Source organism: Strongylocentrotus purpuratus, unplaced genomic scaffold (genome assembly GCF_000002235.5).
Source record: "Strongylocentrotus purpuratus isolate Spur 01 unplaced genomic scaffold, Spur_5.0 spur5_scaffold_9, whole genome shotgun sequence".
Lineage (NCBI taxonomy): Eukaryota > Metazoa > Echinodermata > Echinoidea > Camarodonta > Strongylocentrotidae > Strongylocentrotus > Strongylocentrotus purpuratus.
This window is the reverse complement of record NW_022145615.1, coordinates 16275826-16344852: the sequence shown is the minus strand read 5'-3', so window position 1 is coordinate 16344852 and position 69027 is coordinate 16275826. Positions and strand designations below refer to the sequence as shown.

General features: G+C 38.0%; 4 protein-coding genes and 1 long non-coding RNA gene across 9 annotated transcripts; 4 read left to right on the top strand and 1 right to left on the bottom strand.

Moving 5' to 3' along the window:
• Positions 1–12329: 12329 nt before the first annotated feature.
• Positions 12330–16303, top strand: LOC757079 (ileal sodium/bile acid cotransporter-like). Its single transcript, XM_030976350.1, has 4 exons — positions 12330–12533; positions 13157–13350; positions 14363–14567; positions 15491–16303. The coding sequence occupies exons 1-4, from the start codon at positions 12342–12344 to the stop codon at positions 16016–16018; spliced, it is 1119 nt and encodes a 372-aa protein (XP_030832210.1). The 5' UTR covers positions 12330–12341; the 3' UTR covers positions 16019–16303.
• A 4241-nt stretch (positions 16304–20544) lies between these two features.
• On the bottom strand, positions 20545–25868 carry LOC105446079. Its single transcript, XR_973619.2, has 2 exons — positions 25721–25868; positions 20545–24582 (listed from the first exon to the last, which is right to left on the bottom strand). It is a non-coding gene; the product is annotated as an uncharacterized LOC105446079 (long non-coding RNA).
• Positions 25869–30860: 4992 nt separating this feature from the next.
• LOC589843 (alpha-methylacyl-CoA racemase) lies at positions 30861–43029 on the top strand. Of its 2 annotated transcripts, none has more exons than XM_030976822.1 (6): positions 30861–30992; positions 34291–34547; positions 36261–36404; positions 37224–37384; positions 39355–39541; positions 40150–43029. In XM_030976822.1, exons 2-6 carry the CDS (start codon positions 34298–34300, stop codon positions 40560–40562), a joined length of 1155 nt encoding a protein of 384 aa, XP_030832682.1. In that variant the 5' UTR covers positions 30861–30992; positions 34291–34297; the 3' UTR covers positions 40563–43029. The 2 variants fall into 2 exon arrangements, with proteins under 2 accessions (XP_030832682.1, XP_030832681.1); XM_030976821.1 differs by having other exon boundaries at positions 30878–30985.
• A 4703-nt stretch (positions 43030–47732) lies between these two features.
• LOC105446082 (classical arabinogalactan protein 9-like) lies at positions 47733–48227 on the top strand. Its single transcript, XM_011682422.1, has one exon. It carries the CDS (start codon positions 47733–47735, stop codon positions 48225–48227), a length of 495 nt encoding a protein of 164 aa, XP_011680724.1.
• Positions 48228–52256: 4029 nt separating this feature from the next.
• LOC582265 (armadillo repeat-containing protein 6) lies at positions 52257–65226 on the top strand. 4 transcript variants are annotated; one of them, XM_011682414.2, is made up of 7 exons: positions 52257–52361; positions 56931–57106; positions 58098–58751; positions 60002–60147; positions 63158–63289; positions 63832–63969; positions 64766–65226. In XM_011682414.2, exons 2-7 carry the CDS (start codon positions 56947–56949, stop codon positions 64967–64969), a joined length of 1434 nt encoding a protein of 477 aa, XP_011680716.2. In that variant the 5' UTR covers positions 52257–52361; positions 56931–56946; the 3' UTR covers positions 64970–65226. The 4 variants fall into 4 exon arrangements, with proteins under 4 accessions (XP_011680716.2, XP_030832660.1, XP_011680717.2 ...); XM_030976800.1 differs by having other exon boundaries at positions 63832–63913; positions 64766–64926; XM_011682415.2 differs by having other exon boundaries at positions 52266–52330; positions 56929–57106.
• Positions 65227–69027: the final 3801 nt, after the last annotated feature.

Genomic DNA, 69027 nt, shown 5'->3' with positions numbered 1-69027 from the left:
GTAGAAAAGAAAGGGAGATCAATTGCGGTTAATCCCGCCAACAATGTGTGGAGCGGGGTGGGGCCAAAATGACCTTGCCCTCCTCCAGCAAACATAAAAGAGAAAGAAGGAAGGGAAGGGAAAGGAAAAGAGGAGAGAAAGGGAAAGAAAAAGAAAGAGAATGAAGAAAGGTAAGGGATATCAATTGCAATTTTCCCGCCAACAAGGTGTAGATCGGGGGGGGGGAATAAAATTCAAACGTGGTTTATTTCTAATTCCATAACGGTGATTTACAAATAATGCTGAAATAACATAATTTTAAGTCTATTATACTTTTTTATGCGTTTGTTGGAAAATGACAAACTCCTAAATTGACAGCCAGGCAAGGAAATGCTTCTTTAGATGCCTACATGTCAGGGCTCACGGAACGGCGGGGATCGGGATCCTCGAACCCCCCCCCCCCCCCCCCCCCCACCACCACCCACTTTTTAAAAAAAATATTAAAGAGAAAAAGAAAGAAAGAGAGCAAGAAAGAAAAAAAAATAGTTAACTGCCAGTGTCACATTATAATGAGGTATCAAAATATGCTCATCTGACCATGATAAAATGCCTATAATCCCGAGGGCTCTGCCCCCTGGATTCCACCTAGGGCCCTAAGGCGGGCCCTTAGATGCTCATCTGTTGGTAATTTAATGCCTAAAACCCCTGATTTCTGTGGGCTTTGCCGCCTGGGCCCCACGCCAAATAGTTTCCTGCCAGTGTCACAAAATAATAAGGTATCAAAAAATGCTCATCTGACCGTAATTAAACACCTAAAACCCCTGAACTTCCGGGGGCTCTGCCCCCTGGACCCGACAAAGAGCCCTAAGGCGGGACCCTTGATACTCATCTGACCGTAATTGAGTGCCTAAAACCCTTGGGCTTCCGGGGGCTCCGACCCCTGAACCCCACGCCAATTAGTAACCTGCCAGTGTCACAATTAGGTATCAAAATAATGCTTATCTGACCGTAATTAAAAGTCTAAAACCCCTGAACTTCGGGGGCTCTGCCCCTGGACCCCGCCGAGGGCACTAAGGCGGACCCCTGAGTGCTAATCTGACCGTAAATTATTGCCTTAAACCCCTGAGCTTCCGGGGCGGACAAGGTATCAACATATGTTCATCTGACCGCAGGCGCGTAGCCAGGGGGGCGGTGGGGTGGTCCCCCAAAAAATGCCGGCCAAAAAAAGAGAGGAGTGAAAAGGAAAAGGGAGTAGACAAGAACATTTTGAAATTCAGACAAGGATTAAGAGTCAAAAACGTTACAACGATTCGTCTTCTTTCTCTAATAATTTAATGAAACGTAAAATCTTCCGCGCTTCGCGCGAGAGGGGGAACCTGAATTTAGACGAAGATTAAGAGTCGATAACGACACAACGAATCGTCTTCTTTCTCTAATGATTTAATGAAACGTAAAAGCTTCCGCGTGAGGGGGGGGGGGGGACATAATTCAGACGAGGATTATTTTTGGGAACGGTACAACGAATAGTCTCCTATCTCTAATAATTTATTGAAATGTCAAAGCTTCCGCGCTTCACGAAGGAGGGAGGGGGAAAACTCGTCCCTCCCTGCACCCACCCCCCCCCCAATTACATCACTGCTGGTCACCATTACGTACCAATATTTGGCTTGCATAATTTCAAATTTGGGCCCCCCCCCCCAAGAAATCCTGGATCCGCGCCTGGTCGGCCGTCTGGTTGCTTACTTACAAGCATTTATGCTTTTTAAGCAGTCAGGTAAAATAACCACCTAATAACCATCAATGACGTGGGAGATAAAGTAATACCATATGGCACTTGTGTTTAAAGGAGAGTTGGTTTCTGTGGCCAAGAAAAGTTCTATCGTAAATGAGACAAAATGTGAAGGTATAGAAAATCCACATTTTTAATCACGAGTTAAATTATATGTTGATATGTGTATTTTACGCGTAGATCATAATCAAAATATTATACACGGTTCAGCATTTGCTCAAAAAGCTATAGACCATGATTAAGGAACAACGTACCATAACTCGACTGTCTCGAATAACATTGATAGCGGCTTCGGAGAGGATCTCCTAGTAAACCTATACACGACTTTTTGTTAGCAATGGAATCCAATGACCGGGGTAATATGTAAGGCGTTTAGACACATAGAAGCTCTATATAAACGTGACTATTATCTTTAAACTTGAAATCCATTTTACATAACCCAAGAATATGTCAGACAAAATCCATTAAACTATAACTCCAAAGCCTGTGCCTAAATTAAAAACTTTAAAAACACCCACTAGTAGATAGAAACGCACTCTCTTGAATGCTATCATTATTTTTGTAATTAGATTATCCAAAAACTCTGTGGAAACAACATTTCCCATACGATGAGGTAGAGTAATTGAGTGCCTAAAACCCTTGGGCTTCCAAGGGCTCCGACCCCTGAACCCCACGCCAATTAGGGACCTGCCAGTGTCACAATTAGGTATCAAAATAATGCTCATCTGACCGTAATTAAATGCCTAAAACCCCTGAACTTCCGGGGCTCTGCCCTCTGGACCCCGCCTAGGGCCCTAAGGCGGACCCCTGAGTGCTAATCTGACCGTAAATTATTGCCTTAAACCCCTGACCTTCCGGAGGCGAACAAGGTATCAACATAATATGTTCATCTGACCGCAGGCGCGTAGCCAGGGGGGCAGTATGGTCCCCCAAAACCGCCGGCCAAAAAATAGAGGAGTGAAAAGGAAGAGGACGTATGAAGAAAAGGGTGTAGACAAAGAACATTTTTGATATTCAGACAAGGATTAAGAGTCGAGAACGTTACAACGATTGGTATTCCGTTTCTCTAAAAAATCTTTCGCGCTTCGCGCGGGAGGGGGGAAACTGAATTTAGACGAAGATTAGGAGTCGATAACACGACACAACGAATTGTCTTCTTTCTCTAATGATTGAATGAAACGTTAAAGCTTCCGCGCGAGGGGGGGGGGGAGGGAACATAATTCAGACGAGGATTATTTTGGGGAACGGTAAAACGAATCGTCTTCTTTCTCTAATAATTTATTGAAATGTCAAAGCTTCCGCACTTCGAGGAGGAGGGTGGGTGAAAACACGCCCCTCCCTGCACCCACCCCCTAATTACATCACTGCTGGTCACCATTATGTACCAATATTTGGCTCGCATAATTTCAAATTTGGGCCCCCCCCCCTAAGAAATCCTGGATCCGCGCCTGTAGATATGTTGCTGTGTCGGTATTCTCGCTCGATCCTCGTATACTTTATCAATGCAGAAGTTTGAACTCAGTGAGATGTATATAATGTCGGTAAGACGGCGATTTTTTTTTTCCTGTGACTTCTTATCCGCTGTCACGACTTCGAGAGAGCTAAATTACTTTTATTTCACCAGCAATCATTTAAAATTATTGTCGATTATCAATGTGGACTTTACTATAATATCAACAAAAGAAAACAGGGAATCAAAAATCTTAAGAGCACATATTTTTATTTTATTTGCTCCAGTTTTTGAGGAAAAATTTCACAACGACTCAGCCAGCCGCTGAATAAGCGGGGTAGGGGGGAGGGGGGGGGGGGCGGTAAGAGCACTTTTGTTTTTGGAAATTTTGGAAAGTCATCTTGATTCAAGGTTATAATGTTTGAAAGGGGGTATTCCTATACCACCAAGGCACAATGTTGACGACGACTACAATTACTTCTCCTTCTCTTCGACAGAATCCATAAGTCAGAATGTCCTGCCTATTTATAACGCAATAGTCTTAACAATGTATCAGCTTTCCATTTACAAACTGTCTATAATCATTTTGGTTTGTACGTTTTGTCCCTCTAAATGAGCGAAAGAGTAAGCAGACTAAATGGTATTTAAAGGTACTATGTCCCATTTGCAGGCCAACAAAGTAAAACGGTTAAATTCCAACGGCATTTGAAAGACATTACTAATTTAGAACTTCCCTCAAAACGAAAGGGCTTGAAAATGGCTTTTAGTGGGAAAATAACGAATATTAGTTGTTGAATCGATTTAAGTTATTGCAATCACCTAAGTAATAATCTGATTTTTAGACCCTTTAACCTTATGGTCAAATGTTTTGTGCTGCGCAAAGATCCAATCAGAATCAGTTTAATTTTGGCCATTACAAGAACTGGGTAATAGATGTATACTGCTCATCACTGGCGTACTGGTGCGGGGGCTTGGGGGGGGGCGCCAGCCCCCCCCCCCCCCCCCAAATAAAATTGAACCATGACTTGTTTTCAATTCCATATACAAATGGTGTATAAATGTTCGTGATATCACATGATTTTCAACAAAATGCGCGTTTCTCCATTTATGTTGCAAACTGACACATTCCCAAATGGCCAGGAAGAGCATATGTTTTTTTTTTATAGTCACTAAGGGCCGTTGCCACTAACAGTAACACTAGTAAAAAAAATCCTTTTCAGAAGCAACTGTGACAAGCACTGCCGGGCGAAAATTAAATCAGACAAGGATTATGAGTGGGAACCGGTACAATGAATCGTCTTCTTTCTCTAATAATTTAATGAAGTGTCAAAGCTTTCGCCCTTTGCGCGGGAGGGGGAAAACTGAATTCAGACAAGAACACGATACAACGCTTCGTCTTCTTTGTCTTATATTTTAATGAAACGTGAAAGCTTCCGCCCTTTGCGCGGGATGGGCGAAAATGAATTCAGCCAAGGATTAGGAGTAAAAATTTATTGAAACGTTAAAGCTTCCGCGCTTCGCGCGAGATGGGCGAAAATGAAATCAGACAAGGATTAAGAGTAATACTTTAATGAAACGTCAGAGTTTCCGCGCTTCACGCGAGATGGGCGAAAATTAAATCAGACAAGGATTATGAGTCGGAACCGGTACAATGAATCGTCTTCTTTCTCTAATAATTAAATGAAGTGTCACGGCTTTCGCGCTTTGCGCGGGAGGGGGGAAAACTGAATTCAAACAAGAACACGATACAACGAATCGTATTCTTTCTCTAATAATGTAATGAAACGTGAAAGGGATGGACGAAAATGAATTCAGACAAGGATTAAGAGTAATGATTTATTGAAACGTCAAAGTTTCCTAGTTTCCGAGCTTCGCGCGAGATGGACGAAAATAAATTCAGCCAAAGGATCAAGAGTAATAATTTAATGAAACGTGAAAACTTCCGCGCTTCGCGCGGGATGGACGAAAATGAATTCAGACAAGGATTAAGAGTAATGATTTATTAAAACGTCAAAGTTTCCGCGCTTCGCGCGAGATGGACGAAAATAAATTCAGTCAAAGGATCAAGAGTAATAATTTAATGAATCGTCGAAGCTTCCTCGCTTCGCACGGGATGGGCAAAAATGAATTCAGACAAGGATTAAGAGTGATAATTTATTGAAACGTCAAAGCTTCTGCGCTTCGCGCAAGATGGGCGAAAATGAATTCAGACAAGGATTAGGAGTAATAATTTAATGAATCGTCAAAGCTGCCTCGCTTCGCGCGGGATGGGCGAAAATGAATTCAGACAAGTATTAAGAGTAATAATTTATTAAAACGTGAAAACTGCCGCACTTCGCGCGGGAGGGGGGGGGGGAGAACTGGATCCAAACAAGAATTGAGAGTCGAGAATGGTACAACTGATCGTTTTCTTTCTCTAATAATTTAATGAATTGTCAAAGTTTCCGCGCTTTGCGCGGGAGGGGGAGACTGAAAAATAACTTAGTTCCTGGCCCCGGGATTATAGGGTTAAATTTATAGACATTTGGACATTGGCATTAATATATTTGTCGGTAATTGGTTGTTCGTTTTGTCGGTAATCGGTGGCCTCTACACCCTCCCCACTCCCCCACTGACAAAGATCTAGCGACGCCCCTGATAACGACACAGTTTATACACTCGAGAAACATTTTGCAAGTACTACTGATGAAGTACCGGACCACCGTCTTTGTGCATTGTGGATGATCTCTTGAAAGCTTCGCTTGAAAAGCTGAAATGCAAAGTAAAGGGACAAATCATCAGGCAGAAACTACGAGTGAATGGGCAACTTGTAAACTGTTTGAATGGTGATCGTGTATGTTACATAGAACCGCCATCGCAACCACTGCCGAGAATGCTAAACGTTGCCAATATCTTCCGGGGCAGAGCTTTTCACACAGGACAGCCCGAACAGGTCAAAAACTGTTCCAAATGCCTGGAAACTGGCCACCATACATCACAATGCACAAACGAAGTCAAATGTAGAATCTGCAAGAATTCCGGGCATAAGAGCACCAGTTGTCATACCGTCGCCGTTAACAACGAAAACACACCGGATGAGGCTCAGATCGACACCGCTGATCAACCACAACAAAGGGGAACCAAGTATCAACACACAACAGATCACGCTTCACAAAGCAACTCGGAAGAGCCAGGAATCCCCATGACGCAGCGTAGGGATGACGTAATCGTACGAACGAAGACTCCTCGCCAGCCGGACATATCGCAATATCTACGCCCGAAATCGACAACAACGTCCCCACCCAGAAACAGCCGCCGCGAAGACACTGATCACAATAGCGATGACTCGAGTACACTCTCTTCAGGTGAAAGTACCCAGGAAGAGCGGATAGTTACTCCACAAAAAACCACAACACCAAAGAAAATGCAAAAGAGGAAATCAGAAAGAAAGAAAGGGAACACAAGAAAGTGAGTAGACTGAAATTTGGATCAACAGACAAGTATTACGGAAATGAAAATCTCTAGCTGGTGAACGAAAACAAATTATGTCCTTTTTATCCCTCAATGTAAGGGGGATCAGGAATAAACTGAAACGAAACAAAATCTTTTCATGGATACATAAGCAAAAAATAGACGTAATAATGTTACAAGAAACTTTTTTGACTCTCGGATTAGAAGCAATTATTAAGTTAGAATTAGATTACCACTGTTTCTTTAATCATGGCACAAATCACTCAAAAGGTGTGGCTATTTTTGTACGTAAATATTATTCTGAACAGATTGAACATTTTGTACACCTTGATGGTCGAGCACTTGCGATAAGATTGAAAGTTGGTGAAAACTCTTATTTTATTTTAAATGTTTACGCACCGACAAAATACAATGAAAAAGAAAGATTTTATAACAACTTATTAAAATGGTTAAAAAAGGTGAAACAAGTAAACGATTCATTAGTGTTAGGTGGAGATTGGAATTGTGTTCAAAATGCCCAGCTGGATACTCGGGGTATGTGTTATGCTTATAAAGAGATTCAGGGGTTTAAGAAATTGCTTAAACACTTTCATATGATTGATGTGTGGAGGAAAATGTTTCCTTTCAAAAAACAATACACTTGGCGACAATTGTCATTAAATATATTTTCTCGACTTGACTATTGGCTATTAACAGATTCAATGTGGTGTTGTGTGCAGACGACTGAAATTAAGCCTGCTCCAAAATGCGATCATTGTGCAATTACTCTAAAATTGGCAACTAATAGTCCCCGAAAGGGGTGTGGTTTATGGAAAATGAATAATTCATTGTTAAAAGATGATGACTATACAGTAAACATAAAACATTTGATTAGAAAATTTAAAATGGAAAACGCTTATATGAACCCGCAAATGAAATGGGACATGTGCAAAATAAAGATTAAAGAATACACAATCAGGTATTCGAAACAAAAGCATAAAGAAAAGAACGAAGCTCTTAACAAATTACAAACTGAATTTATGTCAATGAGCTGTAAGACTGATGAAAATCCGTCTAAAGAAAATAAGGAAGAACTAGAACGAACAAAAATTAAATTAGACCAATGGTTAACATATAAATGTAAAGGAGCTTTTGTCAGGTCCAGACAAAAGTGGATAGAACATGGTGAAAAATCAACGAAATATTTTTTTCAATGCGAAAAAAGAAACGGAAAAAGAAAAGAAATAAATTGTATTAAAAAGAATGGAAGGGTTGTTACAAACCAGGAAACTATTCTTAGTGAAATTGTTGAATATTATAAATGTTTGTACTCTAAAACAATCAATGGAGTTGAATCATCTGATATTGATAATTATTTAGCTTCAACTATGCTTCCTGCATTAACGGAAGAAGAAGCAATGTCGTGTGAAGGAATACTTACCGAGGAAGAATGTCGAAATGCTATATTTTCTATGAAAAACAACAAGTCACCAGGTAGTGACGGTTTATCTGCTGAATTTTTAAAATGTTTTTGGGAGGATGTTAAATCCCTTGTAATAAATAGTATAAATGAAGGTTTTAATCAAAAACAGTTGTCCGAAACTCAAAAGTTAGCTATACTAACTTTGCTGTACAAGAAAGGGGATAAACAATACCTAGATAATTGGAGACCTATATCATTGCTTAACACAGATTATAAGATTGTAGCAAAGGTGTTATGTAAAAGATTAAAAAATGTCATAGATAAATTGATTTCTTTTGATCAATCAGGTTATTTAAAACAGCGTTCCGCTATGCAAAATCTACGTTTAGTTAAAGATATAATTGAATACTGTGAATCAAATAATTACTCAGGTATCCTTCTTTTTCTTGATTTTAGAAAAGCTTTTGATACGGTTACTCATGAGTTCTTATTTCAACTATTATATAAGTTAAAGTTCAAAGAATCCTTTATTACATGGATCAAAGTCATTTATGCAAATGCTGTAGGGAGTGTCATAAATAATGGTTGGGTCTCGCAAAAATTTGAAATAAAAAGGGGCATTAGGCAGGGCTGTCCGCTTTCTGCTCTATTATTTATTCTAGTTGTTGAAATTATGGCATTAAAAATAAAGCAAAATAATAATATAGATGGTATCACAGTCGTAACTACTGACACTGGTATTTCAAAAGAATTTAAGATATCCCAACTGGCAGATGACACTGTTCTCTTTTTAAACAACATTCAATCTGCCAACATATCTCTCGAAGAAGTAAAACATTTCGGACACTTCGCTGGGCCGAGCTTAAATGTGATGAAAACAAATGCTGTTACTATACAACAGCAACAAGCATTTATCGAAGGTATTAAATGGAACGATGAACCTGTCAAGTATTTGGGAATGTATCTAACAAGGGATAAAAAGGAGTCTGATCGATTGAACTGGTTTGTGAAACTAGAAAAAGTAAAATCAATCTTGACTTTTTGGAAAATGAGAAACTTAACTTACTATGGTAAAGTTGTAATTCTTAAATCACTTGTAATCTCACAATTTGTGTATGTTGCTTCGGTATTACCTATCCCTCAGAAACTAGTTGTTGATTTGAATAAACTGATGTATAATTTTCTATGGAATTCAAAAAGAGAAAAAGTCAAGAGAACAGTCTTAATTAATGATATTGAAAAGGGAGGATTGGGCATGGTCGACTTAAACTCTAAATTTCAATCGCTACATTTATCATGGTTTAACAATTTCTTTGAAAATAATTATGATATACCGTGGAAGTTTATGTTTAGATACTGGATTGAAAAAATATGTCCGTTGTTAGTAATTTTGAAAACAAATTGTTCCAGTAAAGACATGTTAAAGTTATGCTTAAAACAAAAAATACCTAATTTTTATGTTAACTGTCTCGTAACTTGGAGCGAACTTAAATATATTCAATTTCCACAAGTTATGAATGTTGAAAATCAAGTATTGTGGTACAATAGTAATATTACACATGAGAGCAAACCTCTCTTTTTTAAAGAATGGTTTAGAAAAGGCATTATAACAATGAATGACATTGTAGAAAATGGACGTTTTCGGCCAAGAGAACATATTTGTAGAGTGCTTGGCTCAAATTCTTTGCTAGTTGATTTTATGTATACGAAGCTTAAAAATGCGATCCCAAAATGTGGATCGAAAGAATTCAAGATGTTAATTACGCACATGACGATAAAACAAATTCACAATTCGAAGGCGACTTATACGAAATAAGAACACTTGATTTTATAAGACTATCTTCAATGAAATCTAGCCATTTCTATAGCCTATTGTGTGACTTTAAGAAAAGAGAACCAGCTGTATTAACATTTTGGGAAGGTAAACTGAACCTTGTCATTGATTTTGATTGGAGAGATACATTAAAATTTAAGTTTAAGACATTGAAAAACAATAAAATAAAACAACTCAACTTTAAGACATTTCATAGGATTTTACCCTTTAGATACAATCTGTGCAAATGGAAAATTGTAAATGAAAACCTTTGCATTTTTTGTAAAACAGCAGAATCTTTCGTTCATGTTCTTTTAGAGTGCCCGAGCGTAAAGCTTTTCTGGAAACGTATTGTGGAATTGATTGAATTGAACTTTAAAGAAAAAATTATATTAAACGAAGAATTATTAATTGCTCCATTGCAAATGGAGCAGATATAAATACAATCGTTGCATATGCTCAATACGCAATCTATTTGATGTATATGTTAAATTATTTTCAAGGTAAACCATACAACAGCTTTTTCATATGGCATGTTTTTAAATACGAGTTACTCTTGGATAACATCTCGGATGTTGTTTCAGGGGCTCTCGGGACATAGTATTTTTTTTTGGAGAGTTTTTGAGAGCTTTTGAAATAGCATCTGGGAACTAAGGAAAATCTTCGGGGATATTTTATATCACTGAAGATTTTCTCTTAATAGTTTAAGAAAATACTTAAAGTGAATGTAAAATTTTGTTATGATGTAATGATTTGTGTGTTGGTTATTTTTGTAAATGAATAAAGTACCTCTGACAAGAGGAAAATAAAAAAAAATAAAATAAAAAAATAAAGACTAAGATCGACTTAAGGTGGACTTGAACTATGGCAGGCCTCTCATGCCACCATCAAGGGACGTACAAATCGTGGTCACAAATCTACAGAATATACCTTTTTTGATAGTTCATTATTGAAGTAAAAAATATTATCTAAAGATCATAATTGAGAGATCAATAGTCAGAGCAACCATGCAGTGGCATGAAGCCATAGTTAAAGTCCAAATTAAATCGATCTTAGTCTTTGTGAAACACCCCCCCCCCCCCCCCCCCCCCCCAGATCTATATACTAACAACAACCCTATGGATGTAGAGCCATGATTAGATACTAGCCCTGCGTGCTTGATTAAAATTTTAACTCGTGACGTATTACAATTTAACTCGTGACGTATTACAATTTAACTCGTGACGTATTACAAATTTAACTCGTGACGTATTACAAATCTAACTCGTGACGTATTACAAATGTAAATAATGTAGATTCTTTTTCCTCACACGTCTTCAATATCTCGAATAATTTCAAATCATTAGAAGTGATTTAAATAAGAGTTTAGATCACCTTTTCATCCATTGCTAGTGGTGTTAATTTTAGTCCCCAGAACAGAACGTTTGAACTTCAAAATTATTTTGAAAGGTTGGTTGAATCAGAGGAAAATGAGAATAATAACGTCATGACCGTAGTGTAAGGACCTCCAGTAAGATTGTGCATTCATAACTGACATTCCTTTAATGTTTATTTACATTGTTATATATTTTGTGAAATTGCCGAATAGATAATAAATAAATAAATAAAGTATCAAAAAAAAAAAAAAAAGTCTTTGTGCATTGTGCAGCATCAAAGCATATACAACGTCTCAAGACGTGACAGATCACTTTTCTCTAACTTTTAACCAATCAGAAGGCCTCTTTTTTTTCCAGGAAAGATCTCTACTCTTGGAAGGGGTAGGAGAAAGCAATTATTTTTACATCATATTACTCCAGGAAGTGCCTGAAAATGCGACTAATTTGGTTCTAAAATTGCAAATGCTTCTTATTCTGGGAGGGGGCCAGAACCCCCTCCCAGACCCACCCACGCTTGGTCGCTCCGCTCCCTCGCCGCTAAAGCCTCGTTCTGTCGCTTCATCGTTTTACATATATTTAACCATGCCATTGTGTGCCCCCCCCGGTAAGAAATTCCTGGATCCGCCACTGATGCCTATGCCCCTTGAGCTTCGGGGGCTCCACCCCTTGTTGCCTCTAGACCCCACTTTGCGAAACGTTCAGCGGGGCCTGCATGTTAGAGTGGGGTGCTGCGGATTTTTTTTGTCAGCTCCCCCAAACGTTTTTGCTCATTACGCCACTGCTGCTCATGGACCTGTTACAGCTCATTACCAAAGAAAAAAAGGTGTCAGTCAGTCAGTCAATAGTGTCTGACAGTAAAGTATAGACGGTCAACGGGTTTCCTTGCATAATTTGAATACTAGGACACTGCTAATGTTAACATTTCACAGATAGGACATACATGACATAGTCATAATTCCTGCAAAGTTCTACAGAATTTGATGTTGGCTGCAAAAGGGACATACGTATCACAATATTGTCTGCAAACTCTACACTCCTTTCTTTCAACACTTTATCTTCGTCAGACCTTTAATCTCGACACTATGGAAGATTCGACCATGATGCCGACGACAATAATGAACTGGACGATGAACACGACAGGGAACGAAACCTTGATTGAACCGTACACTGGTCCGGATCTTAAGCTCGCGACCAAGGTGATCCACATGATCATCCTGATCTTTCTCATGATCTCCATGGGATGTACTCTCAACTACAAGGATTTTAGAAAGACGGTTAGTAGTACAGGTTTTTAGCTTTGTGCGTGGTCGGGTACAGGGAGGTGTGGGTGTGGGAAGGTGCACGCGCGCAAGAATGTGCGGGAAAAGCGATGGGCGCGTCGTATATTATGCGTGTATGTGTCTGGATAGTAAAAGTGGACTTTATTTTGTCCGTTCAGTGTGGTCACTCCTCTGCTAGATATCAATATCCCAACTGATATTAGTCTCTGCTCTGTTTAAAAGATGACGGGGTTACGCCCGGTGGGTATGCATTGTGTTTAGTCGTTCTTTAACAAAATGTAAATTCACTATTTGAATAATAGAAGATGTTTGATATGACGCCATGTTTTTTGGGGTAGTTTTCACTAGTTTTATCTATGTCCATTTCTTGCCGTTAGCAGGGGGGCGAAAATATTAGAAAGCGCCCGCCCCTGGGATCCCAACCCGTGTTTATTGGTACCCTTATTTGTATTATTTTTTAATATTGATAGTACTACTAGTAGTAGTAGTAGTAGTAGTAGTAGTAGTAGTAGTGGGGGTGGTAGTAGTATTGGTGAAGGCAGTATGATAATGATGATTATTATATTTATTATTATTATTATCATCATCATCGTTGTTGTCATAATTTGATATCACAGATCCGTCGTCCAACTGGTTTCTTCATTGGTATGTTATGCCAGTTCGTCCTTATGCCCCTGATTGGCTTTTGTATTGCACTAGCCTTTCAACTACCTTCAGCAGGGGCTCTATCACTTCTAGTCCTTGCCTGCTGCCCCGGTGGCACCCTCTCTAATCTCTACACCTACTGGGTCGATGGAGATGTCTGCCTCAGGTACGTGCAACGTAGATTTATGTAGGGAAATCTGGAATATTACATGCAGATAATGGTGTGCTGGATTAAGCCCCCCCCCCCCCCTCCTCAAAAAGAGTAGTTGTTCAACAAAATAATTTTTCTGAATAGAAATACTTCCGCATCAACCTATATTGTTTATCATTTATATGTTTTTATTCAACTCCATGTAGGAGCCCGGGGTAAGAACAAGCGACTTAATTTACACCGCATTTCGTAAGATTGTTATGAAATCTGTAATCAAATAGTGACTTCTCCTGTTATTTCAGATGTATATAAATTAGATTATCACCTGAATGAATTGCGTCAGATTTGCTCAAGGACTCTTGACAAAAAACAATCTATTCCCTACTCAGATTTCTTCAAAAAGATTAATAAAACAACACGTTTTTATTAATAATGGGTCATAGAATGTCTACTCAAAATCAGTAAAACGATTATATATAGCAATATAGCGAAATGTACCGAAGCACAAACAGACTTAATCATGCAAGGAGACACTAATCCATAGTCCAACTGACCTACTGGATAAATAATACATGCACATTTTTACTTTGGAAATATCCGACGTAAACAGTGCCATTGTCGGTTCCGCGCTAAAAAGATCTGTCCATGAAATTGTGCCGTTTCAAGGTTTAAAATTATTTTTAAAAAAGGTTCCTACCATTGGAGAAGGATATCCCCTCCCACACCCCTTTCTCTTTCGCGGCCTTTCCACTCTGTAACCAGCAGCGGCGACGCGCCACTGATAAAAAGGGCAAGTAAAAGTGACTCATCTTACAAAGAAATAACACCTTCTGATGTAAAATTACGAGTTTTTTTGTTCATCTGATGTTCCCTCTAATTATATCAGTGATGGCAAAAAAGGGTTCCTTTTCAAGGTCTTCCTTTGTTTGTGTGTGCTCAGACACACACACACAATAGGAACAAGATGAAAGTAAAATCAAAGAAATTAATCTAAACACCCCCCCCCCCCTCCTTTTTTCTCAAATAGCGTGTGCATGACAGCAGTTTCGACAGCGGTTGCTATCGGAATGATGCCCCTCAATCTCTTCATCTATAGCCGTGTGTGGACCGACGACAAGGCGGTCATTCCTTATGTCAACATCGTTACAACTCTGGTCATCATCCTCATCCCCGTCGCTTTCGGTGTATTCCTGAATTGGTGGAAGAAATCACTGACCAAGCATCTTACTAGGGTGAGGGATAGGACTTTGCCAGAAATCTGCGGCAGATTTTTCACACGAGCGGTCCTTGAACATTATGTTTGCGAGTTGGGCTGCGTTCTTTTTCTTTTGTATTTGTCTTTTAATTATGATTATTGGGGCGTGAAGAAATTTGAGGGGCTTGAGCCCCCGCTGCATGGCAAACACCCGAAAAATGTTAAAAATGGGCTTTCATTTCAAGAAAGAAAAGAAAACAAAATGACCCTTAAATATGGGTAGGGGGTTCGAGGCTTGAGCGGCACATCCCCGTCCAAACCAAACCAACGGGGGTGGGGGGGCCTCTCAAATTTTGGATGTTTGTGTTAATTTCTATTCGGTTTCTAAATCATGTAAATGGTCTGGCTACTCTCCGGTTTTTGAAAAGAAGAATAAGTAACTACACTGTAAGCTAGGAGGTGCCATCTGCCATGTCCTCATCAATGCTATACCGTGCTTGAAATGGCGTCTTCTTGTTAGACATAATTATGTCCTGTGCTATTACTTCCCTACTATTTTTAGTCCGGGAATTTAGTATTCTAGCTACGTATAGGCTGACAGGCAGAGGCCTATAATGGAGGTACTTCCGCTGTCCGATCCCCGTTATTGACAACTACAAGATCTCAAATATTTTCGAAAAAGCAACTCATGACAAGCACATTACAAATACCCTATTCGTACGATCGTGTTAAACGGGCATGTTCATTGTCCTAACCTGATACTGCTCACTTTCTGGGACATAATTATGTCCAAGATTGCCAGTTTTTACTTGAAAGAAGGTTCAGAGCTCCGAAATGTATGATGATATCTGTAAATAACAGTTGAAACTTCAGGATGTACATAAAAAATAAGAGGACGACAGATTGTAAAACTTGAGTTTTGCATTGCTCCATGACCTTTCTCCTTTTCTGCACCATTAGATTGGCATCGTCTGTTCCTTCATCTGCATCATCGTCGCCTTCGCCTTCAGCATCATAATGAACCCTGCCTTTCTCAAGGCTGGATGGAGGCTCTGGTTCTGTGCCGCAATACTTCCGATGATAGGCTTCTGCATGGGTTACAGTATCGCGCGCCTGCTCCGTCAACCTCATAAGAAGTGCCGCACCATCGCCTTCGAGACCGGTTCACAGAACGTATCTTTGGCCTTGACCCTAACCGTCATCACCTTCGCTGACTCTCCTCTCTTTCTTGACATGCTCTTCTATCCCTCCCTCTACGTCTGTTTCATCTACATCGATTCCTTGCCCGTGATCATCTTGTACAAGATCGTCACCTACTATCGAGAGAGGAACTGTCCACGAAAAGAGAAGGAACCCAACGACAAAGACGTTGACGACGAGGATGACGACGATTCTGACAATGATGAGAGCGACGAGAAGGAGAGCACAAAGAATCAAGAAATGAAACCCATGCACAAAAAAGACTCCAACGAAAATGGGGAGATATAATAATGTCGATATCATAGGATACCTCGCTCGACTTACTCGTGTAGGTGTGTGTAGGGTACATCCATTCTTTTTTTTTAATTTTGTATTTCAAATACTAAAATCTTGATCATAGCATTATGAATACAAAATATTATTTACTCATTTTACCAACGTATTCTCAAATATTTTAAAATATGATTAGATTGAGCAGGATCTTAAGTTCAATATCTTAGCAATTTTTTTTTTGTTTAGTACATGAGCATTTTATGAACTCGTACTAAGCTTCTGCTGGCAGTGTCACTTAAGGGGGGGGGGGCCCAAATCTGAAATCAATTTAAAATCTAGTGTGCTGAAATTTGAAAATCGTGCCGACCGATATTTCGCTCAGTGGGGGGGGGGGGGGGATTGTGAGTACTAATTTTTTTTCTTTCTATTTTGACCCTGGAAATTTGAAAATCGCGCCGGCCGATATTTCGCTCAGTGGGGGGGGGGGGGGGGGGTGTCATAGTGAGCGCTTTGTTTTTACTCCCCCCAAAAAGGGTAATATATTTTTTAACCATTTTGTTTTGCCCGTCTTTTTTTTGTGGCCATGGGGAGGCAAGGCTTGCTCACCCTACTTCCAATAATGCTCTATCTTGTGTTATCTGATGTACCGCTTTATAACATAATTATTACCTTATTTTGTACTCTTGGTCGATTTATACTGTTATTGTGTCATGATTGTATTATTGGAATTGAATAAACTGAATTGAAATGAATTTAATGTTTTAGATAGTTGAATGTGACTTATCTGTATAATGTCTGTTCAGGTAGTGATATTGTTCAAATATAAACCCTAGTGGTACAATGTATAACGTTAAGCTTAAGCCCATCCATCTTTGATATGGCTCTCGTGATAATTCGGCATAAACACAGTATCTTAGTAGATAATATACTTATATTAATTATCGTTTTTTATGTATGAAAAGCGGATATTTTCCGATGCATCCTCGTTGCAGTGTTATTGGCACATGAACTTAGATAGATGGCAGCATAAACAAAAAATTACCTGGCGTGTTTCACTTTGCGCCGCGTTCCACTTTACCCCGGGTACCCCTATATTCTTTAAAAAGTTTAGAGATTTTTGACGTAGTCGGTTTCGGATTTGAATTTCGAGTACGAAGATGACATTTTAAAGGTTAGGTTATACGTCGTAGATGAAGGAACATCTCGTAGACTATCTAAAGGAATTTGTTAAAACTCTGTAGGATCTAGGATAGCTGAGATAGAAAGAAGGAAGAAAGAAAGGCCTTATAAAACGGACCAGAAACGGACAAATTGGCGCTTGGACGGTAATTATGCATGGGTGATTTCGAAAACCGAAGAATGTAGAGACCTTGATAAGATGCTAGAGACTATGCCTACGATTTTAAAGGAAAAGGACATGTGTAAAGCACCCAAATAGGAATAACCAGCACTACGTGCAAAACGAATGGGATTTCTGGACGATAAGTCCTAAGAATAGGGACTCATATATTTGCACGTCGACATGGTGGACTGCTACGTGTGACGTCCTTTTAAGGCACTTATAATAGATGTTAGTAGATGCCAGGAAAACACCACATATGGGGGTTCAAAATAGCCACCCCAAAAATCGCCTCGATGCTTTGCATGCGGCTCGAGGACGATGCATATTGCATGCATATTGCTCCGGTTGTCTCATTTACGCACGCTGGACGAATATAGCAGACGACAATCGGCGGATTAGACGACACTTGGTAGTGAATTTGTATGTGAGATTGCTTTGCTAAATATAAAATACAAGAACATTTTCCATATCTTTAAACTATCATTGATATCTGATAATTAAACAGTTATTAAAATAAACCTACCAAACTACATAATACAATGAAATACTTGACTTAAAGTAGGGGAGTTTGATGTGGTTGCACAATTGCACCCCTCTGTAAATAATCGAATAGTCCATGGCGATCATGAATATTCATGTTTTTGCTTACCTCGGCAAATGTTTGCTTATCTTCAATGGAAAAATTACGGTAGGGGTTCGCTGAAATGGACATAATGAACCGATCAGAACTGATCTATTATAATTCATGCTTCTTATCCTTCGTGTGCTTGACCTAAAACCTTACAATCGCCTGGCAAACTGAGCCCAAAGTTCGACTTGTTTCACGTGTGTATTATAGGCAATGACGAGCTTGCAACCTATTTTGATCAAATTACGGTGGGTGAACTTTCAAAAGTCAATGAGACATATAATTATGAGGGTTCCAATTATGAAAGAGCTAGTGATAACGTACGTCGGGTGGATGTGCTTTTCGTTGAAACAAAAATGAATTTTAACGATTTTTTTTTTTTTTTTTTTTGTGGGGGGGGGGGGGGGGGGTAAAATTCCATAGGCTAACATTTTAGGCTGCTGACTTTGGACGATAGGGAGCGTTGTCAAATGAGACTAAACGGAGCTATACCGTGTGAGTCAAAAAAAAAGTTTACACCTAGAAAATTGCTAATTATTTTTAGACTCATCTATGAACAGTAAATTATTATACATCTTATGAAAGAGTGATTTATCCCAAATCATTTGGTACCAGTGTTGTGTTGTATGTGTTCACGCTTGGATGAACAGGTGGCATTGTTTGCGAGAGTGCAAAAATCGATTTGCGCCAAAGTGATGCCTACAGTATGTATTATGTAGGGATTAGCGGAGTGAGAGAATGAATTGAATGTATCAAATGAAATGCATTGCATATGTTTTTTGCAAAGGGCAAAGTCACACACACACCCACACACGCGGGCACAAATGTTCGTTGATATTTGATATTCGATATTTAAAATGCGTGGCATGATTCATTTTGTTAGGGATGTTATTTGGATCTGCAAAGACCGAATTAATACCCAAATCCCAATTGTTTTATTCAAACATCACATAGGCAACTTTGGCGCAAGTCGATTTTTGCACTCTCGCAAACAATGTCTCCTGTTCATTCAAGCGTGAACACATACCACACAAAATGATACCAAATGATTTGGGATAAAACACTCTTTCATAAGACATATAACAATTTAATGTTCATCGATGATTTTGTAAATATTTATCAATTTTCTAGGTGTAAACTTTTTTGGACTCACACTGTAGTAGATGCCAGCCAGAAAAAAATCTCAATAATACGGGGGTTCAAAATAGCAAAAAAAAAATCGCATTGCCGCTCTTCATTGGGTTAACCCCCCCCACCCCCCCCCCCCCCCCCCCCCCCCTCCCTTGGCAAAAAGCTAGATCCGCCCTTGATATTCGTCATTGCAAAGAATATTTATAGGCCAGAATGTGAACGAAAACAATGCAATGACGAAAGAACGTCATTGCAAATATATGAAATGTCCACTTGGTATGCGTCTCTTACTGTAAAATGGGGGCACTCTAGAATCCTCAAAAAAAATCTTCTGCTTCCACACGAAAATGGGGTGTCAATTACTCAATTACCAGTTAAGGAAAACAAAGAATAACTTGAAAGATATAAAGAGAAAATGACAGAATGATATACACAAACAAAAATAAGAGAGAAGATAATAGATCGAAAAACTAAGAAAAGTTCAAGAAAACGTAGAAAAAGAAGAGAATAGGATAAAATAGTTGATAAAAGAATACATAATTTGGGTTTTTGTTGTACGCAGAAAACCTAAATTTTGTATTCTTTCATCAATATTAGAGTGCAAACACATTTGTTTTCAAAATTCTTGCATCCTCTTTCACGTAATGATGCAATATAAGTGAAATGTTGCCTTTAAAAATGTGAGGCTCCCAAATCTTTAACAAACGTAGACCGGTCTAACAAAGTGAGAATGTGATCCAAATGTCCTATCTTTCCTTCTGTATCCCCCCTCTCTCTCTCTCTCTCTCTCCCTCAAGGCCTCCTCCTCCTTGTTATAGTACACAGACAAAATACCAGGCTACCCAAAGGAAGACAAATAATATTAAGGCAGTCTTGCAGCTAAAATGTACATAGTTTACTAAATCTGATAATCAGTGCCCCGTAATCAATCTAGAGAATCAAGCCTAAACTTTAAGCTCCAATAAAATCCAATGAAATTAAAATGTATTATGACTTCTAAATACGAGCGTGTTCTATGCAATGAAATTTTAAAACATAATATATATTCTTTTTAATGCACTTTGGAGATCTCCCAGAACCACTCATTCCACTGGTAATTATACAAGTTAATACAATATCGTATTGTGCACTTTTTTGTAACTACATGTAAATATACAGTAGTTGCACTTGATCACTATAATATTGAAAAATGCAACATTGTACCAACTAAAAAAATATATATGTGGGTAACACGGAAACAAGCAATACCTATGATTTACGATGTGATGCTGTTTGATATGAAACTTGAGAATGAAAATATAATTGATCCCTTCTGTAAGTATTTTAAAACATTCATAAATACTTGAGGAGAATTTTAGCATCCCACCCATGTAAAATGTGTGCTATGTAAAAAATAATAATAATAATTAAACAAATATCAATAGAACATCAATATCGAAATTATCATTCACATTTGTTATGTATCTTTATTGTCAAACATAGGCTGGTACATGTTGTTACAAGCTACATTGTTTGTTATTTATTTGTGATTACTCGCAAAATTATACCACTTGTTGATTTTCTTGTTTATATAATTGTTTTATTCATGTATTGTGAAACAAAATGTTCATGTATATGAATGAAGTTTACTAATAAAATTCAAGCAAGAATATATAGTTAGATGAATGATAATCCCTATTCATCTTTTATTTGGCTTATGACATCAAAATGGGAACAAGGTAATCAAAAGATTTGTCACAACAGTTTACAGGTGTACTTTGAAGAAAAACAAAGAATGGGTATATAGGTAATTCATATCTTATTCTTAATTTTTTTTTGTCAAAGTAGGTCACTCATAATATTATTGCACAAAATTATTTAAAAATACCAAGTAATAATTACAATAGTATGATTCACATTTAAAAAGTTACATATGATATTCATGGAACGATAATGTGTTCGGGATTACAATACTGACCACGTATAACATGATAGCAACTACTTTATTAAAAAAAATCTAAGGCAATTGTGCAAACATTTCTATGGGACATAATATAGATTTTTCAAAAATAGTTGCACTTGTGTTCTATTATCTATCACCAAATTACTGTTAACATGTAAACAATTACTTTTTAACTTGCATAAATGTAGATATTTAAAATGTAAGTACATGTGTTGCCAATGGAACATTTAACAAAACACTGCAACTCATTGGTGTAACTATATTTTTGCACAGGTTAAAACAAAAAAGATTTTAAAAGAAAAATAATAATGACAATAAATCAAAATATTACAGTGAATTAGTTTTTCCTCGAAATGAAGCTATGAAATCTTCATAGCTAGGACAAAATAATGAACACTTATAATAAAAATGTACATGTTATGCATAAAGTAGATCTTTCCACATTACATTAATTATTTTCTGTTATTGATGATACTGGAAATGTACTACAGAGTACCTGACAAATCATTAACTACATGATAACACTGTGCACATTCAATTTAAATAAAAATCAAATATCCAAAAGCATGAATGAAAACCTACAGCTAATCTTTGGTCTACGTGTACATATGTAAATGGTCAGAAAGTATTGATATAAAATTGATTTGAATATTGCAATCAACTTCTAATTCAGACTTCTTTATACATGAGCATGGTATATTCTGTTTAGTCATGCCTATATCATATCTTTAAACAACCGTAAACAAAGCTTGCATAATTATAGAAGAACATGTTAAAAAGTGTACCAGTGACCACAAGATATTTCGTATGTTAGGGATTCTTTTAAAAATACGAAGAATTTCAAATACTATAAATGAAATAATGAATGATATCTATTCTATATCTGCCAACTAAATTGAATATCAGACCATCCTATATACCATAAAATGTATCTACATGTACATGTATGTTGTTAGTTTCAGTCTACCATTATTCATAAGGTTTCATAATTTTGTTTGCATTATGATGATATTTCAACTTATCAAATGCATTGGAAACATTTCAAAACAACTTTAACTTGCTTTCTCTTGAATTACAATTTCCCACATTCTAATACTACGTGTACTTTCATACATTCTACATGTACATGTATGTACTCAATTATATCAACAATTCAAAAATACAAAAATTGCATTGATTTTCTTAAATAAAATGAAGGCACAATCCTTATGCATAGTAAAAATTAGACTTAACAACTCTTGCTACGGCATATTCCCATAATGCATTGCGCCTACAATACCTTGGTGATAGGGGGATTAGGGCGATTCTGTAATTTGTACACACCAGAACTTCCGGTGGTTCTACAACATGTATTCTTCTATACTAGGTTTTGCTAATAATTCCTGTTCTGCAATTCTTAATCTTGCTCAATAATTACAATTTTGAAAAATACAAAAGCAGACTAAGCAGTAAGCATACTTCTTCATTAAAAGTAATATATACCAGCATTGGCAAATGCCAGCAATTGCAGAAATTATCTCTGAAAAAACTTGACACGATGCACCACAAGTGGCTTCTTTTCCCAAGCCATCATTATGCGGATTTGTCAGGAATTTTAAAGAATTTCCTGTACTATACAGTAAGGTCACACATTTAAAGACTGAAGGCCTACATTTTTAATAAATCTACATCATTAGAAATTTAGGCAAAAGTACATTTTTTCCATTTTTATGCCTACTGATAGTGAAATGTGAGTGACTCATGCTTCACTGTCAGTAGGAAAGAGTCCAATACTGTGTGGCCCATTTGACGGGAAGTTCATGTGACTTCAAAATCCGTGCAAATTCGCTAGTAAAAATAGAGGGCCACTTGCGTTTGCTTGTTTTCAGCTTTATCCGGAAGGGAGAACTCATTGTATTTATGAATCAAACACAATACAGTTGTATATGTACAATAAATTAATAATAATGAGCTGTACATCACAGATAAAATTTGCCATTGACAAGTGCAAACAATGTAAATTGGAAAAGAACATCACCATGACTCTAATCCAAGTTTCTTTTAAGCGCTGTACATACACATCTCATCTTTTTTTCCTTTAAGACTACCATATTCCACATATTTAAGTTAATAAATGGTTGAATTTGCCAAAATGTATTAAAAACTATAACAATATATAAATGTACAACTCATTAAAAGCTATTGGTATAAATTTCAACATACAGTAAAAATTTTATGGCAATAATAGAGTTGTCAGTTTGAGAAAGTACAAATTTGCCTCTCATGTATTTTGTAATTTTTTTGTCAGTTTGGAGACGGAATGGCGTTAAGTCATATACATGCAATCCAACAGAGACTTAATGCTCTACTGGCTCCAAACAAACAATCTAATTGTTTTGGCATGCATTACATAAATGTACTTGGAGCAATCACTACCAACTTCCTATGAATTTCTTAGACAAATATTTGTTCTATTTTCTTTTTCTTTTTTTTTCTTTTCCTTGCGAACTTGGTTACCGGTATTTCAGACATTTTCAGTATTATTATGATTTGTATTTTTTCTCAAGCATGACTAAATGTCCCTGAAAATGAACATGCAGGATAGTACATAACTGGCATTTATGAAATAAATTAAATTGCACCAATTTTCAAAAACAATACAACCACTTTAGAACACCATGTGTAATGCTGGAATATCATTATGAAACGTTCATAATCGAAAAAACAATTATGTAAGAAAGATTTCTGTGACAAACAAAATCAATAGTTAGAAAAGACTAGGAATGAAGTTGTTTGATGATATATCTGTGATGCTATGCTACCATTTGAGAAAATGTATCCATACAGCCTACAGGATATTGGTACAACAATGCAAAGATAACAAAATCAGTGTACATATTGCTATACAGTACATCTTACCACTAAAAATATATTCACAGTTTTTTCCTGTCTTGCTGTATCCCTGTACTCTGCCTGAATATGTTTGTCACAATCTTCTTGGTGTATAAGAGCACATAGACAACCAGGTAGGACACAAAATACCAGACCATGTAAGCAATAGACAAACATGCAGCAAAACAAGCCAACATATACCCAGCCTTGTACAGTGATTTAGTGTAGATGGAGGTGGCAACAACAGCTACAAACAGGATTAGGGGAAGTCCGTTATTGACGAGTGTGATGAAGAAAGACGTCTGTACATTCTGACTGAACTTGTTCTGCTTCATAGCTTGTTGCACCGCCTCATCGTGAGAGATGGTGTGTTTAGGTTTGAATCTCATTGCAACGGATATCGGTGAATTGGCTCTGCTGATAAAATTCAGAAGTCCTTTGTAAGAATTTCGGATATTAGGGACTCAGAGATGTATACGGACCTCTTACTTGAAACAAATATAATATTTTACTTCGTAAACGCTTGGTTTCAAAAATCCACAACTGATGAAGTCTGTGAGAAATGACTCAGTAAGCATTCACTTTCTTGCCGTTTGTCCAATGATCACTTCAGGATAAGAGTGACAACGTTAGCTCAGCTTGTCGCATCTCACAATGGTATATATCTAAACAACAAAAAAGTATGAAATGAAAAAAGACAACATTAACAACTTTGCTCATGATTGGAACAAGGCTGTACAATGAATTTGATATTTGCTCATACCGGTAATTCAATACTTCTAATCTTCTATGTACTTTTTATTTTCCCAGATGGCAGCTGTAAATATTATTGCTGCTAGAATAGATCAAGACCTATCACTCCCAACTCTCAACACAAGTTTTCTTAACAAACTTTCATGACAAGTATATTCTAGTGCAACAAAGAATATTTTGTTCATATTTTGGTAGTAGGCTATTAACCATTTCATATCAAAACAAAATATCCTGGAATAGGCCTAAGGGCTCTATTTAGATATGGATCTTCTTCTTTTCTATATACTTTTTGAGACGTATTATCATCCTCATCGCACCCTCCATCATGCACCGTCAAGTACTCATCATCACCATCAAAAGGCATCAATCATCATAAATAATTAACTTCATTGAACACAACATGTTAACAGCATAGGGCAAGGTTTACAGTCAACATTTGACATGAGACTTCCCTGACCACTCTGATGGCACATCACATCAAACCAGCAAGAGAGTAAAAGCAGTCCGTAGCCTGACACAGAAAAGGCCACTATAAACTATGAAGTCTCTACTTTGCAAATCAGAAATTTAAATAAACTTTTTAAAATCTATGTGAAAATCGTTTTGTTTACATGTACATGTAAGGCCAGAGTGCAGAGTGCCTTTGTCTGCCCATACACGTAGCCTAACTGGACGATAAACAAAAAAAAACTCACAACAAACACAAATCTTCATATCCATGCAAAAACAAGGAGTAAAAACTTATGAGAAAAGTCTTATTTAAGTAATTTTATTCACGAGCCTTGAAATGCCATATTTCAAGTTTAAAATACCGAACTTTGTAGAGGGGAATTCCACAGAAAATCGTTGTCACTTCGACTGGGCGGGTTAGGTGCGCGGCCCCGCCCCGCCCGGGCCGACTCTACGAATTACGTACAGAGCAAAGTCCCTCAGCTCAGCTCAAACTCAAGTCAAGTCAAAGACAAAATGATCGAGTAGGCCTAGTGTCTTAACTCTTATTTCACAATAATTCCAAAAATACCATTAAATCTATAAAGACCAGTAGTGTACCTGTTCAAACCAAAACGTTGTTGATGTTGGAGAGTCGACTCAGTTAGACAGCTCTGACTCAAACAAAATCCCGGCTGTAAAAATCAGTTGCGGTGCTTTTTTTGTACGCTACATACGCTACCTTGCGAATTGTCTGTATTATGGGTCCAGACAAGCCGACCCAAAGACAGCCCTACCCTTGACAACCCGACACAATACCCTGGACAACTCGACTGTCGAGTTGTCCATGGTGGGGTGCTTCGGCGGACAGCTCGACCTTTTTCCCCTCATGATTTCATATCTTAGACAAAATTGTTATTTTATGTATTAATTATGCTTTTATAAACACAGTCTTGACATGAAACATGGAAACTGTTAGTATTTTAAGAGCTGTTTTAAAAAATATAAAAGCTAATTTCCGCGGCAACGAGAATATATTTTTGACGAACCGAAGGTGTACGATTGCCGGATAACTTCTCTTTGACAGTTTCATCGAAGGCAAGAAAAGAGGTGTTTGCGGCTTTTGTCATTGAATATTTCATTGTGTTATGAACTTATTATTTGTTGCTATTCTCTTAATTCTGTATAATTTATCTCAATTAAATTCTCTTACTTCCCTCTATTTGTATTATCTCTTTCTCTTTCTCTCTCTCTCTCTCTCTCTCTCTTCCGCTTTCTATACTTCCTCTTCTTCATGACTTTTCTTTTTCTTTTTCTTTCTCTATATCACTCTCTCTCTCTCGTCCTCTCGCCATTCCATGCATGTCTCAGCTTTTATTCATCATTGTCACGCTGCTGCTGGCTGGAGTAATCCACTGGTTTGCTCGACTTTGTGAGAATGGAAATGGGGAATCTAGTGGAGGAAAAGGGCACCTCTCAGAATTAAATAGGCGAATTTATTACATGTTTTGAAAAGGGCCGGGGAGGGGCTCATATTTACTATTTTAAAAAAATGAAATGAGGCATGTATCGGAAGGAAATGTGGTACTAAGTACTTATTAGAAACGAAAAGTGCATTTTTCAGAGTTAAAAAGTGGCATTTAAGAGCTGAAAGAGAGGGGACTTTCTATTACGAAGAAATAAAGTGCACTTATTAAGAAGGAAAAGGGCACGAGTCGAATTATACAGGGCACAAATTTAAGAAGTGAAAAGGGGAATTTCTCGCACCTGAAAAGACGTACATTCGCCAGAAATGAAAAGAGATGAAAAGGACAGTTATAAAACAGGAAAGGGGCACTTAATTGTCCGATGTACAAAGGGGAACTTTGGGGAAACCTGAAAAAGTGGGGGTGCCGCCTTTGGAATAATGGGCAAAAGTGCACCAAAAAACGGAAGGTCATGTAATTTCAGCAACATTTTTAAATCACTGGTATCGAATTAGAAACCACGTAATAGTCTTAACTTTAGAATACCCCCACCAATAGGATTAATGTACATGAATGTTAAAGAATGTTAAAGGCGTAAATCCCGGGGGATGGGGGGGGGGTGGCCTGTACAAATATCCCTCCCTGAGATTACTACCAAAAAAAAAGAGGAAAAAAGGAAGAAGAAGAAGAAAAAAATGTGATTGTTTCAATTTCAGCATAATGCATGAGAAATGGGTTATTTTGTTATAGCTTACACGTATACAGTATGTCACGATCATTAAAAGAAGCCGAACTTTACTTTACTTATTCCGAGAGATTTATTATATTATTGCCCATACATCTACAAGATTCCCCACTAAAGTTTATGAGAGAGGAATAAAGCAAAAATAAAGTACAGTTTCTCAACACGACATGGGCATCGCCATTTTTTTCTTGATAATGTGACGTACTATGCGAAGTCGTTTATCAAGTAATGTATTCGAATTTATGGATGCTTCTTTCCCAGACGTGTGTGGTGATGAAGCATTTCATTCACCTGCTAGTATCCTTTGTACTATAATTGCCAGAACGCAAATTGCATAAATAGGTTAGTTCTCTTCTGGGGTGAAGGTTTCTCATTTGTCAACTGCTATAGCGTAGTATTTATAAATGAATTTTGTTACAATAATTTATTGTACCCCTATTATTTATTTTTCACCTATTATAATTTCTATCATCTCAGTTATTATTTGTTTAAATTGAAAAGTAAAGGTTTCGTTATATTGATTTAAAAATCCTTTCCAACTAAAACTTGGTGCATGATACATGTACAACTTCAACAGGTACGTCACATTTTCAAGAAAATGGCTGCGCCCATAATACTGAAAGGCATCACATCATGCCAGGAATATCTTCATTTATATATATCTTGTACATTTTCGTAAGGAATATTGTACATCAAAGGACAGGAATACATCTCATTTTTCAGAATACCTACACTTATTCTTTGGGTTTAGGTTTCCTTTAAGAGTAGTTGCGCGACGTGCGCGAACATGCAAGCACTTCATAAACTTCAGAATAATTTTTCGTTATTTTGCAAGGTATTATTATAGCCCAGACGTAAAGTGGCTGATCGCCAGCACTTAAAAAAGTGCAATCATGTACAGTAGATTCCCGGCTCCCCCCCCCCCCCACTCAGTGTTATTTAGGGTACGCGTATAATGCTCGTTCCATCCCTTTAAAAGCACCCCCCCCCCCTATCTCAGGACTGCCAACATTTCCGAATCCCCCTTTCGCCGGCTTTTCGCTGGCTTTTCCTGCCTTGGAGACCCCCCCCCCCCCCCCCCCCCCCCCATTTTTCAGGTGAGCTCTAGTCGATCGAGGGGGACTGGGGCCAATGTTTTTACTTTTTTTCAAAATGAAATAATCCTGAATGAGCTTTCAAAGCTAGCAGGAATTTCAGGAATTTGATCCCAGGATTTGATCAATTTTTCTATGATATTCAAGATATTTTATTTCCCCCTTTTTACATTTCTCAGGAGTCCAAAGAGAGAGAAAAAACACACCCATTTTAAAGAAATCTCCGGGTGAAAAGTCAAAGACACCCCCTTTTTTTTACAATTCTCGGGCCGGATTTTGTCGCACGAAAAGTACCCCTTTCCTGGAGATTTTAGGAACGCGCATGCGGTCCCTCCGACCCCGGAGTGTGTGGGGGGAGGGGGGTAGATGAAGACTGAAGTTCCAGACCTGGCGTGTTCAAGACTTACGGTGGCCGTATGTCTCTTTAGTTATTTCAAGGTAAGCCTGTACACATTCTTATCATTTTATATATTTGAGAAAGGATTTGGCTGAGGAAATTAAAGAATTCATTAGATTTAATTAATAAACACATTACATGTATCATTATATGAATTCCAGAAACCTTTTTTAAGAGGTGTGAAAACTGTGAACGCATCTGATTGAGAGTGATAAATAATACGGTAACTGTTGCATTAAATGCCCAAGTCCTACTCGGCGGTTGTCATTTTGTTCACACCTAAAACTTAAGGGACGAGGGGATGATATTTAAGGGCTGCAATGCATGTGATGTTTATGTAGGTCTATGAATGAATTAATTTGTTGTTTATATTGAATGAATTGAATTGAATTCAGATAAATAGGGCTTAATAAGAGTCGAAAACGGTGCAACGAATCGTTTTCTTTCTATAATAATTAAGTCAAACGTCTAAGCTTTTCGCGATTCGCGCGGGAAGGGGGAAACTGAATTCAGACAAGGATTAAGAGTGGCGAGAACAGTACACCCAATCGTCTGCTTTCTCTAATTAAGGAAACGTCAAGGCTTGTGCGCTTCGCGCGAGAGGGGGGAACTGAATTCAGATAAATAGGGCTTATTAAGAGTCGAATTTAGACAATGATTGAGAGTAGAGAACGGTACAACGAATCGTCTTCAGTCTTTCTCTAATAATTTATTGAAACGTCAAAGTTTCCGCGCTTCGCGCGGGAGTGGGAAATTAAATTCAGACGGGGATATTAAGAGTAGAAAAAAGAACAACGTTTCGTCTTCTTTATCTATTGATTAAATGAAACGTTAAATTCGCGCGGGAGGGGAAACTGAATTTAGACAAAAATTGAGAGTAGAGAACGGTAAAACGAATCGTCTTCTTTCTCTAATTATTTAAAGAAACGTCAAAGCTTCGGCGTTTCGCGCAGGAGGGAAGGGGGGGGGGGACTGAAGAAAAATATTTTAGCTCCTGGCCCCGGGTTTATAGGGGGTAAATTTGTAGACATTGGCATGGGTGTCGATCCTTACGTAATACCTATTCATCAGGGGGGATGAATGAATAGATCATCCCCCCCCCCAGTGGCGTAGACAGGTTCGTACACCTGGGGGGGGGGGGATGACTCAGGGGCGGATCTAGCTTTTTGCTAATGGGGGGGGGGTTGGCAAATAATGACGATGCGGAGCATCGTCCACGAGCCGCGAAGCGGCTACCCGATTTTTTTTTGGGTGTTTATTTGAACCCCGTAAGTGATGTTTTCCTGGCATCTATTAACACAATGGAGGCCATAAAAAGCAGTGCATGATAACGTCTTTTTAAATCAAGTAACAGTTAAATACACAGTTATATCCAGAGTTATCATGTGTTTGGTTAAGTTACCAGATGAGTTGAATATCTTCTCACAATATTTGCACTTTCTCTCCAGCGTGCGTTCTTTTTTCTTTCTTTTTTTTTTTTTTTTTTTTCTTTTTTTTTCCTTTTTTTGTTGTTTGTTTTTTTGGCCGCCCAAGGGGGGCGGGTTAAACCCCCTAACCCCCCCCCCCGTAGATCCGCGCCTGTTTAATCTTGTGGTTATCTTGTGGTTTCCAAACCACAAGATAACCACAAAATACTTGTAAGATTTTCTTTTTTTTTACCGTCTGAATTGGCTTTCACCGTGTGAATGCGGCTAATAACAATAAACACAATTACAATAATGATGAGGATTATTATTATCATCATCATAATTATTATTATTATTAATATTATAATTGTTATCATTATTATTATTACTATTATTATCATCATTATGATTTATTAAGTAAGCAAATATCATTCCCAAAAACCTGGGGGGGGGGATGATTGTACATGGTGGGGGGATGCATCCCCCTCACCCCCCCCCCCCCCCTGTTGTCTACGCCCCTGTCCCCCCTGATGAATAGGTATCAGTTACGGATCGACACCCATGGACATTGGCATTAATATATTTTACCGGTAATTGGTGGCTAGCTTTGTCGGGAGTCGGTGGCCTCTACTTGGTCGAGTTGTCCAGGGTATTGTGTCGGGTTTGTCCAGGGTCGGTCTGTCTTTGGGTCGGGCTGTCTAGACCCCGTTTATAAACTATCCGTATTTGGAAGGCCATGCAGGCAAAGGAAAAGGTTCATGCCAAAGCAAAGGCCAAGGTAAGAGGTAAGAAACACCGTTTCATCTGTTGTGGTCATTTGATACCTAACACGATACACGATTTAAGGTTGTTATGTTCTTGTTATACCATAGACCGAAAATGTCTGTCTTTAGTTAGCTTCGGTCTAGTTTAACTCCGGGAAGCTCCAACACCGGCGCCGCAGGCGTCGACGCCTGCGGCGCCGGTGTTGGAGCTTCCCGGAGTTAAGTCTAGTTATGCCATCAGATAACTCCAGCTCCAGCTTCAGGAAGCTCCAACACCGGCGCCGCAGGCGTCGGACGCCTGCGGCGCCGGTGTTGGAGCTTCCTGGAGTTAAATACCAGTGCCCACTGCCATGGCAAATTATTACTTTATCATGTTAAAATAATATAGCCTAGACCCATGCACACTGCCACACATACATTGATTGTGTAGCTGCATTACCTGGCCTGGCTTAACTCCAGGGAGCTCCGATACATAAATACATAAATGTGCATAAATGACATGGCCATGGGATCGAAAAAGTCCAATGCTCCCAAGCTATTCTTGAATTACATTATTGCTCTTTTCTTTGCGTTCTTTACCGTCTTGATACTCAAACCTAGAGCTACAGAACTCAGAAGTAATCTTTGCTTGAGGGTATTTCATTGCAAGTGCAACTATTGTGGACCGAGGGTTTTACTGTTATATTAGATCTATAGCCTCTGAACTTGCTAACGGGGGAGGTGATATTGACGGTAAAACAAGCGCGTAGCCAGGATTTCATTTTAGGGGGGGGCGGTTTCCCCCCTCCTGCGCGAAGCGCGAAAGCTTTGAGGTTTCATCAAATTATAAGAGAAAGAAGACGATTCGTTGGACCGTTCTCGACTCTTAATCCTAGTAAATTCAGTTTCTGTTGACGTTTCATTAGGGGAAGAAGACGATTCGCTGTACCGTCCTCGACTCTTAATCTTTGTTTGAATCAAGTTCCCCTGCCTCCGCGCGTAGCGCGGAAGCTCTGAAGTTTTATTAGATTATTAAAGAAAGAAAACGATTCGTTGTACCATTCTCGACTCTTAATCCTTCAGTTTCTTTCGACGTTTCATTAGAGAAAGAAGACGATTCGCTGTACCGTCCTCGACTCTTTTTGTATCAAGTTCCCCTTCCTCCGCGGAAGCTGTAGCGCGGAAGCTCTGAAGTTTTATTAGATTATTAAAGAAAGAAGAAGATGCGTTGTACCATTCTCGATCGAATCTTAATCCTTGTCTGAATTCAGTTCCCCCCCCCCCTCCCCTCCCGCGGCCAGCTTTGATGTTTCATAAATTATTAGAGAAAGAAGACGATTTGTTGTACCGTTCTCGACTCTTAATCCTTATCTGAATTCAGTTTTTCCCCCCTAGCTCCCCTCCCGCGCGAAGCGCGGAAGCTTAGACTTTTCATTAAATTATTAGAGAAAGAAGACGATTCTTAATCCTTTTTCTTCCTACGTCCTCTTCCTTTCTTCTTTTTTTCTCTCTTTTTTTTTTGGCCGGCGTTTTTTTTTTGGGGGGGCGACCGCCCCCACCGCCCCCCCCCTGGCTACGCGCCTGCGGTAAAATTGTGTTGCCGTTGGGAAAAATTAGAAAAGAGGGAGGGAAGAATTGAGAGGGGAAGAAAAGAAAGAGAAGGTATAAAGGGAAGAGAAGACAACAACAGGGGAGGGGAGGGGAAGGAAGGGAAGAAAGAGAAGAGAAGAGAATAGAAAAAGAATGGAAGGAAAAGAAGAAAAAAAAGGAGAAAAGGAAAACAAAAGGTATTAGATTATACCCACAAAAAAAATCTATAAACTCTGGTTGCCATGCCAACCATAAATGGACGACCAATCCATGTCAGTCAATTTTGTTTTTACTTTTACATGTGCCATTTCAGTTAACAATAAATTGAGGAGGGGCAAAGTAAAAGTGATCTGAGCACATCATTGTATGTGCTGCGCCTGTGGTGCCCGGGACCCCGGTTTATAGAGTTAAATTTGTAGACATTGGCACATACATTGGCATTAATATATTTGTCGGTAGTTGGTGGCTACAGTGTAGTTTTGTCGGTAATCGGTGGCCTCTTGAGAGTACACTCCCCCCCCCCCCCCCCCCCCCCCCACTGAAATAGGTCTAGTGACACCCCTGTATGCTGGTATGAATGTATGATTACTATATTTCCATTTGATTGAAAGACGATCTGATCAGATTTTGGGTTTATAGGTCAATTTCTGAAATTCTGTATTTGCCTTGTTATCGCAACATCTCAAAACCACTAGAGATATGAGGCACACAAATGGTGATATCATGTACTGTAGCACCATAGGAAGATAATCTAATCAAATTTTAGGTACTATACATGTAGGTCGATTTCTGAAATTACAGGGTTTTAGCATTGTTATTAGGATACCTCAAGGAGCACTAGAGAGATTATATATGGGGTTCAAACTTGGTGATACATGTATCATCATTTGAAGACAATCTAGATTTATGGTAACATGTGTGTGATGGTATTAAAATGGAATAATCAGTATATATAGTCTGTAATAAATCATATAGCCTGTAATAATAAATATATATAGTCAATATAGTCTGCCCTCCACAGGTAATCGTTATATAAGCGTTTCCCTTATTTATTTCCACTTCTTTACAACTTTGATAATGTATGATGAGACCGCGATCGAGATTCGTAACACTGATTCTGTCTGCCGAAGCAGCTAGTCTATTATAATTGCCAATTCTTCAAAAGTTGTATTGGAGTAGGATCGAATAATGGCGCTGGGCATTACATTTTTTGAATTGGTTAACAAATGCATAACACTGCTGCAACATACTGTAAGATAGGCAGTCATTAAAATATTGAAATTTATATACATGTATTTTTATCTCTCTCCTTTAATAGTAACCTTTTGAACTTTTCCCTTGTTGCTGTACTCGGGTAAACCGTATGGAAAGAAAACATCTTGCTCATGCAGAGACAAAATGTATTTTGTTACGGCAACAAAAGTTTTTTTTGTGTGTGGGGTTGTATGATGATGATACATCACAGTGACATTTTTGTATAGTTTCACTTTTTTGAAGTGTAAACGATGTTTACATTTTGTCTCTTCGTCTTTCACCAACCTGTTTCTTTGACTGTTTTGCAATCCATCAGAGCAACTTTCTATTAATGTTGGATTTACTCTTAATATTTTGTTGGGTCCTTCAGAATCGAGTAAGTCTCAGTGATCATTCTTTTTGTCCAAATATGACATTTAAGTTTGAACATATCTACTACTTGTTAGTTGTAAGATATGTACATGTAACAAGCACATTTTGAATGTTTGACTTACAGATTTAAAATGGCTCTAGCTGGATTGAAGGTGATTGAGATAGCTGGTCTAGCACCGGTCCCCCATGCAGGAATGATCCTGGCAGACTTCGGAGCTCAGGTCATCAGAGTGGACAGAATTATGCAGATGGGTGTAATAAGTGACACGCTTTCTCGTGGCAAGCTGTCTGTTGCCCTCAACCTGAAGTCACCAAAGGGAGTGGAGGCATTCAAGAGAGTAAGCAGCAATGCTGATGTACTGATTGAACCCTTTAGGCCAGGTACTCTATTTAATATAGATTAACTTCTTTCTCTGTATTTGATTGGGGGCAAATACTCAAGTTGCATTCTATTTTCTAATTTGTATTTGAAATTCACACAACATGCAGATTGCAGGATAATGATATTTTTGACAACTATCAGTCAGTTATAGAAATTAATTATAATATTGAAAGGCCATGTATTCGACCCATATGAACAAGAGTTCCAGTTAGGGATCGTAACGCAATATAGTAGCATGTAAAACCCATCCAGAACTGTGGAAAAGCTGTGATGGTCTTAATACTTCTATTCGAGGCAGGCTTGCTCACTTCTTACATTAGGAAGCATGCAATCCAAGCTTCTCCATGAATAAATAGAATTACCGGTAGGCTCTCATTGAGATACACTGGTTCCGGTTGAGCACCATCTGTTGGCATCATTTAATGTGAAAGACTTAATTTGCAATAATGGCTACAAATTATATGAAACAAGAAGTAGTAGAGTAACTTTCAAAATTCAAATAACCATCATTGGTCTGGCCGTTTTGTTATTATTGTTGCTATTTTTTGTGAAGAAGGAGGTAGGAAAAATTTATATCCATTCTTTAAAGCTTATCTGCCATAGTTTACAGGAGGGATTAGACCGCCCTACAAGGTCACTGGACAGGTGGTTATCTCATCAACTCAGCTCTCAGTTAACATAAGATAAAGAGGATCATGGGGGATCAATGGTCACCGATTAGGCATTGTTTGTTATATAGAGGGCGCAAGTAGCTACAAGTAGTGCAGTGGGCCTTTAAAACAAAAATTAGTTACACAGTGAAAGACAAAAAAAAATCTCTAGACATGTACAAAATTCATTACTATTTCATCAGGAACATACCAGTTCTTAACTTAAAGGAAGCCTTACCCCAAGAAATATCTTTAGTTACTCTGATCAGGTTAATTAATTTTTTTTTAATTCTTCAATTATTCTACAAAATTTCCTACCAGAGAGGTATAAAACAAGATTTCTAGCATAATGTTCAGTTTCTCAGCAAGCTATGGGCATCACTATTTTCCTGATAAAGTGACATACTATGCAAAGTTGTTTATTAAGTAAATTCATTCAAGTTTATGTAGGCTTTCTTCCCATGTATGTGTGGTGATGAAGTACTTCATTCACCCGCTATCATCTTTTGTACCATAATTGTCAGAATGCACATTGCATAAATAACTTGTTGCTCTTCTGGGTGAAGTTTTCGCATGAATGAAATAGATTTTTCATCTGCTATATTTTAATATTTTCATTAAATGAGTTACGATAGGATGGATTCAATTTTCAGCTTGCGGGTAGACATTTTTCAACTAATGCAGCACAGCAAAAAAATTCCAACAATATAAATGATCAAAGAGGTCCAAACTGTTTAATAATTTCAATGAGATTGATTGTTCTACAAATTATAACTTTTGGATCAAACAGTGACCAAAATGACTATGTTGTTGTTGATTGGGTCAATATGACCACTTTTTTCTAGCATCAGGGCACATTTTTGCTTAGAATAGGCCCATCAAATCTCTTTTGCTGAACTAATTTTAGAATGGGCATTTTCAAAGTTTGTTTGCAAAGTTTAAATTGGATTTGAATTGATCAGGAAAAGTGTAGAATAGACTTCCGGTAGCATGTTACTAAATCTTCTATACAATGTTTTCCATAGTTTCATTAGTGTTCTTTTCTGTTTTGAATCCCAATAGGAACGATGGAGAAGATGGGTCTTGGTCCATCTGTGTTAATGAAAGAGAACCCAAGATTGATCTATGCTAGATTGAGTGGCTTTGGACAGGAAGGTCCTCTAAAGCACATAGCAGGTCATGATATCAATTACATTGCAACCTCAGGTAAGTTTTATAATCTTGGAGTTACTTATATCTTAGTATGATGTTCTCCTTCAGTTTGTACAAATTGTTTAGAAGAAAAAGAATATTACATTTGAAAGTTAATCAGATACGAGAACTGTGTTGTAGTGGTAAATGTAAATATTTTTTTATTTCCCTCAAACAAAGATATAATATTCTGTACTTGATTTTAATACACAATAATTTTCCTACACATACATACATGTATTCATCAAAGATGTACAGGGTAAGGGCAATTGTTGTGATTGGGTTTTATGTTAGGTTTAAGGTTAGAATTTATGCAGTTCAAATTTTTGTAAGGTCTAACTTAATCAGCTTTCCCTCCTCAAATTTGAACAAAATAAAAAATGTATATTAAATGAACCAATGTGAAGGAAAATATTAAAATTCAACATAAAAATTGCCTGATGTACCTGAAAATAGTGATTAACTGGTTGTGTATTCAAATAGCATTATGTATTTAAACAGTATTGCCAATTTAGAGACTTTAATGGATAGTCAAATTAAATTACTGTTATTTGTGAATGGCACAACATACTGTACTGCATTAGAAACAGATTCAACATTTTCTCTGATCTTTTATATTTCTTCTCATAATGTGTAATCCCTAGTATTTTGGATCAAAAGATAATGCAAATACATCACTAAATGCAGACACTGTGCTCCTAATGGTTAATAGAGGTAGGTATATGGTTAGGTTAGGGTTAGGTAGAGTGATAAGTTTTGAAATATCAGGAATACTAAAAACTGACTGCAAAGCCAAGGAGCATGAATCATAATTTTAATTTGACATTGTTGTAGGAGTGCTGTCTCTACTTGGGCGAGCTGGGGAGAAGCCAACATTCCCTATCAACTTGCTAGCAGACTTTGCTGGAGGGGGTCTTATGTGTTCCATGGGTATCATGTTGTCTCTCTTTGAAAGAACAAAATCTGGACTTGGCCAAGTCATTGATGCAAATATGGTGAGTAAGATGTAATTAATGTTTTGTATTATCATTGCAAATTTACTGGTTAGCTTTAACCCTATTAAGACTTGGTATTTATTTATTGATACTGTCTTTGAAAAATGAGGTATGAAGGTCAATCTTTAAAATAACGTTTGTTAGTAGCATAGTTGACATTATTGTAAAGACAAATTTTCAAATTTCAAATCAAATCACAAGTATTTCATTAATTTTTTTATGTTTTCTATTGTTTTTTTAATTTCTAATGTATTTATTTGGTTTTATGATTTGTTGTTTCAGACATGTATGTTGATATATTACAAGATCAAGAAAAAGGCATAAAAAACACAATTTGCAGTGTTGTTGAGAAAATTAGGAAAGCAGCATGTTGTACACAAATGTATGCAAAATGTACTACATTTTCTTTCACTTTTGGCCTGACATGTGACTATTAAATGTTGGGAGACACGTGAAAGGCAAATGGTGATCTGCAGCAGTCATGTATTTTGTTCAGTCAATCTTAACTTGTGTCTTTTTGCAAGGCATAAACTAGGGCTGCGACGTGTAGTGGAATGCTCGAGTACCCGCACGGTTGACAACTACTCGGGTACGATTTCTTGTACCCAAATATTCGGCCGCAAAAAAAATAAAAAATAAAAATATGTTCAGGCCGACGCTTACCCGTGCCTGGGTGGGCGGCTGCCGCTGGCATGGTGTCGTCGGTAAAAATGTTTCCCAACTCAAGCACTGTCAAACTCACCACTCAGAAACTGGGACCAAATGTCTGGATTTCTGTTTGGACTTGGAGGAAAATGGATCATTCTGCCATCTCTGGTTTTTAAAACAGCATTGTTTACTGTTATTATTATTATTAAATCGGCGCCTTCAACTGCAACTCGAAGTAAAATTGCATGGGTTTTCGGCGACAGAACTGGGATACTGTTCCAGTGGTATGCTACATTCCACGTACCATCAAGGACTGGAACTCACTACCCTCCGACATCCAAAGGACTACGAACATTGACACCTTCAAACTCCAAGCAACCAACTTTTTCCGCAACCAAGACTCAAGCAATAAGAACTAAACAAGCACAGTGCGCACCCCCTCATCCTCCTCGCTTGGTTCCTTACGGAACGTTGAGGAGTACTCCTGAAGAAGAAGAAGAAAACAACAACAAAAACAAAAAAAATCAAAAAAATTCAAAAAAATTCAAAATAATTATTAAAAAGCATGGCGTCCGAATATTCAAGTATTCACTTGTAAGCCTGGGAGTGTACTCGGGTACCTCATTACACTGTTGTGCACAGCCTTAGCATAAACCCATTGAATATTAAGACTTGGATTACTCAGATGAATCCTATAAAGAGTACTAAAATAGATCAATGAAAAAGTGGCACAAAGAGATGCATCTGGAATATAAACTGCATAATTGTTGACAATCATGGTTTTATCACACAGAGGTAGAAACACATTTTAAGGATATAGAGCTGGTAAATGCATATTATACCCTCTCTATGAGGCTTAATGTTTGCTAAATCTTCATTCAGATATGTCCACATAAAACAATCCATTAATAAAGATCTGACAGACATGAGCGCTATACAAGATACCCACTATTATTATTATTATTATTGTAATTATCATGATAAAATTTGTATTGCCATTGATATGATCCTCATTTGATATACTTACAGGTTCATGGCTCAGCCTATGTAAGGAGTGTCAAGTCTGACAGACATGAGCGCTATACAAGAACCCACTATTATAATTATTATTATGGTAATTATCATGATAAAATTTGTATTGCCATTGATATGATTCTGATTTGATTTATTTACAGGTTCATCGCTCAGCCTATGTAAGGAGTGTCAAGTCTGACAGACATGAGCGCTATACAAGAAACCCACTATTATTATTATTATTATTGTAATTATCATGATAAAATTTGTATTGCCATTGATATGATCCTCATTTGATTTATTTACAGGTTCATGGCTCAGCCTATGTAAGCTCGTGGTTATGGATGGGTCGTAACATGGGGCTCTTCAGCGATGATAGAGGGAAGAATCTTCTTGATACAGGAGCTCCATTCTATGAAACTTATCGCACTTTAGATGGAAAGTACATGGCTGTGGGGGCTCTTGAACCACAATTCTATGCCAAGTTTCTACAAGGTGAGAGCTTTGCCAATGCCTAAGAGGGGACTAATCACTCAAAACAATGTTAGTCTCCATGTTTGCGGTTCCATGCCAGCATACTATATTCATAATGCCAGCTTAGAAAATTGCTGACTTTAAAGAGATAATGTGAGTTCATACATGTAAGTACACTCCAGATATAGGTAAAAGTTAAAGTCAAAAATAAATTCCATGCAAACCTTTAGTATTATAAAATAAGTTTGCCCTGTATTCTCATTAATTGCTGCTTTTGAATGTAATATTGCTCATGTTAAAGAGAGTTCTAGAAGATTAGATTTCATATCTACATGTATATGTAATGTAATATGAGTGAAATCAAGTAAACATGACTATCCTATACAAAGACCAACAGTCCAACATGTACGTTTCACGAGCTGAGAGGGAATTAGCCTTTGAAAGCTCAAAAGAGTGTTGGAATTTTAAACAAATAATAAAGCAGTGAAGAAGATAAAAATGGTATGAAATACCGCATCAGATATTCTCAAATCTTTTCTATAAAATTCACAAACGATTAATGTGGAAAACTTGTGGTTTTTATACTGATTAGTGCATGTCATGGAGAATTTTCTGTTGTGTTGTTGCAGGTCTTGGACTGTCTGATGATGAAGATCTACCATCACAAATGAGCAGAGAGGACTGGCCTAGTATGAAGCAAACATTTGCCAGTATCTTTGCCACCAAGACCCAGGCTGAGTGGACCCACATCTTTGAGAAGACAGATGCCTGCACCACACCAGTCCTTACCAGAGACGAGGCATCTGAGCATCCTCACAACAAATTCATGGGACACTTCTTAAGGAATACAAAAGGGGGGCATGAACCCGCCCCTGCTCCACTCCTGTCACGTACCCCTGGTAGTCCATCCACAATGGCCCTCCCAGCTGTAGGCCAAGACACATTAGCAGTTCTAGTGGAGGCTGGGTACAGCAAAAAAGAGGTTAAGGAGATGTGTGCTAGCGGGGTGGCAGAAATGGCAGACATGTCTCCCAAGTTATGAGGAGGTTTGATATCTTGGCTATGCTGATGTGAAAATAAGAATGAAGCAAATTGCATTCCTAAGAAATCATATTTGACCTGCAGAATCATTAGAATGTTAACAAAAATGATTGAAATTCATGGCTACTTGAATTGAGTCAAAGATGTAAAGATGCTCAGAAGAAAAAAAAAACTCAATGAGGTTAAGATTGAGATGGGTTACCATACAGCCTAGAGGAGATGAAGAAGATTTGTGCCAAGAATATTGCACATGTCTTTCTAATCATGAAGAAAAGCTACGCCTATCCAAATGGGGTAACAAAGATAATTCTTAGGATGTACATGCATGTATCAGTGGGCTATCAAATCAAGCTCCTGTCAAAACACTGTTTAGCCTCTGTCCAAACACTGTTTAGCCTCCGTCCACCAAAGGTGGTGGTGTATTTTCAAACATGGTGATAATGTGTATTATAATAGGAGGACAATCTGATCAGATTTTGGGTTAATAGGTCAAAGGTCACAGGAATTTTATATATTAGCCTTGTTACTGCGATATCTGCGAAGAACCACTAGAGATATTATAAGGCTCAAACTTGGTGATAGTATGTATCACCATAGGAAAATGATCTAATCAGATTTTGGGTAATTAGGTCAAAGGTATAAACAGAGGTCAAAGGTAACAGGTCAATCTCTGAAATTACAGGTTTAGCCTCGCTCTTGCAATATCTCAAGAACCACTAGAAATATGGGGTTCAAACTTGGTGATAGTATGTATCATCATAGGAAGACAATCTGATTAGATTTTTGTAGTAAGTAGGTCAATGATCACAGAGGCAGACCTGATAATTACCCGATTTAAAATTGGTTGGTTTTTAGGGGGGGGGGGAATCTTTTTTTTTTCAGTGCTCACTACCACCCCTGCAGAGGTCAATTTCTGAAATTGAAGGTTTTGAGCCTTGCTATTGCAATATGGTGACAGTATTACCTTTTGGGGCTTGTAGGTCAAGATCATAGTTGACAATTGATTATAGGGCTAGGCTAATTGTTTTCATTGTGATATACACCTGTATGTCATGAATAATTCCATCCATTTCCTATTCTGAATTTAGGGCGGAGGTATATAGGAGACGCAGTCGCATTTGTCTTGTTTTATTATAGATTGTGAAAGTTATATGCATTGATAGAATATAGGGCCACTTAACAAATCTTGAACAATTAAAAGGAAAATTCTGAGAACATTCTTCCAAATGTTAGTAATGGATATATTTTCAGATATATTCAGATTTGATGCATGATGTGTTTTTAGAAAAGTGATTTCATTGGATTTGAGGGGCCCAAACTCAATTACGACTTCTTTCAAAATGCATTGAAACATACATTTTGTTCTCTTATTGTTATATTCCAACTCATTCAACTAATCTTGATTTTCAAAATGTTGTGCCTTAAATTTTGTTCAGTCTCTTACAATATCTATTTCTCTAGAAAACATATAGTGTTGCATTGATAACACATCGATTTTACAAAAAAATTGTTATTTGTGAATCACATTTACTGCAGTATATCAGAACTGGGAATGTTTTTTTCTGAGATTGTGATAAAAGTACATATGACTGGAAAATATAAGTAGAATGATATGCACATCATTTTCCTCATCCCCAATCCACACAGTATGATATCCATGTGTGAGAAAATCAAAAATGCTTTGAAATTAGCATTTGTCATATATTTCATGAAGTATTTAGTTGGCGATATTAAACAAGAGACGGGCGTATATTCAGAAAACAATGTTCAGCAAAAAAATGTTAATTGTCAGAACAAACTGAGAGCAACCAACAATTATACTTCATGCAAATGCAGCATGCTTTGCGCAGACTTTATCCAATGACTTGTCCTACCGTAATTTGATTTTGGATATGTTATGACTATTAACAATATTTTTACTAACATAAAAGATGACAATGTTTTCAGAATACCACCCCATTGCCCCGTCTTATGTAGAGTTGAGATTCCGAAGCAATCACAAGTTTGCAGTCTCCTTTCTCTTATGAACATAGTTCCATTTGATATCAATTGCAAAGAATTTCCAATGAATCACAACTATTTATGAGACGGGCCCAGGTCTTCTCTATTGTGTATTTTGTTCAACCTTATATCATAGGGTATATATACAAATACTCAAGGTTGCTGTATGCCTTTGCCATTTTATCTGAGAAAGTTTGATTGTTCTATGTATTGTCCAAAAGGATATTGTAAATCGGCAATGTAAATTTTATCATGACTCTGTTTGTTGATATGTAAAACACTATCTCAGGAATTTCTTGAGTCTGTGTACCTATGTATCTATGTATCTTGAGTCTATGTTTCTTGAATCTATGTATCTTAAATAAAATGACATTTTAAAAGGAATTAGGGGGATTTATTTTCCATTTTAGGCTTTAATGGAAGATAGGTATTGGTAATGAAATGTAAGCATTCATGTTTTAACAAAATTTTGTTTTGTTACTTGCAAGCTCAACTGCTAGGATTTGCCTCAAAGCAAGTAAATGAATAGAGGCAAAATACAATTTGTGCTATAAAAAAAATGAAATGATATACTCATCATCTTCAACCCAAGTTTTGCATTTGGGTTCACTAAAAGACCCTTTCTCGGTGTATTTGTTTTAACTGCAGTGAAATTTCTCTTACATGTGTAAGTAATAGATTTATTTTTTCTATAATTACATGCAATATGCATTTTGTTTTGTAATAACTGAAATCAAGATAAGCTTGATAAACTGAATTAAAATAATGTGAAATTATAATGAAGAACAATTCCTTCATATTTAAAAAAAGGATATTTAAAAGGATTCGTAGTACACTGTTGGTCATAAAGGGGGAATAATTATTTTTACCCAAATTTATGGAATGATTTTGACAATGATTTATTCAGAATAGATCTAAATAAAAGTATACATTCTCAGTTTTTATTGCATGATAATTTGCGAGTGTTTGTTTTGTGTGACTGCTAAAGCATGTGTGTGCTTCTACGCTAATTAACTAGGGGACCTACGTCCATCAATCATAACTCACAGTAATGAAGATTAATGCCTTACAAAAGGGCACTAATATAGCTGATCCACACAGCTTTTATTCTGGGGCCTCACAGGAACTAGGCCATTGCTTAGCCACTGAATCATGACTGTACGGAGCAGTGGCTAGGGTACATCGCCGCCCCCACAAATACAAAAAAAAACAAAGAAATGCAAGGAATTATCAATAATTCATTGCATTTTTCCCCGGGCCATGCATTTTGCTTCAAGGCATGCCCACATAGAGGATTTTATCTTCAAACCTATTTACCACTTCTTGATCTATACGCACCAATTTATTGGTCAACTTCAAATAGGATTTACCAAAGTGGGCGTGTCTATACAAAATTACTATATTTGCAACAGAATACAAAAGTGATGGCTCAATATGCCGAAAGGGTGGGTAGGGTAGCGTCGCGTCGTGTTGACTTGAACGCGACCATTTGTCCATAGCACCCCCCCCCCCCCCAAGGTTAGGGGGGAAAGAGAATTTTTGCGAGTTATATGAAGGAGAAAGGAAAAAAAAATGAAAGAGAATTATAAACAACGATAGAAGTGAGGTGAGAGAGCATGAATTGCATTTCTGAATATTGGGATAACAACCAAGGGCGTCGCTAAAGGGGTGTGGGGTGCGACACCCTCCCCCCCCCCCCACCTGTCAGGATATTGGCGGTAAATGAATTCAAGGCTTCCGCACTTCGCGCGAGAGCGGGGAAACTGATTTCAGGCAAGGATAAGAAATGAAAAACAGTACAACAAATCGTTTTCTTTCTCTAATAATCTATGAAATGGCAAAGCTTCCGCGCTTGGCGCGAGAGAGGGGAAACTGAATTCAGGCAAGGATTAAGAAACGAAAACAGTACGTCTTCTTTAATAATTTGATGAAACGTCAAAGCTTCCACGCTTGGCGCGGGAGGGGGAACAGACAGGGATTAAGAGTCGAGAACAGTAAAACAATCGTCTTCTTTCTCCTTTGCTACACGCCTGGCAAGATTAAGGACCCCAAATTATGCACACTGCAAAATTGCGTCCCCCCTGCCCCTTACCCAGTTAAAAAAAGAAACCTTAATCTTATGAGATCCGGTCCGGCCCCCTTTCTTTCTTTTCCCCCTTTTCTCTCCTCCGTCTAGCCGTTTCCCCTTTCTCCCTTTCCCGCCTTTTCTATCCACTCTCTTCCCCCGTCTTCCTTTCCCCTTCCTTTTTTATCCTCTCCTCTTTTCTTCTTCTTTCTCATCTCTTCCCTTTTCTTTCTTTTCCCCCTCCCCTCCTTTTTCTTTCCCCCTCGTTTTTCTCCTTTTCTCCTTTTCTCCCTTTTTGTTCCCCCTTCCCTCCTTGAATCCGCCACTGTATAATTGTCCCCTGGTAATATACCCGGGGTTGATTGTCCAGGGGGTATGCAGGTGCGGATCCAGGATTTTCTAAGTAGGTGGGGGGGTGGGGGTTAGGGCGGAAATTTGATAGCGCAGACCGCTATTTCAACTCAACATATACCCAAACAGGGCCTGTCAACTTTGGAAAAACTGCTTCGAGGGACATAACTTTGTTGTTGTTGCCAGGGATGGGTGCCTGCCCCACCTCCCCCTTGGATCCGCAACATTTGATCTAGTGATTTGTGACGGAAGCACACATGGCGCCCCATATGCATAGCGTATGAGTACGGTACAACGAACTCAAACCAAGTAGAAGGATTGTGTCCGTTCACGTTTCAGGCAGCGCAATGGCACCGCTCGAGTGCGCCCGCCGCCATTTTGCGTAGTACAAGAAATCGCCTGCGCATACGTATTGTGGCGGACACGTTTTCGCCACCTTGGCTTGACACGGAATATTTGTCAGGATGCCCCGTATCTGGCCAGGCGCTCTCCGTCCGTTTGGACAAAATATATGCCCGTAGCTTAATGGCTGGAGTTATTAACTGCTCACACGTATCTCAACAATCATTCGTCCATCGACTACAATCGGTCACCTAAACGTCTCGTTCACAGCATCAATCAATTGAGCATCCTTCGAACAATCAATTTCCCTTGTCAACACTTGTCACAGGTTCTCGTCCCTTGGTTTCACTGCTCCAAGAAATCAAACCAATCATGATGTGTAGGTTGAAAGTCTTTATTGCGATCCATTCAACAATCGGGTAAACTCAACACAAGTATAGTGCAAACTATGTGAGACTTAGCTTAGAGGCTTAGGCCAGGCCAACTATCAGGCCAACTATCAGGCCAACAATCAGGCCAACTATCAGGCCAACTATCAGGCCAGCCTCGGTGAGGCTGGCCTGTATCGGATACAGTGCAGTGGAAAGCCCTAGATGCACAACCCTGACCATTGTAACAATTTCCCTATACATAAACGTGTAAAAGAACAATTATGTCCTCGTTAGTAAAACAACACTTCAACACAATATTTCTGCTAATCCCATAAAATCTTCACATATAATCTTCAGTATAACCCCTTATTCCTGATTAGATCACTACTATACAAGTAATATCCCCAAAAGAAACATGATAATTGCACCAACATGATTAAAATATGTAATTTATGCTCATTTTCCTTCAGTTTGGTAATTGCTAAATCAACGATGCACCATATTGCTATAGCGCATGCTCGTACAACAGAAAATGCTTAACCTTCGTCCAATACTAAAACACTGATTTGTTACACGATTCCCTTCCCTCCCAAGCTTGGTCCCCAAGCTAACTTATCTCTAACTTATGCAAAAACAACAAATCATAACATGTTATCAAAACAATTCAAAACTAAAATCCAAGTCTTTTCTGACAGTTCAAAATGGCTCTTTCCAAAAATGTTCAACTGTTCAAAAATTCAAATCATTAAGGGTCTTGGGCCACCTCATGCCTCACAGGACCGCCGACTGACACCTCGTTGATCACCTCGCCAACTGCTAGGCCAGTACCTGGTGGATCAACAGGCTCTTTGTCTGACTGGACATTGTTTGACAACCCTGTATCTGTGTCGTCAGCTGCTAGGCTGTTGTCCGGTGGGTCTCCAGCTACTTCTTCATCTATTGGGACAGCCTCTGACGGGTCTTTGGTTGCCTCGTCCACTTGTAGAAGGGTATCTGGTGGATCCCCAGCCGTCTCCTCGTCTGGTAGAACGGTAACTGAACCACCAACGTCTTGTCCAGGGTGCTTAGTCGCCACCTCATCGCCTCCAGCTGGATTATGAGGACAGTTCCGAAAGAAATGCTCAGTTTCATTGCACTGGTGACAACGTCTGGTCTCTGCTTCCTTCATTTCTGGACGGTCAGGTGCGTACAGCATCTTTGGATGAGGGCAATTCCAAGAAAAATGTCCTTGTTGGCCACAATCATCACAAGGCCCGTCCTGACGTCTTCCCCGGGAGTGTGGCCCTGTATTGCCATACTGCGACGTACTTCCTACTTGGCGGGTCAGTGCTTCCAATCTGGCTGTAAGATCAGTTAGCGCCTTCTCCATTTTCTTCACCATTTCGGGTGTATAAGGGCTATCAGGGTGCTGAGGTCGATCGCTACCTGTCAGTACCCGGCTGTGGCTGTGACGGTGAGAGTACCACAACTCTCCCCTCTCTGCTTCCATCTGAAGAAGAGCCTCCGTGTTCAGAGCTGCTCCAATAGCCTCATCTAGGGTATGTGGCTGAGCCCGAAACAAACCTTCTCGGATGGCCGGATTTATTATTGCGTCAAGGAAGTGACCCCGAGCCAGCTTATCCTGCCCATCGGCACCAAACTCCTGGTAAGCCATTGCTGCCATGTATCTGATACTTTGGCCCAATTCCTGAAGGGTCTCCTTCGGCTTCCTTCGTCGGGAACGTAGTTCGGCCAAGAATACATCAGCTTTTCCTGAAGGTCCGAAGTGATGTATGAGCCTGCTGGTCAATGCACTGTACGTCAGTTCTACCTCACCATTCTTCCCCAGTAGCCTCAACGCTGGCCCACGTAGACTGGCTGCTAGATAATGCGTTGCCTTTCTTTCCGTCCAATTATTGATGATTGCGCATGCTTCGAAATGCTCCAAGTAGTCCAGTATGGGAATTTCCCCGTCAAACCAGTCTGGCAGCATGTTTGGGTCATTATACGACTCCATTGTCGTTCCGCATTTCCGTCAGCTCGACCAGCTGCAACACCGTCAATGCTACCTCCCGTCGTTCCAAGCTCCGTCAGCTCGACCAGCTGTAACGCAGTCAGTCTTACTGCCCGTCGTCCCCAAGCTCCTTCAGCTCGACCAGCTGTGACGCCGTCAGTCTTACTGCCCGTCGTCCCCAAGCTCCTTCAGCTCGACCACAGCTGTGACGCCGTCCGACCTACTGCCCTTCGTCGTCCCCCAGCTCCGTCAGCTCTACCAGCTTGTGACGCCGTCAGACCTACTGCCCGTCGTTCCCCAGCTCAACCAGCTGTGACGCCGTCAGTCTTACTGCCTGTCGTCCCCCAGCTCTGTCAGCTCTACCAGCTTGTGACGCCGTCAGATCGACCTACTGCCTGTCGTCCCCCAGCTTCGTCAGCTCTACCAGCTTGTAACGTCGTCAGACTTACTGCCTGTCGTCCCCCAGCTCCGTCAGTGCTACTGTCGTCGTCCCCCAGCTCCGTCAGCTCGACCACTCCACGCCATCAGCAATCCCACTTCTGACACCATGTGTGGCGGACACGTTTTCGCCACCTTGGCTTGACACGGAATATTTGTCAGGATGCCCCGTATCTGGCCAGGCGCTCTCCGTCCGTTTGGACAAAATATATGCCCGTAGCTTAATGGCTGGAGTTATTAACTGCTCACACGTATCTCAACAATCATTCGTCCATCGACTACAATCGGTCACCTAAACGTCTCGTTCACAGCATCAATCAATTGAGCATCCTTCGAACAATCAATTTCCCTTGTCAACACTTGTCACAGGTTCTCGTCCCTTGGTTTCACTGCTCCAAGAAATCAAACCAATCATGATGTGTAGGTTGAAAGTCTTTATTGCGATCCATTCAACAATCGGGTAAACTCAACACAAGTATAGTGCAAACTATGTGAGACTTAGCTTAGAGGCTTAGGCCAGGCCAACTATCAGGCCAACTATCAGGCCAACAATCAGGCCAACTATCAGGCCAACTATCAGGCCAGCCTCGGTGAGGCTGGCCTGTATCGGATACAGTGCAGTGGAAAGCCCTAGATGCACAACCCTGACCATTGTAACAATTTCCCTATACATAAACGTGTAAAAGAACAATTATGTCCTCGTTAGTAAAACAACACTTCAACACAATATTTCTGCTAATCCCATAAAATCTTCACATATAATCTTCAGTATAACCCCTTATTCCTGATTAGATCACTACTATACAAGTAATATCCCCAAAAGAAACATGATAATTGCACCAACATGATTAAAATATGTAATTTATGCTCATTTTCCTTCAGTTTGGTAATTGCTAAATCAACGATGCACCATATTGCTATAGCGCATGCTCGTACAACAGAAAATGCTTAACCTTCGTCCAATACTAAAACACTGATTTGTTACAGTATTGTGTACAAGCTCCTATTGCAATTGGAGGAAGGGACGTCCAGAAACCAGGGTTTTATTGTTAGTTTTGGTGAAAAATATCTTTACATATATTGTTTATGCCCTTTTCCAAGTCCCATACAGAATGATGTTTGATGACTTGAATATTGGAATAAGAGCGGCAGCTTGGACAGTAGGGGAGTTGAAATTTTAGGGGTTTTTTTGCATAAAGACTAAAAGAGCTAGACTATTTTGTTAAATATCATTTGTGGTATTAGGCTAGTTTTGTCTCTTTCTGTGATAGAAAGAATATATCAAATTATTTAGGCTCTATCTATATAAATCACTCCCACTTTCTCTTTACACACACTCGTAAATTCTCAGTCTTTGTGTTTCTCTTCCCACTCCCCCTCTCTCTATCCCCTTCTCTCCCTCCCTCTCTTTTTCTTTCACACTCCCCCTCTCCCCTTCTTTCTCTCTACCCCTTTCTCTACTCCCTCTCTCTTTCTCTCTATCCCCTTCTCTCTCTCCCTCTCTTTTTCTTTCACTTTCCCTTTCTTTCTCTCTTTCTCTCTATCCCCTTCTCTTTTTCTCTCCCCCTTTTTCTTTCACTCTCCCCCTCTCTCTTTTTGTCTCTCTCCCCTCTCTCTTTCTCTATCCCTTTGATTCTTGGCACTGCAGAAGTAGGCCCACTGAATATTAATATTATTTCTTTTCTTTCCCTTGGGAGGCTACCATTTTGCTGCCAGATATTATTTTCATCCCATATAGGCATATTAAAGATTTATCTAAGAAGTGTTAAGTAATGACACATTGTGGCAACTGTCATGTCTTTCCACATAATTGTGAATACTTTCATCTTTATTAAGTTGTTTTTTTAACCTTGGCATTGCGCTATGTATTACATGAATGTATACAGTACATATCAAAACATCCATGAACTATTGCAATGGTGGATATGAAGAAAAAAAATCCTCCAATGGTGTGGAAAAAACGTTCCTCAAGCAAGCAATCATGGCACATTATGTTTATACCGGCACATTTCTTATTCATTTTAACACACAGAGAAATAATCACATGTACATTTGCATTTGACTGACTACAATATACAAAAGGCAAGATTTTCTCGCTTTTAGCACTCAAAACTTGAACATACTTCATTAAAAAACTAGACATCAACAAGATATAATACATATGAATCAGTATTTCCCTCTCTTTGGTTTGTTCATGAAGCAATGTATGGATTCATCTGATTTCAGTGAAAACTTTTAAAACAGATTCTTACTCTAGATGAAAGTTGCAACTTTCATTTAGCTCAAGCTCTTTCAGTTGGTAAACATGGATACAACCATTGCAACTACAGTTTGAATTCAATAGTGTAGAATAGATGACACTGCACATTGAACAATAAAATCATTGGACAATATTTTATAACAAAACAGGGATCGTTTGCATACACCGTAAACCTCTGTATACAGATTTTCATACAACATAATGAGTGACTTCCTTATCTAATTTGACGAAACAATTTGTTTGTACACACATTGTATGTGGCACTATGCCATCACCGAATACATTATCCATTATCAAGATACATACGCACAATAATTTATAAATAGCTTTGGGAACCATAAGTGATCAGAGTCAAGTTAAAAATACAAAATTTAAAGAAAATCCCTTTCCCTGAAACACGTTGACAATAATACAGTTTTTTTTTTAAATATTTCTTTGATGCCTCTTTCGCAAATTCTAATCTCAAATCTAATTTATGCAATCAGATTCAAACTATACCTAAACCTGTCAGACAGAAGACAGGCTAGTGTCAATAATAGAATCACACAATTCCTTTCTCTCTGGGTAAGCCTAGATGTATAAAACACAAAATAGACCAATAGGGCAAACATCGTAATAAATATCGTATACTATCCCTGTAGTGCACATTCTGTCATTTCAGTGGGAAGGAGAAGATGAAATAGTCTGTTTGAATTAGTATATTTATTTCATCAATGGTGAAATATTATGTAAAAAAATACACATAAATAAGATTGACCAATTTTTTACCCTTTTACAGCAGAAATCCCCAAATATTTCAAAATGTATATGTCTTTAAAGATATACATGTACCAGAGTAATGGGAGCTTCGCAAAATATTGCCTGGTGGTTTTTTGTCTTGATTTGTATTTCAAGTGCTGTGCTTTACTAGGCCATATGAAATCACTACATAATCTACACATATTCATCTGAGGAGTAAGTTTTAGAGGACGTAGGAAGGTTCATGCAGGTAGCTTCTTTAACTGCCATGACTGACAGGCCGTAACTTTCACAATGACCAACTTTAATGAGTAAAATTTCTTGTGTTTTACAACAATTTAAATGTCCAAAATTAAGGTGTAAATTTTGAGTAAATTCCAGTAAATTTCTTACAATAATGCTTGAAAGTCTGACGACTCACGGGAAATTGTGTCACTATTAATACCAGCGCCGCGATGCAACATGTTCATAAGTTCAAGTTAATCTTCAAAGTAACTTGAACCAAGTTTCACCAAGTCAAACAAAAATAGTGACCTGCTTATGCCCCAATGATTCCCCCCCCCCCCCCCCCCCCCCCCCCAAAAAAAAAAAAAAAAACAGTACAGTATTCTCTGGATATCATGTATTCGATATTATCGGTTTATAATACTTTGCAGCTCTGTGGAATTCAATATTTTCGATAGTTCATAGCCGATGTCATTGAACTCGAGCGAAAACAGTTCACAAACATGGAAATGAATAGATGGGACCGATGTACAAATACACGCTTTAGTCTGTGGCTTTCTGCGTTCGGATTATCATGCAAAACTGTTTATTTTTGCCATGTTTTTAATGAAGTGATCACTTAACTATGAAAGGTTATTCCAGAGCCTCTTTTAAGGCGATTGGTGCAGTTGAAAGCTGCACAATATGGCATTTTGCAGACGAAAGTTGAGCATACACATAGCACGTAGTCGCAGTTCGCTTTCACGACGCTCGTTCTATCCAAGATGGCGCACGGCGGTGCAATTCAGCGGTCTCGGAAAATCCTTCTACTTACTTGGATTTCGATGGTACGGTATTGTAAACGTACGGTCGTCAAGCTAAAGAATACGGAACGCTATACGCTATACAGAATATGTGCGGCATGACGAATATAGCTAGGCCTACGCCTACGGTGTTATTTATCTGTGAGCTGCTCAGCCTGCTGTGTCAATCTCTTACTAAAACTAGTGTAGGTCGCAAAGTTGGGGAAAAGGACGGTACGTTTTAACGATTTTTCCTTGTTAAGTTCCTGTAAAAAAGGATGGTCGATCTCGACGTTGTTTTAGTTAAGGTACCGTACCGTACCGGTACCTGTAATTACCGTAGACCTTAACTCATTTTACCTCCGCCGTTTTGGTGGAGCTCTACCGACCACCGTTGCTCCAGACATAGGTGCATTACTACCCTGGCTGTGTATTAAAAGCTGTGCTATTGATTCTAAACTATTCAAACACCACTGTACAAAACTCCAACTGATTTCACTAAAAATCGGTACTTTAGACTTAGTGACGATTGATGACACCTAAATAGCAGTAGGCCTAGGCCTAGACTAAAATACAATTTTTTCAACTTTCCGATGTTAGAAAAATAACTTAAAAATTCAAATTGTGAGTCCACTGTCAAACTTGCCGATCAGCCGCATCGGCATAATTGTGTGCATCTGTGTGTTATAAGTGTATTGTCTATTTATGTATTAAAATGCTGCCTATTAACACGTAATTCAGTGCTAGAGGTCAATACGCATTAGCAATGACAGAAATTACCATCTGATTTGGGTCATTTCTTTAATAAAACTGACATTTGTTGACATTCCCCAATACAGATGGTAACCCAGAGATCTCGTACCGTGGGGGTAGCTAGAGCCAACAATGTACATCTTTACGTTCAAAACATTTTTCTCCCCGATTTTCTTTATAGTCTATATTTAGATCTAATTTTCTGATTTCTAAATCAGATGTAGGTCTAAATTAGAATCTAGGTCGGTAGACCTATGTCATTTGTCCTAATTGCAGTTATCAAAATTTGATAACTTAATAAATAATTTAGGGACTTACTTATATGAATTATCCAATTTGTATCTCAGATTGTGAAACAGTACGTGCATGCACTCGAACATAGGGCTATATGACCCGGCAGCCAAAATATTTCCGGGTCAACCTACCAAAACATAGCCGAATGGCCAATCAGAGCACTCGTTTCGTGGGAGTTCGTTGGTCAAGCCGGGCTGACTCGTACATAGCTACGGTAGCTATTGGACGTTCGAAAAGAAAAAATGAATATTCATTAACTAAAACCAAGACGGATAATGTTGACGAGACTTTCTCGGATTAATCATTAATTTAGGATCTAAATGAGCAAGCTATCGTAAGTCAAATAAGGCCATGTAAAATTGATTACATGTTGATCGTCCGGATTTTTTGAAAAAGAGGAAGAGGGTGTACCATGTTATTTGATATTTGATATTTTTCCCAAGATGGCTGCCGCGTGTACAAATAGTATATAATTGAATATGTACATCAACCAACGTTGCTGTAGTGAGTTTGATTTGCCCTAAAATATCAATTTTGGCTTTCTTCAACAGGTTTCTTTTTTTTAAATATTAAATGTTGCCTTTATTTTAAATATGTAATTTGTAAATATATTGTCATTTTTGTTTTGATTTTGTAATTGTTGTTTTAACATTTATGTAGATCTACATGAATGACATGATATTTAACATTTTCATTGGAAGCCTTGAAGGCGTACCTTTGGTACAGGCTAGCTTTGGTCTATCCAAGTCTGCACTACAGGAAGCTGCCTCAAGCAGAGGACGCCAACTAAGTGACTTGCATACTACCATCACGTCATGATATTGAATGCCAAGTATTAAATCCTCACTCCAACATTGAAAGTACCAAGGGTGATGACCCATGCATGTATAAATCGAAATCCAGCTATGCTGCATATACCCTACCAAAGGAGTGCCAGAATGGGAGTATATGCCAGAAACCACTACCAAGATTTGTTGACTGTATCAAATGTTAAGGGCAAAATCCAATGCTCTCTCTTTCCTGAAGAGAAAAACACTGAGAACACATATATATATAGATCAAATTTCAACTCTATATTTATTTTTGACAAAGAATTAAAACAAGTTGTACTCGATTATTTAAAAAAAAAAAAAAAAAAAAAAAAATCAAATATCAAATATAAGGAGGCGGGCGGAAAAAAGGAAGCGGGCGGGGACGATCAACATGAAATCAATTTTACATGGCCTAAGCTATATATATGTTATTTTTAATTTTTATTATAATTGCAGCAGTTATGAGGATGTAAAGAGTGAAAATCTTGTTGCATATCAACATTTCAAACAAGACTGTACAAAACTCAACTGATTTCACTCACCATCTGGGTTATCCTATACTTTAGGGTGTTTAATTATTTTTGGTTCCTAACTTCAGTCAACAGCTCTACATCATACATGCATAATTGCATATATCTATTATGTTGTGTTGTACGGCCGTGCTCCTGGGCGCTCACTCGCAGGTTAAAAGTGGCACACTGGTTATATAATCTACAGACCTACTTGATTGTTCAATGGCCTGCTTTCAAAAGGGGATGTATAGAGTGAATGTATGCGTTATAGTTTTATTACCTACTTAGTTTTAAGGGGTTTTATTAAATATGAACAGTGAACAGGATTGTCTGACGGTGATGAGTACAGGGACAGCATATTCATGTAGCCTGGATTATTAGGGGCTAGTGGTGGGGGCGCTGGGGGGGGGGGGGGGAAGGGGCGTTAATTGGATATAAAGAAGTGCATATTACAGAGCTACCAAGTGTCACGCATTAGGCGTGACATCACGCATTTGGAGGGTCGGGAAATGCTCTCACGCACGGCGCGCGCGCTAGATTTAGAAAAAAGGCTATACCTTATACGTGTGTTATACCCTCGCACGCGTGCTTGTGCGCCGAAAAATTAAAATGTCACGCATAGCCGATCTTTGAACTTGGCGTCTCTGATATTACCTACTTCGTTTTAAGGGGTTTTATTATCCCTGTGCCCTTCCTCTTCTAATCACACTCCAAGTAGATTCAAAAGCCAATGTCACTTTAAACCCGCGCGTGCGTGCCCAGGAGCACGGCCGTACGACACAACATTGATCTAATAGATATATGCATGTAGACTAGAGCTGTTGACTGAAGTTAGAAACCCAAAATAATAAAACACCCTAAAGTATAGGATAACCAAAATCTGTAGTTTAGTGACAATTGATGACACTAGGCCTAGATTAGATCAAAATATAAAATAGTCTAGCAGTAAAATACAATTTTTCCAACTTGCCGATGTTAGAAAGAATAATTAAAAAATTTAAATTATGAGTCTACTGTCAAACTTGCCGATCAGCCACATCGTCTTATTGCGTGCATTTGTGTGTTATGTGTGTATGGACTATTCGTGCGTGCAATTCTGCCTAATAACACGTAGTGCAGTGCTAAAGGTCAATAAATAACCGTCTGATATGGGTCAATTCTTTAATAAAACTGACATTTGTTGACATTCCCCATAAACAGACGGTAATCCAGACGACTTGCACCGGGGGGATAGATTGGCCAAAAAAAACTAGACGTATAGACCTAGGTCTAGTCTATTTTTATCCTATTTACATATAGACCTCTATGCAACTTTTTATTTCTTATTTCAAAATGCGAAATTTACGGACTTACTTAGATCTACATGTAGATCTAGACCTAGACTTTATGAGTTATCCAATTTTTATCTCAGAACCGTGAAACGGTACGTTCATCCTTTCAAACTGATAATCTATGACATGACCCGGCCGATATATTTCCGGATCAACCTACCAAAACATAGCGAATGGCCAATCAGAGCACTCGTTTAATATTGGGTTTATGAATATTCATATATCACTGGGTCAAGCCGGGCTGACTCGTACGTACATTAGCTATTGGACGTTCGAAAAGAAAAAATGAATACTCATCAACTAAAACCAAGATGGATGACAACGAATCATGTCGACTACGAGACTTTCTCGGATAAATCATTAATTTAGGATCTAAATGAGCAAGCTATTGTAAGTCAAAGTAGATGTTTCTGTGTTAATTTTTATCTTAAATAACAATTAGTGTAATATTACAGCCAAATTTTAGACGTAACGTCGCTGTTTTCACGAAGTGACGGTAGTGAAAAAAAATTGCATTCACTTTGCGTTACGATTTTCCTCACTACCGTCACTTCGTGAAAACAAGGACGGTAAAGAGTGACAAACTTGTTGCATATCTCATTCAACGCAGTCTGGCCGAACCGACCCATTTGTTCCACTCAGTCCCCATAGGACGTACTTCAGTCTATGTATAGAGGCAGTCAGAGGAGCCAGATGCTTTGCTGGAGTGCCACCGGCCACCTCCTCTCCACTCCAGCAAAGCATAGAGAGTCATAGACCGAAAATTTCTGTCTCTTTCGTTCGTTAGCCTCTGATTTGGGTAGGGTCGGCTCCTCATTCTTTTCGGTTCAGTATTAATATAGATATATTGACTGCCATGAGAGGCATTGCTGTTTCTATACTAGCTCAAGGGGACGTTACATCCTGCTATAACCCTGAGGTGCGACATGTTTATTGTTTGGATTTGTTATTTGAAGTGATACTACATCACTTTTGACTAGGAAACAAGTCTAAAGTAAAGCTTATCTTCGGTCACTTGATACTTTATTGTTTGCCTATATCATGTACAAGCTTGCTGATATAATGCAATTTAATATTTTGTTTGCTTCAATCTCCACACAGATAGTCACGTTTAGTCATGGCTTCCAAACGTATAACCCAGGATACATTTGATGCTGTTGTGAAGGAGAATATGGATGAATTTGAGATGAGTGCAGAAGAGGCTTTAGCAGATTCTATTCAGCAGTTTGAATCTCAGGGCATCAACCTTGCCAACATCATCAAAGAGGTGCATATCGGTAGGTCAAAGTTTGCTTGAATCAGTGTCAATGTAATTTCATTAAAAAAAAAAACCTTTTCTGTTTTTCAAAGTCATGGAAGGAACTTCAAAAGTAATTCTTTACCAGCAAATTTTCCGCTCTGAAAAAAAGCATGCTACTGTGAATAAGCTATATAATTTTCAGACCAAATTAGTATGATATCATGGAGAAATTTGATGAAAAGTCTGTTTCTAAAAAGAAGTTTTTGAACAATTCTCTGATAGCTGGTAGTTATTATAAAAACTTAGTTTATGACACTGACCTTGATATTTTTAACATTAATTTAGATTATGTAATACATCTCTATCCAATTCGATTATAAGATTTAATCATCAGATTTAATCATCACGGTACATATTATGTCATCGATTAATTTTACATTTGATTATGATTGATGATCATAAATAATCATGATGGATTCAGTGTTGTGGCTGTGAATGAAATTTAAAAAAGCAATTACAATTACTATCATACATTGTATACATGTATGTGATTTGTACTTGGCTTTTTTCACAAAGAAAGAAAGAAAGAAGAAGGCATTCCTGACTGATGATAGACGTCTTGCCACAGCAGGTGCAGGGGTAGGTCTGAGAAGACACAAATGTACTTACTTGGTATACTTGGTATACTTGGTTGATTAGCCCTCTTTTCCTATGGGAAGGGCTCTCAGTTTTCTCTTAAAGGTAGCCACAGTAGCATGTGAAAGCCTGCAAAAAGGAAACACCATTGTCAAATTTGAAGAAGGTAGGCAGGGTAGCAAGCCAAAGGCATTGTCACATGTGAAACACATGTTATGTCAAATCAACTTTTTAGTAGATTTACTGAATAATTTTTCTGTCTCAAGGTAAAGGGAGTGAATAATTGATAATGTATACATTTAGATTAATAATTGAATTTCTTATCTGATTCTTAGGCATCTTCCTTCGCTTTTGCAATTCCTATTGTTGAGTTATTGTCTTTTCTATAATAGGAGAAGAATCTGGCGAACCAGCTAAGCATCCTGTGAATGTTGCCCTGGATGGATTGACAGAGGGAATTAAGAACATAACATCTGGGGCTGAGGGGATGGAGGTACAAGAGGCTATCATATCACACCTTGAAGTCTTCAAGACAGAGTGTGATAAAGATTTAGCACACCGAATGCAAGCTGCCAGTAATGAAGCATTCCCTACCTTGCTGCTTCTGGCTCAAAGTCGATTAGCAAAGACAGATGACAAGTTCCAATGCAAAGCTTTTGAGAGCCTGTGCTCATTGTTAAATGGACAACCTGATCTTATGACGGCAGATGGTATGGACTTCTTACTTGAAACTGTGAAGACTTCAACAAGTAATGAAGGGGATAGTCATCCTCTGAATTTTGCCCTCACCATCAAAGCAATTAGATTTAGTTGCATCAAACATGAGACAAACAGGCAGGCATATGTGAAAAGGGGCCTTATCAAGACACTGATCAATATCTTAGGAAACACAAAGAATGATGTGAAGGTCATACGAGAAGTAGACGCCACATTCCGTGCCCTGGTTGTTGATGATGACGTCAGGGTACCTTTTGGGAAAGCCCATGACCATGCTAAGCTTATCGTTGAAAGTGGGGCATTGAAGCTGCTTCTTGAAGTCATGCAGAGTAAGTAAACTATATTATAAGAATGAAAAGATGCTTGATAAAACAACCCATTTTACATGCAGTTTGGGAGTTGAAGAAACAATTACAAAATTTGACAAGGTTGTGCAAGTACTACTAATATGTTTATTAATTTTGCTAAAGTGTGAGGAAAAAATAATTTCTTAATAGTTTTCAGAAAAAGTTATACATGTAGACCTTTAACTTGCAGATGGGTCATTCCATGGTCACTAAACTCTGAAATGTGTAAATATGTTTTAGTCTAAAACATATTAAAAAATTTCAGAGTTATAATATGTTTTGTTTAGGAGCAATAAGGACTCACAGATATTCATAATAAACAGTATTAAATTGTACATACAGCGTGTACAATGTACATCTTCAGCAAACCCGCTGCTTTTGCAGTTATAACTGGGTATGAGTACGAAACTTTAATATGTTTTAGTGAACATGTCAGAGATGATATTTCATGAAAAATGTTGTCAAGGTCAATTTCAAGGTCAAATCTTAGGTCAAAAGGTCTAGGTACCCCAACATGTACCACTCTTCAAAATGATGGCAGATTTAGAATCCTTATTGAATTTCCTTTCCAACAATACCAATTTTGTAAAGATTGACCCATTAGTTCCTGAGATAAAAAGGTAGGTGGCAAAGCCCATTTTTGCAGAAAATCTCAAAATTTGGTGGGCCGGTTCTCCCAAACCCCTCACCCCATTGACCAAAAAATTGAGATTTGGTACTGTGAGATCACGCTCAACAAGTACACTTAGTTTAAATCCTGTCTATACTAGTTTAGCCAGGAGGGATAAACCACCCAGGGTGATCACTGACAGGTGGCTATCTCATCAACTCAGGTCTCAATTAACATACCAGAAAAAGAGGATCATGAGGGACCAAAGGTCACCGATTAGGCACGATATGGAGGGAGCAAGTAGCTACGAGTAGTACAGTGGGGATTTAATTAAAATAAAAAATTGTTGGGTTAAACCTACTGGGTGATTTGACATGGAATGACCCAGATAGAACATGAATCGCCCAAAGAATTCCATACCATTATCACTTTCCACTTTGTCTTTTTCCCAGTGCCTTGTGGACTGATTTTTCAAAAGTTAGATTATTGTCCCAACTTGAATTTAAGAATGTCTGCTGACTAACATGCATTAATTATGGAGCTTGATTACATTGAAAAAATGGCTATTCTCATTGCATGAGAAGGCAGGTTAATTCTGTTGCGGTACATGGCTTCCTTGCAGGTTGCATGCACGATCAGGCTGCTGTAGGTGACCTCAGTTCGACCTTAGGACGTCTCTCAGTCAGGAATGAGTTCTGCCAAGAGATTGTCAATCTAGGAGGTTTGAAGTCAGTCTTGAAGGTGTTGGGTGATGATCTAGCTAGCCAGGTGGGTAAGAAAAAGGCTTTTGAACGAAACCAAAATATGCAATATGTGTGTATTAAAGGGGAAGTCCACCCTGATATTAGCACAAAAATGAGAGAAACATGTCAGTGAAAGTTTGAGCAAAAAGTGATTAAAAATAAGAAAATTATGAATTTTTGAAGGTACGATCAATGAAACACAAATTGGCAACTATGTGACGTATCTTGCGAGTTCTCCTTCTATTTACTTGTACTTAAAATAACAAAGAAAATGAAAGTTTATGAAATTGTCTGTACAGAAGAAATTGGAGAGGAACTCGCAAAACGTCGCAGTGTTGGCAATTTGTGTTACACTAATGACAATTTCAAAAATTCATAACTTTTCCAAGTTTCCTTGGATCTTGCTCAAACATTCATTGATTTTTTTCTCTCATTTTTTGCTTTTATTAAAACCAAGATAATATGCGGGTGGACTTCCATTTAACCTAAAATGGCCAGGTTATTTAGGTGATTAGGTCATGCCACAGCGGAGGGATTCTGATTTTTCCCAAGTGTCACATGACCAAGATGTTTAAAGAGAAGGATAACCTCAGAGATATTCATTTTTTTTAAAGCAAAGTCGAGTTTTATAAACAGTATTCCAAAAAACGATACTAGTACATGTATCTTCTGTTGGAGAATGAACTGTGGCATGACATTTCAACCAGTGTAAAAGGTGACATTTTAGCAACCTTTCTGACCTGTCCAAGCCAATTTCTAGGTTTTTGCAAATTCAATGCAAAATCTGTACCATGCTGTCCCACGTGTAGAAATTTATGTAAGCATCAGGTCTGTCCGGTTTTCAGCCATCAGGCCCTGGTTATAGGAAACAGTGATATATCAGGCCTATTTATAATCAATCACTAAAATTCAGATATGATTGAGTAAATCGACTGATTTCAAGATTTTGAAGAAAGGTGGATGAAATACTATCCTTAATTATCATTCTGATTTGTCTCAGGTGTCACATAACCTAGATGTTAGAGAAGGATAGCACTCGGAGTCATTAGTTTCATTATTTTGAAAGCAAAGTCAAGTTTTATAAACAATATTCCACAAAAAAAATCCTTACAAGGTGGATGAAATTTGGATGCCTCTAGCCACCGAAGGCGAAGGTGGTGCAGGAGGCATTATGTTTTGAGGTTGTCCTTCTGTCCGTCCCCCTTTCTATTATCGCGATATCTCAAGAATGACTTACGATATGAACTTCAAACTTAAGAGGGATCTGGTAACTTTGTCTCAGATTCTGAAACAAAATCCTGGATTTAGCTCATGCTAATTATAAACCTTTAAATAGGTCAGTCAGGAACCCCATGACTTTTAAAAGCCTACGTACAGTGTAGGGCCGTGCATCTCAGATTTAACATTGTTAAACGATGCCTTTTATGGTAGTATAGGAAGACAATATGATTTGATTTTGTAGTAACTAGGTCAAAGGTCACAGAGGTGAAGTTCCAGGTATTGGTCTCGTTATCGCGATATCTAAAGAACCACTAGAGATATATGAGGCTCAATCTTGTTAAAACTATAAACTACCATAGGAAGATGTCATGATCTGATTAGATTTTGGAGCTATTACTAGTAGGTCAAGATCATAGTTGTCAGTTGACATTTAAGTATAGGCTTTTTGTTTTCATCGTGATATGTCGTGAATAATTCCATCCATTTCCTATACTGAAATTAGGGCAGAGGCATATAGGAGACGCAGTCGCATTTGACTTGTTACCATTAAATGCTGACGGTTTCATCAAAGTTGAAATAATGATGTGTCTTACGAAGGGCATGTAAACTTCCATAAGACCATAGTGATCTCTTGACAAAGTATCCATTATCCATTATCTATAGTGGCTCAAACACCCAGCAATTACCCCAAAGAAACTCAGTCTGCGCAAATTGGATTTGACTTCCGGTGTGCTTTATTCTTGAGAAGTCGTAGTAACAATTCAATCTGTATAAAATAAATACATGTAACAAGAATACATACAGACATTTAGCACATGTAAATAAATACTTGTGTATTGCACTTAAATTTCTGTGCTTGTGTTTTCATTTATACCTAGTAAGAATAACTAAGTCTGTAAATTATATCTATAATTTATGCTCACTTATCTGCATAATCTATTACACTGAATAATTACTTGAGTGCTTGCATGATGTGTCCTTTCACATACTAATGTACCTGTCATAATAAATGACTAATGAAATCAATCTCTATAGCTACGTACTCTATCCTCCTAAAGATAATCTTTCGTATTAAACAAATAAGGATTTACTTGTAACACATATGCTATATTTGTTCTCTGCAATTCTAACAGGATTAAACTAACTGCTTTCTTTCCTAAGCATCAATTAACAACACTCTGCTTAATGAACTAACTCAAGTTTATAATACTGTATTACATATCCAATACCATGACCATTTCTTTTCTATGTCATTTTAACCCAACGTGTTACACACGCCCACTATCGGTAACAAATCTACAATGTGACACCTCATTCATGCACACTCTCATACGTGTTAACTCACATGAATCTATACCGTTCAATTAACCATGTAACTAATGTAAATTAAATTGGCTAAATTTCATCTTATATTTATACTTTAAGCAAACTCACTTCTTTTGCAGGAACTCTGGTTTAAGAGGAAAACATTCCTTGTAACAGGCACATTGCATCTTAAGCCAATTTCTGATGGCAAATAGAAATACATAATGGTTTCTACACTGACAACTATACCCGTACGTTGTTATTCTGACACACACTGAATACATGCTAACATTAATGGTGGTGTCCTCAAAAATACAAGGAAAACATTAAGTATGGTATCTCACAAGTACATCTCCATGAAGCGAACTTATATTAAACATGATACTTGTAACTGATGATAATGCATGAAAAAAGTATAGTTTATGTTCATTCAACGAAACAGGCATGTACCTGTAAACTTCCATAAGACCATAGTGATCTCTTATCCATTATCTATATTGACTCTACAGGTGGTCGTGAGACAGCTTCTTGAACTACTCAAGGCAATAGCTGGTAATGATGAGGTCAAGATTGCCATAGTCAATGCAGGAGGTATCCGTACTATCCTGGGAGCCATGTCAAGATACGTACGAGCACCTCAGGTGAGAGAGAAAGAGTCTGGATCAGAGACATGGATTCATGCTTGTCTTTCCCCCAGGTTATTTCCATGTCTACAGATGTTGCCTTTCTATGTTGCAATGTACATTCAGTATATGTTTATATCGTAGAAATCATGCAGACGTTGTAATTGAAGATGTACTCCCAAAATTAAACAGGATCTGACTGTCAGCCTATCAGGACTTGTGTTTGGATTTTAGGGTTGCTTAAAGCAAGATGCCCAAGTTCCGTCAGTGCTTAGCAAAACTTCTGAATTGTTTTAATTAAAGAGATGAATAGCAATCATTGTGAAAGAAATGCAAATGTAATTTCTTCTTCCATTCAAAGGACAACATTTGAAGTATACAATAAAATTCAGAGTAGAAAAGTCAATCTTGCTTCTGCGGGGAAACAACTTAAATATTTGTGTCTTTGGTACCATGATATTTCATTTAACTCATGATTGAATATATAATGATCTACATGTACAGGATGTAAAAAACCCATTTTTGTTAACCTAATTTGTCTCTTGGATGGTATTGTATAGGTTTGTCAGGCTGGATGTGGAGCTGTGGCAGCCATTGTTCTTCGTAAACCAATCAACTGCCAAGCAGTAATGGATGCTGAAGGTGCCAAACTTTTTGTTCAGATTCTTACCATACATTCTGATGAAGCTAAAGTTCAGGTATTATTCTTTTAATGTCTTTTAAAATTCTTTGTACAGTTGCATTCAAACCACGAACTACAAACAAATACCTGCCGATTTAGAATTAGTTCACACAATCTACCGATAGAAACTGGGAGACATAGAAGTCCGGAAAAAATACCTTCACATTTAAGAACTTGTAATGACTGTTAAGTGGGGTATTTCTCAATAAAATGGCAGAGATATCTGGACATATCAAAGATCTTAGCGATAAAGAGAAATTTGTAAGCATTATGAAACTTGAGAATGAAAATATAATTGATCACTGTATATTAAAACAATCATAAATACTTAGGCAGAATTTTAACATCCCACCCATGTAAATGTATGTGATTAAAAAATATTTAAAAAATTAAACATATATATCAATAGAACATCAACATCAAAATTATCATTCCCATTTGTTATGTATCTTCATTGTCAAACATAGGCTGGTTCGTGTCATATAATTATTTTGTAATAATATTATTTACCACTGTATATACAAGCTACATTGTTTATTGTTAGCTTGCAATTACTCACGAAACTATACCACTTGTTGATTTTCTTGTTTATGTAATGTAATGTGAAACAAAATATTCATGTAATGACGTTTACTAATAAAAATTTAAATTCAGATTCAAACCAATAAATGCTTCCACAAATTTCACAATTTCATCAAATTATTCTGATATTTATGATATTTATGTCGTTCGAAACAGTAACACTAAGTCAGAGTAACTGCTAGCATCTCGACTCTAATGTCATTCCGTGGTTTTTATGTTTGATCCTACAGACACAAGCCTGTATGGCAGTGAGGAATCTAGTCGCTAGGACCCGTGAGCACAAGGAGCCATTTATACAGCTTGGGATTGAGGGTCTTCTCAGAGATGCTGCAAAGCACTGTCCTGATGAATCTAAGGCTGCGCTAAGAGACTTAGACCTCAAAGTGGAACTACGAGAGCTGTGGAAGGGAGAAAAGACCCCCATTACCAACTAGAAGCTGAAATTATTGTCAAAGTAATTCTGTGTATTTTCATGTTATATTATGTCTTAAATGCCCTTCGCCAGCAACCTATAAAGCTTTGTCAACTTTTTTCGCAAGAAAGGAATTTTGGTATTTAAATTCACCTCTTCATTTCCTCAGATAGTATTATAGAAGAGTCTTATTATATAAGAGTGTTACCTTGCTATTCATGCATTCGATACATTTATGCTATAATAAAAGGGTGTTTTGCAACATTTATAACTCTTCAATAAGACGTGTCAAGTTGTGGTGAATTATTGTAGGTCCTGGAAATATGTGATGATATCCTGTCCTTGATATTTAAAGTATGTTCTGATACACTGCATGACTGGTATAAGATGTCTTTCATGTATACCTCCATTAAAGATCTACAGAGATTGTGTGTGACTCCAAATAGAGAAACCAATGCAGGAAAGTACTACTAGGGTTGTGTTATTATCCAACATACTTACCAGCAATGAAGAGCTCAAGAATCGGGGGATGCAAATTGTGGAAAAAAGAAGATTATGGATGGTTGTTGCTTGTATCTGTTCCCAAAACTCTGACCTTTAATCTGCACCCCAGACCTTGGAAGAATGATCACAAACCTGTATCAATTATATTGGTTTTTCATTGGATTTTTTGTTATATCCAATACACCCAAAATGACTGGATGTCATATATATATGTATTTACATGTAATTGTCTAAAAGTGAACATATATAAAAACAATCTAAAATGTTCTTTACAAAATATATATTGTTATCCTACCATAACTATACAGTACTTCAATTTATCTTCTACAAAAGCAAATGGGCAAGTTTGTATGATAGGAATTGACCAATGCAGGATACTCAACAACATGATACTACTGTAGTAAATCCAAAGCTTGCCCTTTGGGGTCAAATGGTAACAGGATAAATATTAAGCTTCCTGATCAACTAACAGATGCATTCATGTTTTTATGCCTCCATTACGAAGTAGCTGGAGGCATTATCGGGTTGTCCGTCCGTCCATCCGTACGTACGTATGTATGTACGTCCCGTTCTCGTAATCGCGTTATCTGAAGAACCGATTTATGGATTCCTGCCAAACTTTGGTCATGTATGCATCTTGCAGAGCCGATGAACTGATTTGATTTTGGGGTCACAAGGTCAAAGGTCACAGGGCTCATTATATATGCAAAAACAGCTCATGATCGCGTTCTGAAGAACCGATTGATGGATTCCTGCCAAACTTAGGTCATGTATGTTACTTGCAGAGCCGATGAACTGATTAGATTTTGGGGTCATGAGGTCAAAGGTCACAGCGCACATTATGTATGCAAAAACAGCTCGTGATCGCGTTATCTCAAGAACGGATTGATGGATTCCTGCCAAACTTAGGTCATGTATGTTACTTGCAGAGCTGATGAACTGATTAGATTTTGGGGTCATGAGGTCAAGGTCAAAGGTCATGCGGCTCATTATGTATGCAAAAACAGCTTGTGATCGTATTATCATTTGAACAGTTTGATGGATTCCTGCCAAACTTAGATTATGTATCTTGCAGAGCCAATGAACTGAGTAGATTCTTGTTTCATAAGGTCAAAGGTCATGGGCTCATTATGTATGAAAAATAGCTTGTGATTGCATTCTCATTAGAACTGACAGATGGATTACTATTTAACTCAGGACATCTTGCAGAGCCAATGAACTGAGTAGATTTTAGGGTCATGAGGTCAAAGATCAAAGGGTCATATTTGTATATGAGAAATTGCTTGTAATCACGATATTCTGAGAACCTGTTAATGGATTAACTTGAATTTGAAAAATTTCTTCTGTTTTGGTTTGTAAAATTGCTCTATGACGGAGGCATCATTTTCGACTGCACGCAGTCGAAGTTCCATCTAGTTTCCCTCTCCTTTTCTAAAACGATCTATATTCTAGGCCTAAGTCATCATGGTTTTCCTTTATATTTAACCAGGGCCTAATGAATGAAAAAGAGTCTGATCACGATACCCATGTGATGCTACATGAGAGACAAGAGGACAGATTTTGCTATAACTTTATACATACCTAATACTTCAGTTGATTCTCAGCTGATACAACTTGACCAAAATGTTAATTCCATATTGAAGTTATGTAGATATGTTTATGTGTGAAAGGCTATTGGCCTTTTGTTTTGCTGTGTAAAGGCTTGTTCAGATATGATGCGGCAAAACCACTGCATTTTTAAAATGATGAAATGAAGTGTAATATTTCTGTATCTTTTTTTGGCCAATCTGAACAAGCCTTAAAGGTACTATGTCCCATTTGCAGGCCAAAAAAAATGAAAAGGTTAAATTCCAACGGCATTTGAAAGACAATATTAATTTAGAACTTCCCTTAAAAAAAAGGGGGCTTGAAAATGTCTTTAACTGGGAAAACAAAGACTATTAGTTGTTGAATCGACTTAGGAGCTATAGAACCAGTAAGTAATAGTCTGATTTTTTCAGACCATTGTATCGAATGGTTGTACGTTTTATGCTACGCAAAGATTCAATCAGATTAATTTTGGCCATTACAAGAAGTGGGTTATTGATGTAGACAAATGCTCATGTACCCTTAACAGCTTATTTCATGTATGTTATTACCAAAGATGAAAAAAGCCAGTCAGTCACTCAATAGTGTCTGACAGTGTAGCAAGTTGACAGGTTTCCTTGCATAATTTGAATATTTAAATTTCACAGATAGGACATACATTGTACATACATGTACATGACATATTCATAGTTCCTGCAAAGTTCTACAAAATTTGATGTTAGCTGCAAAAGGGACATAGTATCTTTAAGAGCAATTATATTGTCTATTACTCTCCTGGCACTCAGCAGACCATATAATACTGTGTGACATTGTATTTATCCTATTCTCTTTGTAACTGCTGTTATGGAAAGTGTACATATATTTATTGATCTTTTATGAGATGTGTGAGTTTGTTATATGCATTTTTTTATTTGCAATAATTCAAATAAAATTTGATTTCTCAAAATTGAGTTTTCCATTCATTTTTTACTACAGTATTTAATTGTTGCAAATTCTTTTTTTCTTTTTTTAAAATTAAAACAAAAAATGAAGCTATTTAAGTCAGCATTAGTTGGTGTCCAAAAGAATCTGAAATGCTTGGAACTAATACAAACTAGATTGATATGATTTATTACGATTGCATTTGCCATTGCCAACGGCCTGAATTTATGCAATAGAATGGTGCAAATTAGGAGTACAGTACTCCCGAGGGATTGGATATGGCACATACTTATGTGCGACTCTGAAATCCATTCACCGGGTGTAATAACAAAATTATAAAGCATAACAATGCAATATATATATATGATACAACATATTACTACAAATGAAATACCACATATCCAAAGTCCTTTTGAGACGGGTATAGATGTTATATCATAGTTAGATATGTACTTTATGCACTTCTACGAAGATACGGTAGATAGACAAGCACACATAATTTGTATACAGATAAAGAGAAGATGTTGTTCTGTGATGGAGAGGTTTAAAAAGAGACTCAATGCAAAAGCAAAAACTTTAGTGATAACGTAATGGTGTTGGTGTAATAGTTGTTCGCCCACAAGGCTTCTTCAAGTTATGATTATGCAAAGTACAAGTCCATTATATGATGCACAAAAAAGTTACGTGCCTATGTTCAGGCAACAGGCACAAAATCATAGAGAATTATAAAAAGAGCCAAAAGTGAAGAGGGGGAGAGGAAGAAAGACGAGTGAGAGAAAGATGGAGAGAGAGAGAGAGATGGAGAACAAGAGAAGAGAAACTAGAGTGGAGAATAAAATAACAGAGAAGCAGAGAGAGAGCAAAGGAAGGGGAACGAGGGGGGGGGGGGGGGGAAGAGAATAGAGACAAACATATTTTCAGCACCTTGTCATGATACACAAATGTAACACAAAAGACTAATACCAGTCAATCTTCAAAAGATTTTTGCTAGTACATATGTTGTTTTTATTGGAAGACAAAAAAAGTAAAATGAATACATGTATATTAGAACAGACCTTAAGAATAAAT

Bases quoted from the DNA above. Each gene is read 5' to 3' on its own strand.
- LOC757079 (XM_030976350.1), top strand. From the start codon at position 12,342: ATGGAAGATTCGACCATGATGCCGACGACAATAATGAACTGGACGATG. The intron at 12,534-13,156 runs GTTAGTAGTACA...TTGATATCACAG, and splicing joins ACAAGGATTTTAGAAAGACG to ATCCGTCGTCCAACTGGTTT. The intron at 13,351-14,362 runs GTACGTGCAACG...TTTCTCAAATAG, and splicing joins GATGGAGATGTCTGCCTCAG to CGTGTGCATGACAGCAGTTT.
- LOC589843 (XM_030976821.1), top strand. From the start codon at position 30,966: ATGCCAAAGCAAAGGCCAAG. The intron at 30,986-34,290 runs GTAAGAGGTAAG...TTTGACTTACAG, and splicing joins ATGCCAAAGCAAAGGCCAAG to ATTTAAAATGGCTCTAGCTG. The intron at 39,542-40,149 runs GTGAGAGCTTTG...GTGTTGTTGCAG, and splicing joins CTATGCCAAGTTTCTACAAG to GTCTTGGACTGTCTGATGAT.
- LOC105446082 (XM_011682422.1), top strand. From the start codon at position 47,733: ATGCTACCTCCCGTCGTTCCAAGCTCCGTCAGCTCGACCAGCTGTAAC.
- LOC582265 (XM_011682414.2), top strand. From the start codon at position 56,947: ATGGCTTCCAAACGTATAACCCAGGATACATTTGATGCTGTTGTGAAG. The intron at 57,107-58,097 runs GTAGGTCAAAGT...TTTCTATAATAG, and splicing joins CATCAAAGAGGTGCATATCG to GAGAAGAATCTGGCGAACCA. The intron at 63,970-64,765 runs GTATTATTCTTT...TTGATCCTACAG, and splicing joins CTGATGAAGCTAAAGTTCAG to ACACAAGCCTGTATGGCAGT.